The 62,992-nt window shown below is 37.9% G+C and overlaps 1 protein-coding gene and 1 pseudogene across 1 annotated transcript; both read left to right on the forward strand.

Moving 5' to 3' along the window:
• Positions 1–9,877: 9,877 nt before the first annotated feature.
• Positions 9,878–13,724, forward strand: LOC133785660 (F-box/LRR-repeat protein 17). The gene is made up of 11 exons (XM_062224882.1): positions 9,878–10,638; positions 11,080–11,181; positions 11,408–11,552; positions 11,657–11,841; positions 12,039–12,143; positions 12,295–12,392; positions 12,498–12,718; positions 12,803–12,869; positions 12,954–13,039; positions 13,173–13,271; positions 13,383–13,724. The coding sequence occupies exons 1-11, from the start codon at positions 10,004–10,006 to the stop codon at positions 13,446–13,448; spliced, it is 1,809 nt and encodes a 602-aa protein (XP_062080866.1). The 5' UTR covers positions 9,878–10,003; the 3' UTR covers positions 13,449–13,724.
• Positions 13,725–27,751: 14,027 nt separating this feature from the next.
• On the forward strand, positions 27,752–29,870 carry LOC133781394 (NAD(P)H-quinone oxidoreductase subunit K, chloroplastic-like; annotated as a pseudogene).
• Positions 29,871–62,992: the final 33,122 nt, after the last annotated feature.

Genomic DNA, 62,992 nt, shown 5'->3' on the forward strand with positions numbered 1-62,992 from the left:
ACGCAAACGCTAGGTACTACCACAAAGGCCATGTTTGTGACAGTTGGGCACTGATGCAAATATCAGCTTGGTTTGCGTCATGAGATTCTGCGTCACATAATGTCTAACGCCCAAAACGTGCATCCACTAAGCGGTGGTTGTAGTATAGATCAGGTGGTCGATTCCACAAGGAGGCAAGGAATTAAAGTTAATCAATAAATAACGTTTAGAGATAAATAATATGAGGAAAATAGAACAAGTGATATTTTTGTTGTTTTTGAGATTTAAAGATTAGAAATAAAGATAGACTAAAGTGTGATGTAGCAATATGTAACAAGTAGGAAGGATCAAGAGTCACCAATATGCATACTTATTTATTTGGATATTTGATTCATAAAAATTAAACAAATGAGTAGTTCACATCCCAACTATTCATTTGGAAGATTTAACATTGAAGCATAAATATGTTTCACAAAAATGTATTCAAGTGATTATTATTTTTTACCATGGAAAGATGAGATAAATCTTATGAGAAATTTAAAAATGACATTATATCATTGGCAATAATGCAATAAAAGATTGAACATAAAACCTAACACAAATATTACTTTGACTATTTATAAAATACATAGAAAGAGCATGACTAATTCTATATAGATTTTAGCAAAAGTAAATATATATGAATGAGATGGAGAAAATGATAAAGATATTATCTATATTATTTTCACTAATTTGATAATACATAGAAAATGCTTGACAAAATCTATATACTATTAGTAAACATAAATATAGATAACAAGATGAAGAAATAGAGATGAAAGAAAATAAATCACTAGAATATATAAACTTTAAGCACACGGTGAATAAAAAATACAAAACAAAGTCATAGTGCATATAGAATCATCCTAACCTTCCTAATAAGGTTAGCCTATTATGCTAGACATTCTCATGAAATTCTAGAGAGAAAATATGAGAAATGAGACTAAAATTTGGTAGAGTTTTGCTACCTGAAAATTACATTTCAAATGTGAAATGAGAGTCCCTATTTATAAAGGGAGAAAAAAACTAAAAAGAAATTAAACAACAAAATGAGGTTTACAAAATAAATCTGAAATATTAATAATAAAATATGATTTTAAAAAATCAAATCTTATTATAAATATTAACCTAGTTATTTAGGTGCATGGTCAATATACCATTTTTCTAAAACACAAAAAAAAGGTGAGCTTTAAAGCTCAAAATGGGAAGTTTAAGGCCCAAAGTGCTTAAAATATTGGATTGGAAGCACTGTGGTGGCTGGGGAGAATTTGGGCCGGAGTTGGTTGGGAGAGGGAGCTGCTGTAGGCGGTTGCTCGGGCTGGGAAGGAAACAGGCCTGGGCTAGGACCTTTGGATTGGGCCATTTGTTTCAAGAAAAATGTCATTTTTCTCTTCTTTTTTTAGATTTAATTGTATTCTTTTATCTACATTTCAAAGTGCCAAAATACAGCTTTAATTCTACAAAATAACAATAAATTAAATTATAATCAAATATTTTCATTTATAAAATAAATCATATTAATTCCATGAAAATAATAATTAAAACTTAATTTATTTTGAATATTAAAATCAATAAATGTGTATTTTTGGGTACTAATTACATATAAAATTGACACAAAAACTCAATTGTGGTAGTTAGAAACTTACGCAAATGACATTTTTTGTAGTAGTGTCATTTACTTTCACACTCAATTCTTGTACTTAAACTTTGTGAAATTGCTTCCAGGCTTTAAGACAGACTCATAAATAAAAGTGACGTATGACTAGGTAGATTTAACTGCTGAACCACGTAATAAATCTTTGTTTTTTTTTCTTCCTAATTTTCTTATTTAAACTTAATTGCTCTTATTTTTAGTTGACGAAAAGCGTCGTCAACTATGCTAAGTATTGTAATTTTATTTATATTAAAAATATATATTTTAATATTTTTTATGTTATTATATTATAATGTTAATTTGATAATATTAATCTCACATTTATTTAGTTGAGTTGATGAACCATGCCAGATAAAAGAGAGAAAAAAATTAAATATATATAATTTCTTATATTATTCATAAAAGAATTAAATTTAAAACTTGATACGGTTTTATCATCTAATCATCACTAAACAAAACATATATTTTTTTAAATATAAATTTTTTATTCAAATTTAGGCGGACCCATTTACTAGTTTTTTATAATAAAATTGAATTTGAATATTTCTCCGGCCATATAATTTAGTCATCCAACATTAACGACAAAACTAGCAGCATTGTTTGTTTATCATATGAATTTCATCAATTATGTTTCACCCATATTTTACAAATAGTGATGATGTAATAGAAAGTATTGTACCATAAGGAGTTGTTTAGATCTTGAATTTTTAAGGGAAAAAAAAATGAAATCTAAAGATCTGATTGGTTCGCGATTAGAAAACTGTATTTTTGAAAAGTGAGATTATGAAATGAAAATATGAATTTAGTGACTAAAATCATGTTTCTGAAAATGTGATTGATTCAGTGTCAGTAAACTGTTTTTGAATTTTAAAAAACTGAATCTGTGATTGGTACTAAATTTGAAAATATAACAGAAAATGAATACGTGATTGGTTCAGCTGAATCTTAATATTATTTTAATTTTATATACATAGGTTGTATAATATTAAATTTTGATTTATCAATAGATTTAATTAAGTAAAATTTAATTATATTAATAAATTAAAATTTAATAATAGTGCATTGGTTAAATTCATAATAATATTGCATTGTCATTAATTTTGATTTTTTTTTTAAATTAAAGTAATAGTGCATGAATCTAACACAACCCATCATCCATGCTCAATATATAAAACTAAAAACATCAATATATTCAGTCAAACAATATATAATAATCAATAATAATATATTCCATATTCAATCAAATAATATATAATAATCATTTGGAAAACAACATTAATAATAATAAAAACAATAATAATAATAATAATTTAAAGAAAGAAATATGATAATACCAAGTGAGATGGAGTTGGGCTCTGTTCCTTTGGTGTTGCCGAGAGAGAGATAAGGGAGGAGAGAGGATATTATTTTTAGAGTTTTGGGAAATAAGTTAGAAAACATGATTTTTTTTGTTTTCAATTTTACAACACAAAATCCATATATTGTTTTGGATTTGGTTTCCAAAAACAAGCTGTCAATCACATATTCTTGTGGAACTTACAGAATTTAAGTTTTCAAAATCATAAAAATGTATTTGAATATACTACCAATCAGGGCCTAAAGGATTCAATTTTTCCATGTTTGTATTGAATTAATAAATTAAGAATTTTTTTTCTAGAAAAATTAAAACTTAAATGTAGTATAATTTTTAAAAATTTAAAATAAATTATAAATATCTACAAAAAGAGAAAATATTAATAAAAAATCTCTAATTAAATTTGTGGAAAACATTTTATTTAATTTTTCCTTTATATTTTTCTTCGTGAAATTTTTCCTCATTAAAATACAATATCCAAACAAGGTCTAGATGTTGTTATTATAGTAAAACTTCTATATACCAATAAATTCTATTTTATTATAAAAAAATTTGGGTTAGTTATAAATATGAATAACCTCTAAAATGTAATTAGTTATACAAATTTTAAGTCTCGCATTAAGAAATTATACCTCTCTATATAGTAATAATTATGCATACATTATGTATACAGCTAAATAAATATATATTATATCTTTTATTTGTGCTCAAAGTAGAAAATTAAAGATTTATTTCACTGATACTTTTGGATGTTTTGGAATTTTTTTGTAACAATACTTCTACTTAGTTATAATCTCTCAATTAAAATACAATTGATTTAGTCCTAAAGTTATTCTTATATAGAGATTTTAGTTGAGTTATAATTGATCATGTGCATGTGTGCAAAAGGGTAGAATGCTCTAAACAAATTGCTTTGTTAATGAGTGAGTTATTAATAATAGAATAACATGACATAATCCTCTAAGTTTCATTTCGACCATTACAATTAGATATATAATATATAATGAAGTATTGAATTTGTACCCTAAAATTTGATTTAAAATTTGATTAAGATGCTTTATTTTTATTAAAAATTAATATATAATATATATTTTTATTAATTTATGCTCACATTTTTCTATTTTTTTTCTTTTTTATATTCTAAAACATACATATAAATAATATATATTTTAAATATTTAAATAAAATAAAATTAAAACAAAAAAAATATAAAAATGAAATAAAGAGTTTTTTTTATTTAAAAAATATATGAAAACAAGATAAAATATAATTATTGAAATTAACAAAAAAAAGTGTTAAAAATAATTTTTTTAATTAATGGTTGTACGCCCTGATTTTCCCACGGGCTGATTAACAGGCCGCGTTACTGACTAATCACAATTAGTCCGCGAACATCCCCAAGACCGGAGCTCCCGCTTCGAGGTCGTACCCTCGTAGCTCGAGCAATCCCTAAGGACACGCCAAGGTTGCCCAAGACTGGGGGAAAGAACCTTAAGGCCGAAGGTCGGGTCAGGGGAGAAGCTCGTGGTACGAGCTTCATACGGAGCTCTGACCCTCTGTAAAGTCAACACACGCAAGATAAACGTGCATATATCTGACATCACGTGTCCGATATCTCCCTGACTTCTCGGACACGCAGCAGGAACGTGCATGTTCTGAAACCCACGGCTGGATTGGGCCGTGCAGCCCATTATCTTCTTACCTATCGATTTGACCATACTTATGTGTCAGGTTTAGGAATTAATCATGAATGTCACAGAGTTGATATGACAAATAATAAGGTCACGGGATGACCTCCTTACCAACTTCCAGGTGCCTTCTCCTATAAATATGGAGAACCTGAGAGTTGATAAGGGTTGGAAAAAATAGTCTCTGAATAGATATATGCTTTGTAACCAAATACTCATAATATATCAATAATATTGACTAGTGGAGTAGAAGGATTCTTAACCTTCGAACCACTTAAAAACGTGTCTTGAGTCACCTAGTTCATTCTCTAAGATTCTGTATCTGCGACGGTTCTATATTCAGCACTAATCCCTTTCTCTTCTTCTCTTAATTACATGTTGGCGAAGAACCGCGTCAACAATGGTATTGACACCGTTTTTCGTCAACTTAATTATATAGAACAATTAAAAAATTAATCAGGAAGAAAAGAACATAAAGATATTTTTACGTGGTTCAGCAGTTAAAATCTGCCTACGTCCACGAGTCACTTTTATTAAGGTCTGTGTTGAAGCTTCAAGAAAGGGCAATTTTCACAGAGCGTTTCTCAATACAAGATTGTGCATGAGTACAAATGACTATATCCAATCTATTTATAGACCTGATTACAATAATATATTTGTTGACGCCGTTTTTCGTCAACAGTGAAAGAAGAGCACGTAAACAACAAACAATAATGACCAATTAAAAAATAACAACACAAAACACGATTTTTACGTGGTTCAGCAGTTAAATCTACCTAGTCCACGAGTCTCTGTTATTAAGCTCAAGATTATCTCTGAAAATTCTTAAGCATGAATTCTTCAGAGTTTTCTCTCAAGGTTCAGAATTTCGGTCATTTACAATGGTGCATGACCTCTCTATTTATAGAGAAAGTTGCAGAATACTATCCCACATATTTTGGGTAGTTACTCTTTTTGTATAAATAAAATAAATGGATTTAAATGCCTGCAATCCGATATAAAAGGAAACGTCCCCTGAAGACCAGGGGGCGTATAACTAATCAAATAATATCCCATGATTTTATGGGATTTACAATAATAAATGCAGAACACGCCCCTTATAAACAACACTTATAGATATTCAAAGTCATTATCATATATCTCCAAGCCCTTAATCTCCCAGGTTTCTTATCAGCTTTCGAGCTAATGACATCTCCCGAGGTCACACGGCTTCGAGATCGTACGTACGTCAGGCTCGGACCCCCTGATCCGAGGTCATTCCTGAGGATAGATGCGTCACAGGAGCTACCTTTCGAGATCGTGAACGTTTTGAGGCCACCACGTTCGAGGTCATCTCGAGTCTTGCAGGCTCGATATTTAATCCTGGAGCATACTTCGAACTTTACGGGTTCATTCGCTGCGAATCCAGCTTTCGAGGTCACATTTAACATGGCTCGAAATCTGAGTATAACAATATTCTCACAAGTTTACAGAAATTACAACATATATTTAAATTTAAATTCAAATGAATGTTTGAATAATAGTACAATTAAAATGTATTATTTAAATAAAGTTCCCATAAAAATAAGGATTCGATACACGTTTTTAACTAATTCCAAAGAAATAAGGATTTCCTAACAACTTCTCCGTATATATATTTAACGCGCCTTTGAGCTTGAACACTACTTCTAGAGCTGTAAATACGGGCCGGGCTTTTGAGCACGACACGAAACCGGCACGAGCACGACACGGCACGAAAAAATATGGGCTTGGGCCAGGCACGGCACGACACGGGCTTAGCACGACAAGCCCGAAGGCACGACATGAAAGCACGAACAAACTAGCCCGAAAGCACGACACGATAAAAAACCCGATATTTTGACATTAATAATCATAATAAATTTTTATTTGTCAAGAATTAATAAATTAAAATGATAATATATGTCTTATTTTTTTCAATGTTTATATTTTTATAATTATATTAATTTATTTTAAGATTTGTTAGTTAAATTTTTAGCATTTATTAGTAGGTATTAAAATTCTAATAATTATCTTTGATATAATTTTGTGTAAAATATTGTTAAAAAGTATATAAAAATATATAAAATTATAATTTAAATAAAGAAATGTATTTGGTTTGGTGGTAAGTCCATTGATGGTTAAAGAGGAGGTGGAGGGTTCAATTCTCCATCCTCACATTTTTTAGCAAAAAAAAAAGTGGGCCTAAAAGGGGGCCCAAATTTGGGCCTGAATATAGAAAATAGAAAGTGGGCCGTCCCGAATAAGGAAAGTGGGCCGGCCCGACACGGCACTAGCACGGCACGACATGGGCCGTGCTAGGCCTATTCTTTCAAAAATGGCCCGGCACGAGCACGGCACGAATTGAATATGGGCCCGGCCCGAATTTACCGGAGGCACGAAAAATGTGGGCCGGGCCGGGCGGCCCACATTTATAGCTCTAACTACTTCAATGCGCTTTTGAGATCACTCGTAGTTTCGAGTTCACCATTCCAGTTGTCACCACCTCCTTCTTTAATCAGTATGTCGAAATCATCTCTTGGAGGAGGCTGATGTCTTCGAGCCCTTAACTCATGCTCGAGCACTGATGACGTAACTCTAGAACTTTGTGACAATTTGTACAAGTATAATATTAATACTTGTTAATCCCAAATTTACACTTTATGAGCATACATTTTGAGATTGTTTAATTATTCTCAAAATTTGAGTGTAACAAATAGTATACCTATATATATTTTTGAGTACAAATACACTGCCCCTATCTAAGTAATTTGTAGATATTGATCAACCAAAAATATTTACAATATAATATAATAAATAGCCACTAGAGTAGACTAGACTAATTATAAAAGGAAATGAGCCAAATTCATTAAATATCTTCATTTGCATAGTAACGGTAATATTATTGATGAGTGTGATCACGTGATTTTCCAATCTGTATATTAAAAAAAATTATATATATGCAAATATGAAATATTAACGTTAGGCTTGTCCTTTTTAAACAAAAAAAAAAAACATTTATATGCATATATAGTTTTTTTAAAATGTAATTTAAAACGGTTTACAAAATTTATAAACCCCAAAGTTTATATACAACATAACTTTTTTTTTTCAATCCTTTATTTGTTGTAGTTTGCATTTTCATAACTCAATGCTAGTAATTTATTTAGTTTTATAACATAAAATGATATTTACAACGAATTTATCCAAATTATTATGTTTGTAGTATTTAAATATTTAATTTATTTTTGTTGCTAATAAAAGTATATTCTGTCTATATTTTTGTGTAATTTAATACTGTTTATATGTGATAAGTAGGTGAAAATATCCAATAAAAATATATTTGTGATGAAAGTATTCAATTAAAGAAATATTTGCTGCAAATATACATAATTAAGAGATATTTACAGTAAAATAATTTAGTTATAAGTAAAATTTGGCATCACGTAGATAGACTTAATAGTGAAACAAATAATTGCACTAAAATATAGACAAAATGTATTTTTATTGTAAAAAAAAACTTGGATAATTAAGTGTTGCCACAAATATCTCTAAAATAAATAATATAATAACCTAATTTTAATTTGTCAAAATTAAAAATAGGATTATTAGTTATAGAGAATTGATATTGGCATAATTAATGTCTAACACCAAGCAATATAATGTGAACTTAATATTTTTTTTGTCATAGATTGTATCACTATATGATTGAATGTAAAAAATATTATACATAATAATATAGTTTTCTTCCATCCATAATAGCTCATTGTTTAATTTAAGAGCATGTTTAGTCAATTTATAAACTGCAATAATAGAAATGCAACCAACATAATAAACTATATTAAATTACACTAATCCACTTAATTATAGCCTAGCCGCGAAAATCAAACTAAGCTATTTCACTAATGTAGAATAACTGAATTGAGTTTTCCTATAATTTCAAACCTAATGATTCGAGGATAGACATAAATTGTAAGTGTGACTTTATTGGAGCACTTTCATGAAATCGCACCACGCCTTGTTGTAACCTAACAAATATAATTAAGTACATAATTAGTTTTTTTGTCAGGAATTAAGTAAATAATTAGTTATTATAACATCCGTATATAATTTAGAGGGCACATCGGTGCATCCTTTTTAGTTTTTGGTTCGGAAAGTATTTTCAGCGCAAATATTTTTATTACTTTGTATATTGTAGTTATTTGGAGCATTCTGAGTAATTTATCATGTAGAAAATAAAATTCAAATAATTTATTGCATCTGTAATTTTTTTTTTATGAGTATGAAAGATAATTTATTTGAACTTTATTTTCGGCATAATAAATTATTCAGAATTTTTCTAAAAATTTACAGAATGCTTTAAATAATTACAATGTACACAATCATAAAAAAAATTACCGAAAATACTTCCAACCAAAAACACAAACGGGTACACTAGGGTGCACCAGACAATCTCCTATAATTTATTCAATGTAATTTAATTTTATATACTTTTAAAAATATTTTAAAATTAGAGCATATTTTTTTGAAGAGTTTGTTATGTATGTATATTATATATTTTTGATGATCGCGGAGGATAACAATTAAGCATATATGTATTTATGTAATATGTTCTTTAATAATTAAAATGTAAGAAAACATAATATAAAATTGAAAGATCATCAATATATTTAACAATTTCTTATATATAAATAGAAATTATAAGAGCACGTAATATAAATATTAAAATAGTACAAAGTGTAATTATTTAGCTTGAATTCATATGAAATTGTTTTATTTAAGTTAATAATATTCCAAAGATTTAATTTACAATAGTTTTAATTTCCATACGCAAATATATATATATATTTGTTCAAAAATTAAATAAAAAAAATTCTTATCACAAAATAACACCTTCCATAATTGAAAATCCCCTGAATCAGTCTTTTTATTTATTTTTTTAGAAAAAAAAATCAACAACAATAAAGGCTGAAACATATTTACTTAATTTGAAGAAGAGGAGAAAAAAAACATAAAACACGTTATATACAATATTCCCACCAACCCAACTCAACTAAACTACATACGCATGTAGAACTAGGGATAGTTTGGTAATTTAACGTTACGAGCCACGCCCTTAGTCCTCCTGGCTCGCGTTTTTTTTATTGTTCAAACCCAGCGCGCGAAAACTTCTACATCTCCCGCGTTATATTCCCACCTCTATTTCATTTGCTTTTCCACACTCACTCAGTCCCGCTAACTCTTTCGCTCCAACTTTCTCTCTCATCCTCATCATCACCATCTCTCTCCACCATGCAGCAGTATCGCAGCCGCCGGCCCCATTTTCCGATCGCCGGAGCCTCCACGCCAGGCGAATCCGCCGTCGCCGCACATACACCATCCTTGAGCGATTATAAGCGGGGGAAGAAGCGAGGGAGCTACAACTGCGGACGTTGTGGCCAGCCAAAGAAGGGCCACTCCTGCAACATCGGCGGCGGCGACACTACGCCGACTGAGTCCACCGCCGATGTATCAGCCGATTACTCTCTTTCCACTTCTCGCCATCCGCCGCCGCCGCCACGTCAGCCGTACTCCCACCTACGTAGAGCGTTGTCTTTTGATGATGTCGATAATGGTGGTGACGGAGGGTTTGACCCGCCGGAGACCGATGATGACGAGCTCGGTGACCCGATGATGGAAATGGAGACCGATCTGGTTTCTGGTGGCTTACCTGCGAACTGTCTATGGGAGGTACTGAGAAGGTTGCCGCCGGCTGGGTTGCTTTCGGCTGCTAAGGTCTGCAAGGGTTGGAGGGAGACGACCAAAAAGCTATGGAAGGCGGCGGAAGTTCTGAAACTTAGGGTTCCGCCGAGAGCTCAGGTTGGACTAGTTGGATCAATGTTGCACAAGTGCCCTGGGCTCGTTAACCTCTCTTTAAGAATGGAAAGGTATTAGGTTTTTCTATGGGAGTTGCTTTTGTCAGATCTGGATTTTTTTGGATGGTTTCCGTATTGAGAAGAACTTTGAAGATTAAGCTGAATGATTTGAAAAAATGAACACAATTTGGACAATATTTAAGATAAAAGAAAGAAAAGAAATAAACTGTAAGTGACAAATAATAAGCTTAACCAAACAGGAGTTTGATCTGCATATATAACGGCTATAAATGGCCTCACAATGCTCGATCTATTCAGAAATGATAGTATACACTGTTTGATCTAAATGAATATATTATTCCTTAATCAAATGAACTAATCATGGCAAAATCTTATGGTTTTGGATTTTGATTATCGTCGAGTTGGATGAAATTCCTATGTTACAGAAATTCATTGATAGCTTGAGATTTTTCTTGCGATTTTAACTTTTTTTTTTTGGTGGGGTTGGTGTAGTGATTTGGACGCGACGATGCTGGCCTGTATTGCATTTTCATGCCCAAATCTTGAATATATGGAGATCTCTGCTTCTAATGCTGCGCTCAATCGGATCACTGGGTAAATATCTCATCTTTTTTCTCCTGTTTTTGGTTCAAGCTAAGGTTGCCAGTAGACGATAGTGCTTATGATTCAGATTGTATGTAAACAACACAGTGAATTAGTTTCTTCGATGCTAGATTTGGTAGTAACCCCTTTTGATTTTTGTTCCCATCTAATCGAAAATTACTCTCGTGCTATAAGGATAATATTGGGCTCATCATCTTTTATGTGATTCAAAATGCAGTGATGAGTTGGGCCGTTTTATTGCCGATAGACGAATGTTGAAAAGTCTTAAGGTTGAAGGGTGTTCCAATCTTGGTGGTTTTGTTCTCTGTTCATCAAGTCTTGCTACTCTTTGGCTTTCGGATCTTTGCTCTCTGTCTAAGATGGTGCTTATCTACTTTTTAGCATCTTATTTTTGTGGGCCTTTTATATAATTTTTGTTATGATTAGCTTAGGGTGATTTGTTACTTATTCACTTCTTTTGGCACAGGTTTTTAATTGCCCAAATCTTAAAGAGATTTCTTTAGAATTTTCTCGCCAAGAAAATGATAATACTGACCTTGTTAGCATGGCTGAATCTCTGGGAAGGGGTTGCCCAAGGTTGCAAAACATTCACATTGCTTCTATCCGGCTGTCTCATCCAGTTGTACTTGCCCTCACAGCTGCCCAGTTAAGGTTGGTAGGCTGTATTTTTTTTTCTCTCAAGCTTTAGAATTCTATGAATTATCATGTGTAGTGCTGAATCCATTTTTTTGTTCATAAAGCCTATGTGCAATTATCACAGCTTAAGACAATTGAAAACAAAATGTCGATTTCTAACTATGAATGAAAATATGCGAAGAGGCTAATAGGATTTGATTGTCCATATGCAGGGGCTTAAGAATGCTTTCGCTTGTTCTTGGATCCGAAATTACTGATGCTTCAGTTGCTGCCATTGCTCAAAGTTATCCTAATTTAGAGCTGCTTGATCTTAGTGGGTATGTTTCCAATTTCATATGCATTTTAAAGATGATCGTATTTCTTAACTCATGCAATGGTTACGAACTTATATGAGTGCGTAATATATAATGACATATTTTTCTCCTTTTAATGTTTTCTAACAATATTTTGTGTTCTATCTGAATTTAGGTCTGGTATCAGTGATAGTGGGATTGGAATGATCTGCAATGTGTTCCCAGACACTCTTACGAGACTCCTTGTCGCTCTTTGTCAAAACATTACTTCAAGTAAGTACCTTGTACTGGCTTTAAGATAATGTACTGAAAATTTGTTTTGCCCTTCGTCTTTTCAAACATTATTATTTTGATATTAATGTTTGTTAATGTTGGCAGGTGGTATTCAATTTGCCACAGCACAGCTGCCGCTTCTCGAACTCATGGACTGTGGCATGTCCATATGTGATCCCAATTCTCTGGATCCTACCACAGAAGAAAGTAGTGACTGTGAAGTACAGAAAACAAGCAATGCCACAGTCTCGCATATTTACCAGAATCTGATCATCAAACATAGCCGTTTAAAAAAACTAAGCTTGTGGGGTTGTTCTGGCTTGAACGTGAGTTTCTAAAACTTAACTAGAAAGTTATTTGTGTGTTTATATTCGTATCTTGGGATCTAAAGTTTTTGAATCCAATTGCAGGCTCTGCATCTAAACTGTCCAAAACTCAATGATCTGAATCTGAACTCTTGTACAAATTTGCATCCAGGTACTCTATTTGATCTCGTCATCTTAGCCTTTGTGTGTTAATCTGGTTTATCGATTAGTTGATATTAATTTCTGTGTCTTACAGAGAAATTGTCACTTCAATGCCCCAACTTAGAACATGTACATGCTACGGGTTGCAAGACATTGCTAATTGGAACTATTCGGACTCAGGTAAATACACATTTTACAATCAAATCTATTTTGTTTAAATCCCAACGAAAAACCAAACCTTGTTTGATACATACACATGTATATATATATATCAGTCGTTCTAAGTTTGCATCCATGTAAAAATTGATTATAGGTCAATAACCGTACTGAATCGTTCGGAAATGTGATACTGTCCAAACGATTTGCTGATGGCTCGAAGAGGATTCGGGTTCCTCTTTTTCTCAATGCACAGGTAAGTTTTGATTTTTTATTTACATCAAGTGCCTTTTAAAAGTTTTACAGTTTACAATTTCAAGCTGTGTAATCGTACTTATGTCACTTTGATATTGTTTTTTTTTGGCAGTCGTACGATGATGATTCAAAGCGAAGAAGGGTTGAAAAGCTGAAATGTAATGTTATTGTAAGCTGATTAACATCTCCTCCTCTGAACATTTTTGCCTTAAGTAAACATGGCAGAGACTCTTGTTGTTTCATTACTCATTATTTTCTCAAGGCCATGTGTCCTATAGTATCCAAGGTCTTATATTATATATTAGAAAAAAAAATCAAGGGCTGGTGCCCTGTAGAATATCATTTTTGAGCCCCAATCCATTGTTTAGTTGTGAACAAATTAACTTTGGAAACTCTTGTTGTTATAGCTCATCATGCTAATAAAGATAATGTTGTATTGCTATTGCTATTGCTAGTACATACTTTGCCGCACTTGTCAATAATGAGCTACACTTGTCCATAATGATTTTAGCTGTGTGGAGTATTCGGTAAAGAACTGTGATATACAAAAATAATATTGTAATGTTTGATAATTTGTTGATATAAAATTATTAAAATATAATATAATAAAATATCTAATAAATACAAAATTATCTGATTAGATGTAACTTATTTTAATATTTTAATTATTTCATATACTTATATTATAAATAATTAAAATAATTTCTTTGATAAGTTTTTTCCTATTTATTTACCCACTAGTTTTAAACTTATCTATTTTTTTTAATCAAATTGACTCTTTATTTTGTAGAGTTTGTGCTTAGTAATTTGCAAATACAATAAAATATTTATATAATTATTTTATTATAAAAAAAATTAGTTTCAATTTGAGCTATTTATAAATAAGAATAATTTCTAAAATATAATTGATTATATATTTTTAAATTCTGCAACTCTATATAATACTAATTATTATTATATACACTTAAATAAATATATATATTATGATATTTATTTGTATACAAATAAGAAAATTAAGAATTTATTATACATTTAAATTACTTTAATTTATTTTTAAATATTTAATAGTTATTAGAAAGTTTTATTATTATTGTTGTTAAAGTTAATATTTTAGGAGTTTGGAAATTTTTTTAACCAATTACTTTAGTTTGGTCTCAAATTTAATCACATTATCTACTGTATGTCAATTATTGTGGTTGCGCCGAATTTGGACTACAAGTTTCAAGGAAATAATATATGAGAATTGATTAAATGCATTATACGCTGACTTTGATCTGCTTATTTTTTGTTTTTTTTTCTTCAAAGTACCAATGATTCTTTGCGCAATTAATTACTCCCCCATCGTAAATCTACCCTTTACCCATTTAAAATAAATAAATAAAGATTGGGTTAAATTGTTTGGGTGGATTGAAGTATGAATATATATATATTGTTTTATTTTTATTTTTGAAGAATGAGTGATTGAATAAATTGGTTTTGTTTTCAAAAAGTGATTCTAGGGACGTTAATTTTATAAAGATGGGTCCTTCATGTGGATTACTTTATGTCCTAAGTGTTAAAACTAAAACGGGATAAGAGTAAGGATGACATTATAGTGTTTCTATTTTTTTTCTTCAAATAATATTTGGTATTTAAATTTAGACATTGTGCAATGTATTTTTTTTTATCCACTTTTTTTATAATTAGAATTTTAGTTATTTAAAAATATAGGACACTACTTTTGTCCCTACCAGTAGGAACATCTTTGTTTTCGATATACGGAAAAATTATAACTTAATTTTTTTCTATGAAGACATATATTGTAGTTATATCAAACATTCCTTAGTTCTCGTAAAATTTCGAATAATTTACGGTGCTAAAAATATAGTTTAGACCGCCAGTTGCATGTGTGCATATTCTTCTTTTATATGCATACAATTGACTATTTTGAACCTTATTTTTTGCACCTTAAAATTATTTAGAATTTTGCAAAAAACTCGTGAGATGCCTAATATAACTACAATGTGTTACACCCAAATTTCGAGAATAAATAAATAACCTCGAAAATAACAAGTATTGGCTGTACACTTGTATAAATTGACATGATTCCAGATTTGTTATTAGCGTTCAAGTATGAGTTATAGGCTCGAACACACTAATCTTCTTCGAGGAATCACTAGATGAGGAGGAGGTTATAACCGGACCGAGCTTGAAAGCACGTCAGCACTACGATCGAGCTCAGCGATGCGTTTTGCACGCGGAAAGACTGTTAGGAAATCTCTATTCCTTAGGGATTTGTTATTATCAAATATTAAATTCCTATTATCATGGGATATTATATAATTAATGCATTATTTGTATTTATTTCAAATTTAAATGCTTGATTGTAACTTCCGAAATAAGGGGAAGATATTGTTATATTATTTTATAATATAATGTAATATTATAATATAATGTTTTAGATTAAATAAATGTGACAAAGAGTGTCACATATTGTAACATATAATAGAGAGTTGCAATATTTAGATATATGAGGTATATCCAAATAATTTAACATATTTGGTGTTACAAATTTGTAACTTCCAAATATTACCCTTTATTGTGTAAATTTGTTGTTACACAATATTGAGATGAATTTCATAAAGCTATATGTGAAATGACTGTTAGAGATATGATTTTAACCCCAATAATGTGTTTTGGGAGTTACAAAATCATTTGGGAGAGTTTGGAACTGTTTGGAAAAACAACACATTTTTAAGTGCTGAAATTGGTCGGTGGCCGCAGCCTGTGGGACAGAGACTAGTGGACGCGACCACTAATGTCTCTAGCCGCGGCCACAGGCCAAAAACTGACCAATTTTTCAGTTTTTTCAATCTTTGTTGAACGGCTCAAAAAACCCAAACAACTCTAAAATCTCATTTTTAATTCCATATTAATCTAATTAAACATTTGGTAACAGCCATGGGGGTTGGTGTAATTTGAAATTCAAAGGGTGTCTCTAAACTCTATAAATAGGAGCATGTAGCTCACTTGTAAGACACAATATTTCTATCCATTAGAGCACTTGGCTAGAAACACCTTGAGACTTGATTATTCCAGAAAACATTTCCAATATCTGTGAGAGATCCCTTAGTGCTTGAGTTAGGGGGAAATAAGTTTTTGGACAAAGGTTTCAAACCTTGTTCAAGTTGGTGATCCCCAACACTCTTCACTTTGGTTGTGTGAGTGAGAGTTCTTAGTTCATTGTTCTTATTCTTGTTCTTTTATTCTATTGCTTTTCATTTCTTCTATTATTCTATATTTACTTTTTTATATGTATCTTTTGTTTTAGAGTTGTAATCTCATCTATATCTTTCATTCTACTACTTCTAGTTTATTTGTATCTTTTTGTCTTGAGTTGTATCTTCTATTTCTATCATCTTCTACCTCTTTCTCTATATTTACACGTAATTTTTGTCATAGAGTTGTAACACTTTTTAATCAATAATATTTATTTGTAATATTTAGTTTAGAGTTGTAATTATCTTACCTATTTCCGTTGAGGAAAATACATATTTTCCTAACAGATATTCTCTCAAACAAGTCTATAAATAGCCTGGGGAATTTCATTTGTAGATACGCACAAATTGTACTGAATAATACTCTGCCAAATTGCTTTCTGAAAAAGCTTTGAGAGAGTAGGGAGAGCAATAATAGTAACTTGTGGACTAGGCAGATTTTAACTGTTGAACCATGTAAAAAAGCCTTTGAATCCTTCTAGTTCTTCTGTATCTGTGTTTAGTGCTCTTCATATCTAAGTTGATGAAAAACAACGTCTATAGTTTGGTGCTTTCATTGAGAGCATTAAACAAATCTTTGTATTGTTTAATAAAAAACCTCCTGCATATCATCAATGGTCGCCACGAACAATCCTGGAACTGGTGGACAACCATTGCCACAAATCCCTGAGGAACGAACCCCTCAGACTGAGAACTACCCGCGAAGGCCTGGGAAGCAGCCCATGGAAGATCAAAGCTTTGATGAGGGAAGTGCATCGTCTGCCTCCAGGGGGCAACTTGCTCCAACCCCCATACCCAACGAGGATTTACATTGTAATCCCGAAAGGTACGTGCCCATTGTGGAATTGGAGAATCGCAGATTGTGTGAATAGCTGGCCGAAGCCACATGGTGAAATGAGGAATTGGCTAGGCAAGCCGATGAAGTACAGGCACCGCCTCAGAGGACTAACAATGACCCCGTGGAAGTATGGCTGCCAGAATGGTTGAACAAAGGACCCAGCAGGCCCAGCAGAGGCCCAAGACAAATACCGGCAACGATCTTCCTGAGAGAAAAGCTCAAAATAGTACTAGTGGCAATCCTACGGTGAGTGTAACTGTTGGAACGGGGAAAAACCGAGCTCCTCCCGTAGCTCTGAGTAATAACCCTAAGCCTGTGAGGAACAACCCAGAGCCAATTCGAGCCAATTCTGGACCTTCCAGACCCAATAATGGAAGACCCCCGCCATCACTAATAAGGCATCCTCCATCGCCAATAATAGGGGTGTTCATAAAAACCGCAAACCGCAGTTTGGAACCAAACTGCACCGCACCAAATCGCCAAAAACCGTGACCGGTGAAACTGTTTTTCGATGGTTCGGTTTAACCAGACCGCTCAACTTTAATGGTTTGGCCACGGTTTCTAATTTTTCAAAACCAATTAAACCGGACCGGACCATGATTTTTTCTAAAAAAATAATTTTTAGAAATGATGGTTCAAAGGTTTGAACACCTACACTTAAGTTTATATAAAGTGTACCAAACCATCCAAGCCAAACAAATTAATTGTTTAGGATATGTTTTTAGTAGTATTTAATACATGCACAAGTTTTTAAAATTATAGAAAGAGAAATGTAAAGTCCCACATTGTTTAGAAAGTAAACATTTCTTTTTCTCACTTCTATAAAATGATTCAAAATACTTAAACTTACAACAACAAAGACAATAAGCTTCTTGTAGACTTTTATGGTCTTAAAAGTAAAGCTAAAATTATTATTATTTAAATACAATTATTTAGTTAATTATTTTCTAATAATTTTTTTTAAAATTTTAATAATTTGGTTATATGGTTAAAACCAAACCAAACCATACCAAACCGTTTATTTATGGTTTGGTTTTTTAATTTTAATGGTTTGGTTTGGTTTTTCATTTTGAAAAAACCGCATGAGCGGTTTGGTTTCAAAATTCTTCTAAACCACACCAAACCAAACCGTGTACACCCCTAGCCAATAAGATACCCTTCTCCAGCTCGAGAGGCACCCCAGCCTGCTCCCAATGAGAATCGAGCAGGGGAATGGGAACCCCAAAGACCCTCTCAGAGTGGTAGCTGAGATAGAAACCACAGGGCTCGACCTGGACACGGAGGCGAGCGAGAAGCTCCCCGAGGACATAGGGCGTCCCAACTAGCGGGAATTCATATGTCGAGGTCACAAACAACTGGAGCGAGGGGGCTAGTCATCTTTTAGCTTGGTTCAACGAGTTAAATGACTAAGTACTCATATCGATGATTAAATTTTGCGGAAATATCATTTACAAGGAACTTAGTGGTATTTAAGGATAAAATATAATGAGGAGTAATGTAACGCCCTGGTTACCCCAGAACAGTTACGGTGAACCGGAAATTTAACTCGCTACCCGAGTTCTTTGGTTAAAAACGTGCTTTTAGGTGTTATTAACAGGCTAAGGTGGAAAACCAATCAAAAGGAAATGATATATTTTATTTAGAACATAAAACTGTTCATGGGCCCATTAAAAACATTTACAAGTTATTTACAACTCAAAATGGTCATTACTGTTCAAATTTACAACCCGCCGACCTAAGCAGCAAAAATAGGGTAAACCCCCTAGTTCCTCTGAGAACTACTTGGTCGTGGTGGTCAAGCGGCCACATATGTACACATCACCACCTAAGCTCTCCACTCAAGGCTGGGTGAGCTTTTCTTTCCCTTTACCTGCACCACATAGCACCCATGAGCCAAAGCCCAGCAAGAAAACACAGTAATGCATATAAATATTATCAAATGATTATTATTATAATCACACAGAGCTTATAGCTCTAAACAGATGAGTAAATATCACTTGAGGTTCTGGTAAACCATAATGAGTGACTGACAAGCAAGTCATTAGCTTAAATAGATGAGTGACTGATGGGTAGTCACTAGCTTAAACAGATGAGTGACTGATGGGTAGTCACTTGCTTAAACAGATGAGTGACTGATAGGTAGTCACTAGCTTAAACAGATGAGTGACTGATGGGTAAGTCACACAAGCACTTTTATTTTTCATCGAACTTGAGGTCGGTCCGGCATTAATGCTCTTGTTGAGTCATCTAATGCATATGTCGATTAGATCTAATCTTTATTGGCTTGCGTTGAACACGCTAAGGCCGTTCCTGACTTATGAGTCAGCACTGTGTGACCAGTGCCCAGCACCACTGCCGAACTTGACTAATGAGTCATAGCTTCACAGTTGATACTGACACCTTTGCCAATTCTGACTGTTCAATCAGTACCATGCACAAGTGAGCAAGAATGGCTAAGCATTCAATATTCAATCCATGTCCACATTTAAACATTCAACATGCCTCATGAATAACCATGCATGTCACATATGGGGTGCAATTTTCTTACCTCTGATTCAAGCGAGAATGAATAAAAGAACGACCCTTGAGAACGATCAACCTTTAAGTCCTTTAGCAGTCACCTAGTCATAACCAAATATGGGACACCATCAACAAAATGAATAACAAAGGTTCCCAAACCAAGATCTAGCCTCCGAGACATCAATCCCCACTAATCCGGGTAGTAGGAACAATCCTGAGGCCTAAAACCAAGTTCTCGAGGTCAAAACACTCAAACGGCCTCAAAACCCTGCCTGAGCCGCGACCCTAGCACCTTGTGCCGCGGCCCCCAGCCACACCAGGAGAAAGGGCCACGGTGCCCACTACCCAGGGCCGCGGCGCCCAGCATGCCCAAAAGCCTCAAGCTGCTTCCTTGAGCTTGGGCTGCGGCCCCCCACCTAGAACCAGCCATAAACTCGATTTTCTTCATCCAAAAATCCAAAAATCCAAAAATCCAAAAATCAAAGTTCCCAAACTTCCCAATGATCCAAAACCATCAAATCGCGAGGCTCAAATGAACCAAAAACTCAACGATTCACAAAAACCAATTCTAAGCTTAGAAACTCTAAATACTCAAAACTTAGATTACCTTTGATTGGGTTGTTTCTCGTTAAATCCTTCGGTCAAGAAGCTTCTAATCTTTCCTCGGATCGCTATGCCTCGATCCTCGCTTGATTCTGACTCCTAGAACTCAAGATTTCTTCGAAATTGCCTCGAACGGTAAAATGAACTAACGGGAAGAGAGAAAGTGTTTTTCTAACGTACGGTTCTATCTGACAAGCTACTTCAAGCTTAAGTAACCTCAAATAAAACCTAAGGCTCGGGGTCCCAAAAACACCCCCGGGAACATTATAGCCAAAACCTCCAGAATTTCCTCTTGATCTCAATAACTCCCAATTTATCATCAAATAAACACTCTCATTACTCAATATCCCAATAAATGACTCCATTATGAAAAAACTGTTAATTTATAATATAAGATCGTCTCATGCCGAATAGCTCGAATATATTTCCATAATAATGGGATCTCATCCATAAATCACAATATGCACCAAAAATACACAAATATGCCATCAACATGCCAAATTACCAAAATGTCATAATAATCAAATGAGGATTCACATGCATGCATATAACATAATATTATAATATAATTCACATAAACATGCATATTATCAGTTAATGACATATTTAAACAATTATGGCCCTCCCGACTTACTAATCCAGCCATTAAACCGCATTAGGGATTTCAGGGCATTATAGGTAAAATGGTAATTTGTACTTGACTTAGTGGTAGATCATCTACAGATGATTGAATGAAAAATTATGATTGTAATAATAGATAACGTATTTACTTTAAGTGTAAAGCGTTTGTATGAGTTCAAGAGTGCAATTCTAAATCTTTAGTGAAGTCACGATGAATTAATAAGGTAGTGAAATTATTCGATAATAATTTCACGGTAACTTATTGGAGCTTGAATTCATGAGTCCATGGTCCCCACAATGCCTTTGATTAAATCATCTAAATAGTCTTGATTAATTGATTTAATTATCAATTAGGATTGTCAAAATTATTTTGTATCAATTTTGGACAATTTTACTAAGATGTGGAATTTAGAGAAAAAAAAAGAGAAATTTGGGCAAAATTTATTAATTATGACAAATTGGTGTCAAGTTGATAAATAATATTAAATCAATGTTCAAATTATAATTAGTTAATTTGAATAAATAATTTAATTAATTAATTAATTATTGTTTAAATATAATTATAATTATATATATGTATAAAAAGTTTTAATAAACTTTATAAAATTTCCTATTAATTATAATATATATTATATTTATTTAATTAATTAATAAGGATTTTGTTTTATTATATAATTATAGAAAATAATAGTATTTGGATTTAAAGATTTTTATGCTTTGAGTTTAAAAATAGAAAAATCTCAAGGCTTGTCAAAATATCCAGGATTTAGCCATATAGGGTTTTTTAAGCTATTATTTTAATTATTTAATTAAATCGAATTAACCCTAAAATGTTGCTATAAATAGGTAGGTTTTCAAAAAAAGTGTGAAAAAGTAAAAACCTAGACTAAAAAAGACCTGTCTTGGCCGCCCACTATTACTCTCTTCTTCTCTATAATTTTCCTATCTCATGTGTTGAGAATTGCCCACCTTAGTCTAGGTGATAAAGTGTAATTGGGGAAGATTGTGTAGTTTGAAGATCTAGTTCACTCTCTTGTTATTACTCTGCGGCAGAAAGGAACAATGGTTAGAGATAGTGAAGGAAAGAGTTTCAATATCCGCTGCGAGAAAGTAAGATTCTTAAACTTTGTTATTTGATTTACTTTATGAAATTCATTAGAAACATGTTTCTAGGTTGTTTTATATATTAATTTTTTTAATATATAAAACATATATGAAAATATTTATGATCCTGTAAAATGTATTCCCAACAGTTTGAGACTTAAGGAGCTTGCTTTATTTTATTGTTGGAGATTTAAATTTAAAAGTGATATTTTATTTTTAATATTTAGGTGTTTAAATAATTTTTAGAGTTGTGAAAAAAATATTCATTTTAGTGAATTATTAAATAATTTAATGTTAAAAAATTAATTGATCTAAAATAATCGATCCAATCCGTAAGTGCAGATTGGATTTGATTGGATCCAAAATCTAAAATTCACACTTAGTGTGGATTGGATGCACTATAAGCAAAATAGTGCAGATTAGATTGAATGAACAACCCTATTCTACTAAAAGCGGTGGACTTTACATCCTTGGGCCTATCGGGTATCTAATGGGGCCCACCAGTTTATTTAATGTATATGAAATCTTCATTTATGTATAATTAATCCCATAATGGGAAGAATTATTGTAATCATCTCTCATTAATGAGCTTAATCCCCTCAGCAGCCTATAAATAGGGCTAGGGAATCACTTGTAAAGGAATCCAACTTTCAGTGTATGCAAAAACACTGCCTGAATTATAAGAGAACTTGAGCTTTTCAATTTCTTAATCGTCAATACAATTGACTCATGGACTGGGCTAAATAATAGCCTGAACTACATTAAAACCGTGTGTTTGATCTTCTCATTTTTTTAAGCTTTTATTTAATTTGGTAGTTGACGAAAAAGTTAGTCAACAAAAGTATTTAAATTATTCAATTAATTATTGTTTATTGAGTTTTTCGGAAACTAGAATTATAAAAGATAAGAGAGCTTAAGAAGAAAGGATTAGAGATAATCACACAAGGGATTTTACGTGGTTGGGGCGTTAAAGAGCCTTAGTCCACGAGTCTGTTGCATTAGACTTTAAGGAGCTTTAGTAATGGAGTTTTCTCTTAATTTGAGCAGAGCGTACGCTTATAAGAGAAAACTCGGAACCCTTCCACAGTGCACAACTGTTCATATTTATAGGCAGTTGAGTGCTCTGGGTTTGGGTCGGACTAATCCGGGCCCAATAAGGGTATAAACACTATTTTCTCATTGATGGAGACTTAATACAAAAGATTTTATTAAATAAAATACACTAATTAGGGCTCATTGGGCTGACTTGAGCATAACCATGTTGTAAAACTGACAATAGTACGCAGCTTCAATCTGGTTCACGTGGGCTTCTAAGGACATCCAAGGGACAAGATCCGTCAGAGTAGTGGTAGTACGGTTCTGAAATAACAATGTACATTCCGTATGTAACCTTTTCTGCAGGTTAGTTGTGGAGACAAAACTTCGTGTTTCTCGGGGTGATCTCAGTGTCAGAAACAGTTTATCACGCCCAACCCGGTCGCCTGGTCCATGTTTGTTTACTAACATCCTGATTCATTTACCAAGAACCTGGTTTGTTTAACAGAGCCCAGGTTCATCCACTATCGTCTCGGTCCATTTTTAGACTTGGAGGAAACATCATCCTTATCGCACCTCGGACGACCCCTTACAAGGGGTCTGAGAAGATGAAACGAGCCAACTTCGTGGCCCCAACTTACATTCTGGGACAATAATGGGCTTACTGATATTTGGGCCACCAGGACTCACTCTTTCCTCGTCTTTGGGCTTGGTCGGGGCCTTAAGTCCCTTCAGGATGGCCCATGGACTCAATGTACGGAGCCGCGAGTGTGGGGAGAAAACAGGGATAACATTTACCCCCCCAAGCCTTTATCCGTGTTCGCGCAAAAAACTCTTGAAATAGCAGAAGTTAACTTGAGTAAAGCTGAAGGCAAGAGACAAAAAATTGGGGCAGATCTAGCTCTCAGACGAGCTAGGACACGAGTAGAGGCTATCAATATGATGTCGTAACTAGTTAGTGTGTCCGAATAAGCAAAATAAGGTGTATAAACAGAAGTTCTGTTTATACACCTTACTTTTGCTTATGACGATTCAAATTAAAATCGAATAAGAATCAAATCCAATAAAAATAAAGTAGAATCAAATTCTAATGCAATGAACTAATTTGAAATTAGAAAATTCAATAGAGTAGGATAAAAAATATACAAAATCAATAAAAGCGAATGAGTATAAAAACTCATTATATACTAGTGACGTTGCTATCTAATAAGTTCTACCTACTATTGGATTTGAACCAATGACTCCCGCCGTATGAAAGCAATACTCTAACCACTGAGTTAAGTAGGTCTTTTATCCTCACAAAACAAAATAAAAACAAAAGGGGACCTATCCCATCGATGGATTATAAATTGAATATTACTTATAAGCAATACCAATCAAAGAGCTATCTTGACAAGAAATTATCTACATGATAAAATATGTATGTAACAACCTAAATTCACTAATTAGGCTTAAGGGCCTTGATTAGTGTGCCTGGAGGGCATAATGGGAATTATGTGTGATTTTAATGATTAAGATGCATGATTATGATTTAAAGCATGTTATATGACTATGTGTATTATGTTATGTGATAATTATGCTATGTGATTTGTACCACGTGGGTGTGGTGATATCAATGTGGTGCACGTGCCAAGATGGTCCTAGAAAGCTAGATAATGGTAACTGGTGATTTGGTAACTTGTGTAACTGTTAGTAACCATAGAGAGTAATCGGTTTTGTTGCAAAAGTGGTAGAACTGTAAAGTAAGTAAAAGACAAGTGTGCCCTTGAGGTTTAGTTAGAAAGGGATATTTATGGAGGGATAGAGTGGTCTTTTAGCAGTGAATAGGTGAATTTCAGCTGAAGGAAAATGCAATACGTATAACACTTTGGGAAATTGGTTTATGCTGAATTTTGGAGACCTAGAAATAGAGCAAAAGAAAGATAGAAGAGGGAAGCTGAATTTGGCTCTTGGAAGGAGAATCAAGGGGGTTTGAAGTTATCAATCAAGCCTAGGCTAAGAACACTCAGAGGTAGGGACTTAGCTATGATTTGTTTAAGTTTCAAGTCTGGTTTTTAGAGGATAAGCATGAATTGAAACAAGTTGGTGGCTGGTTTTGCATAAATTCAGAGTTGGAATAATCAAAAGAGAAGGTGGTTTGAAGCTAGAGGTTGGACTCTCCATTCAAGGTAAGGATTCTGTGTAATTGCAAAGCTTATTTCTGTTGTGAATTAGGGAATTTGAAGTGTGGTTTGGGTTTAGGTTTAAGCTTTCAACTTTCTGGTTTGAGTTACTAAGGCATGGAACTCAAGAGTGAATTTTGGGAATGATTGTGTAATTGAGCTAGGGGATGACATTTCTAGGTTTCTGTGTGGTCTATTAGGGGTTTTGAGTTTGTTTTGGGGCTTAGGTATGAATTTGGGATGGTTTGGAATGATTTGGGTTCGGGAAAAACGTAAGGAAAAACCCAGAAATCTGGGTTCGCGAAGGAGCACCGCGGCCCTGTTCTTGGGTGCCGCGGCGCGAGGCTGTCTCTGGGCAGAGTAAGCTCTCTGACTTGCTGGGTGCCGCGGCCCTATAGGGCAGCACCGCGGCGCTAGGCCAATTTCAGGACATGGGATTTTGCAATTTTGAGCCTTTGCTCCGGGGGTTCGGGGGATGCCTTCGGTGCATTGTTTTAGGGATTTGGGAGTTCCGAGAGTGTGGGATTGGTTCCGGAAAGTAGTTTTGGATTGGTTAATGACAAAGGATGTTTCATTTATGTTGTGATTAGGTCTTTGGAGAGGCTCGGGGTAGTGGACCGTGCTCGCGGCTTCGTGGCATCAGAAATTAGTGTATTAAAAGGTAAGAAACTGCACCCGGTTGTATGGTTGTGATGGGACTAAGTGCTCCCGAAGGTTATATCGTGTCAACGTTGGTATTACGCCATGGGACTTGTCATAACGGTCTAAGAGTGCCGTACATGAATTTAGCGCACAGGGCGCAGATTGGCCACTGGGAGCCAAGAACAAGGGGATAACAGAGGGAGCAGTTTGAGGGCGCTAGCCCTGGTTATCGTTTGTGAATTGTGAATATTATGAACTGAAATGCCTAGTATGTGGAATACTTGATTATACTGACTGATGATATATTTGAGTGTATGTGATGCAATGTGAGATGTTGACTTGTCTGTTAATTGTTCATGCTCTGTTGTTGTTGTGTTTTCTTGCTGGGCATTGGCTCACGGGTGCTACGTGGTGCAGGTAAAGGCAAGGGCAAGCTGGACCAAGCCTGAGGTGGAGAGCTCCGAGGTGAAATGTACATAGCCAGCTGTTCGATCACCATGGTCGAGGAGTGAGTCAGGACAGGGATCTATCTAACTGCTCGTTTTGCCTTAGTATGGCTGGTTAATGTATTTGAACCTTGTAACTTTTGTAAACGACCTTTAAACTGATATTTTTGGGATCCCGTGTAAATAAACAATGTTTTTTAATGAAAATGTGGCTTTTGAGACCAAAACGCTTTTAACCCTAGTTCCTTAATAGCTTCAATAACACGATTTTATCTAAATGACTTGGTTAGCAAGTCTGGCACTTTATAAACACACAGTGTAACGGTCTTGGCTATCCAGGGCGTTACAATGTATCACAAGCATAAGGGCTATAGCTCAGTTGGTAGAGCACCTCGTTTACATGCACGCCAATGTTTTTCAGAGGAGTCCATCGTGTAATCAAAATATTTGATCTTATTGAGCAATGGATGTCTTACTCTATGCTTTTGGGAAACAAAAGAAGAGAACAATAGCCTGGAAAATGGTTTGGTCCGATTTGGGCGCCTAAACGGATGCCAAGATAGAACCCATCATTGATTTGCGATACTGATAAGGTGAATATTCTATTTATTCAATGCTAAGCCTAATGAGTATAAGGACCTCAACAAAATTATCTTTTCGTTCTATCTTATGAACTTTAAGGTGTATACAGTTTCATATTTGATTCAAGCAGAGCGATAGAAACTCCATTTAACTTAAGTTGATCTATAGGCCAAAAGCAGACCTACGTCAGGATAATCCTTCTTTGAAACACGTTGGTAGTGCTCCTGGATTGGAATGCACATAATGAATCAGAGCACGTGGAGCCATCTTTTTATTTTTCTATAAAAAAAAATGGTAGACTAACCGATATTTATATCGGTTAACGAAAGAGCCCAATGCGAGAAAAAGCATGTTGGGTCTTTGAAACAGTTCAAATCATTTTGATAATAAAAAGTTTGGTCTGTTTTATCGAGAAGGTCTACGGTTCGAGTCCGTATAGCCCTATAAAATATAATATTTGTAATATATACAATTATTTTATCTTGAGATAATATTGAAAGATAAGATTGAATCTATTCTATCTTATCTAATCTAAATAAGCTAAAAATTAGAAAGAAAAAAAAATCAATTTGTAAATCCTTTATTTAATATTTAATTCTTTAGAGATAATCTGAAAAGCAGCGAATTAGTATAATATAAACTTCGATTTATTCTATTTATTTTCTTTTTATATCAATAGAAAATAAAAAGAAAATCGAAGTAAATGGAATAGAAATGAAATTCTAGTGGATATAGAGAATCTTGAAACAAAACATATACCGCAACAAACAACCGAAACTAAGCGATTCGATCAAAATGAATGGCTATTTTGACTAAACAGTTATGGATGACTTAACAATTAAGTCCAATTTGGATTGACTAATCCGGTATATTTTCCACATTAATGGGAGTACGTCTATGTTTCTACTTTACGAATATGATATTTTCTGGGCATTTATGATAATATCAAGTGTTATTCCTATTTTGGCATTTCTAATTTCCGGAGTTTTAGCCCCGATTAGAAAAGGACCAGAAAACTTTCTAGTTATGAATCGGGAATAGAACCAATGGGGGATGCTTGGTTACAATTTCGAATCTGTTATTATATGTTTGCTCTAGTTTTTGTTGTTTTTGATGTTGAAACAGTTTTTCTTTATCCCTGGGCAATGAGTTTCGATGTATTGGGGTATCCGGATTTATAGAAACTTTAATTTTCGTACTTATCCTAATTGTTGGTTCAATTTATGCATGGTGAAAAGGAGCATTGGAATGGTCTTAGCTCTTGAATATTCATATGACAATAAAAAAAAAATAAGATTGAGACATTTATGAATTCCATTATTGAGTTTCCCTTAGTTGATCGAACAACCCAAAATTCAGTCATTTCAACTACATCAAGAGACCTTTCAAATTGGTCAAGACTCTCCAGTTTATGGCCGCTTCTCTATGGTACCAGTTGTTGCTTTATTGAATTTGCTTCATTAATAGGTTCACGATTTGACTTTGATCGTTATGGACTGGTGCCAAGATCGAGTCCTAGACAGGCAGACCTAATTTTAACAGTGGGTACAATAACAATGAAAATGGCTCCTTCTTAGTGAGATTATATGAACAAATGTCGAAACCAAAATATGTTATTGCTATGGGAGCTTGTACAATAACAGGGGGGATGTTCAGTACCGATTCATATAGTATTGTTCAGGGGGTCGATAAGCTAATTCCTGTGGATGTTTATTTGCCCGGATGTCCTCCTAAACCGGAGGCAGTTATAGATGCTATAACAAAACTTCGGAAGAAAATATCTCAAGAAATCTATGAAGATCGAATTCGATCTCAACAGGAGAATCGGTGTTTTACTACTAGCCACAAGTTTCGTGTTAGACACAGTACTCATACTGGAAGTTATAATCAAGGATTACTGTATGGCCTTAAGTCCCTTCAGGATGGCCCATGGACTCAATGTATGGAGCCACGAGTGTGGGGAGAAAACGGGGATAACATTTACCCCCCAAGCCTTTATCCGTGTTCGCGCAGTGGAGGCTTGCTTCACTTCCCGAATCAATTCTCGGTATCCCGGTTTGTTCCCCGGGAAACGGGTCCATTTTCATGGGGGATTGCCTGCTGGAAACTCGCATAAAAAGCATTTGTGTCAGTATCCCAGATCAAATCCCAAAGGCCCGGTTCGTTTACTAACATCCCGGTCCATTTACCAGGACCCTGGTTCGTTTACCAGAGCCCGAGTTCATTTACTTCAAGGCTGTTTAGGTGACCCTCGACCTTTCAACTTCATCATGCTACACACACGTGTTTCCATATAACCGGTGCGTCAATATTACTCGCGCTTGATAGGTTTGGGGAAAATCTCTTAGTTATCGTGTTGGCAACCAAACGCCAGTGTAAATTTTGAAGCGTCCCATCTGTACGAATGGATCCTGTAATATTCCTGCATTACTAGGGACCGTTGGATGGGATAAATTTTGAAATGTCTTTTCTTTGGACCGTTGGATCGGGATGGCGCGGATCGCGACTTGGGGAACCTGCGATCCGATACTCGAGTGGGCTAATTAAAGCCCCTGCGTAATCTGGGACCGTCAGATGTGGGAAGTTGTCCTGAACCGTGGGATCAAAAAACATGATTTTGGCTCTTCTAAATACCCCCATATTTTCATTTGCAAGTTTTATGCATTCTGGACAGCCGAAACCATAAAGAGAGCTTTTTATGTCCGAGCTCGCCGACGAAATTCTCCATCGACTACTATGTTTCCGCCGCCGCCTCTTTCCGATGCGTCTTATTTCCGTGCCCTCACCTGAAAGTGTGACCTCGACTCGACCGTTAGACGAACTTGTGTGTCGTCTCCGCCTATTCAAGACCGTGATTTTGCTGTCCTTATCTCCAGAAACGTTATACCCTCCACATTATACCGCCTATAGGGTTGTTAGAGTCGGGGCCACCATATTAGGTTAGTAGAACAAAACTGTCTGGGTCGTCCCGGATCCTTTCAGGTCTGGGTTGTCCCTAAACAAGCGATAATAGGCCGACTAGGGAAAACTTAGAAAAAATTCTTCTTCTTTATTCCTGATTAGAATTCTGGGGATCTTCAGTGATCCCGGATCTGATCCAGAGGGGACTCCTCCAAGAAGTTCTTAGGAGAGCCCCCGTACCTTAACCAACCTTTTTAGGTTTTAGTGCTAACTGCTTGGTTGTTTGCTTCATTTTCTTTTGTCCTTAGATCACCAGACATGAGTCTCGGCGTTACTCTCCACCCGGAAGAGTACGTTTAGTCGGCCCCCTTCGTCCTGGAAGGACACAAACCCCCCAGTGGCAACATATGGGAGATGGACAGGGAGAAGAATGAATTCCGGAACTACCGGATGCTGGACGTTTTGGAGAGGCATTTGGGAGTGGAATCGACTCCCAGGCTCTTTTACAACCACCTGGCCAGGAAGGAGGAAAAGTCCCACACCAGCGTGGGTGAATTCGGGGCCTGGAGCATAGGCCATATTAGTGTGGGGGCCACTCTCCCACTCCACAACTACTTCGCGCAGAACCTAAAATTTGTGGGGATCGCTCCCTTCCAACTCCTGCCCCAAGCTTACAAACTTCTTGCGGGATGACGCATTTTCTGCGTGGCAAAGGAGATCCCGGAGCCTACCCCAGCAGAGGTGTTGTACTTCTATAAGCTGGAGCCGCAGCTCAACGCCAAGGATAAGACTTGGGATGACTTCTACAGACAAAAGCCTTGCGAAAATTATCCCACCCCTACCAGCTTCTGGAAGCACCCCCCGGATGTCAGACACTACTAGTTCATGACATCCGGGTTCCTTTTCGATCGGAACCCCACGTTGGTGTTGGACTTCCAACGGGTGGGTAAGTGGTCTTCCTCTTTAATCCTTTTTGTTCTTTTTGTTATCCGATTTCGACTTATGTTTCTGGATAACAAGACCATATGCCCAGACTCCTCTCACACAGTCGATCCTGGATCGGAAAAAGTATTATGCCACTTTGAGCGTGGAGGATCTGAATGTGGGAGATTGCGTAAACACCGCAAATCTGTGGACGATCGGGATGTTGGTGGCCAATCAAACGATCACAGCCCCTAGCCTCCGGGGGATTCAATGTGAGAGGGACCCCGCTTTGAGGGAAGAGCTGGCCCTCATTCACATCGAGGTCGTAGAGGCCACGACCTGGGCGGACGCGATGAGGAAGAAGAAGGAGCAGGCCCAACAGACGGAGAAGGCTGCCTCTGAGGAGCTGGAGGCCCTTTTTGACGAGGCCCAATCGAACACGGGGGCTCCCGGGGCTAGTACATCGGGGCAAGGTAATTCGCCTTTGCTTTTGACTTATGCTCCCCATTTTGGGGACGTAGTTAGGGATAGGCAAGTTTACCGAGGCCACCTGTTCGGGGCCGTAAGAGAAATGGGACGTTCTCCCCCCATTATCATAGACCTGGAGACCCTCATGTTCTCGTCCGAGTTCCTTCAATATGGTAACTTCTTGGACTTGGACGACATGGGGGACCGAATCCATTCCTTTGCTTTAGGAGAGTTGAGTCGAGCCCGAGTTCTAGATAAGGGTTCGTCCCGGAGGACCTTAGACTAGCTTTTAATTACTTCTTATCCTCACTTGTATATTTTGCTGACTTTATTTTAGTTTGTCTTTTTCAGACGATTCTGACATGTCCAATCCTGTGGCCAAGATGAAACAGGTCATGGAGGCCCGGGCGGCCAAGGCCAAGGCCAAGGCCAGGGCATCAGCGAAGAAGGCCGCCAAAGGTGTGCCAAAGAATAAAGCACTGGAGTTGGTCCTCGGGGACTTGAGGCTGGAGTTGGATGCTATTGAGGGGGCTCCAGCCACGATCCCTCTCCCGATGGTTCGTATTTAAGTTGTCCCGTCTCCACCTGTTCATCTTCCGATCATTGACTTGGAGCAGGAGACCCTGGAGAGTTAGGGGTCGGAGAAAAGGGCTGCGGACTCGGCTGCTGATAGGTCTGCGAATTGGTCCAAGAAGGTTAAGACCAAGTTCCTTTCCTTGGCTGGGGAGAAATCTTCCGGGGAAAGCCAGCTCGTCATCCGGGAACTCCTGGAGTCTCCCATGCTCCCCATCAATCTGAATTTCCTCGAGGAGGGGGACATGGCCCTCTGGGAGGAGAGACCGGATTTCGCCCTAAACTGGGGCAGGACATGGCCCCTCTTGTCGCGGATCTGCTAGAACAGGTTGGGACTACCATGTCCAACCTTCAACTGAAACGGTACGCCACCTTGGCCAATCGGGACGCCTTGTTCATTTCCCAGGATATCCGTCACCAGGCCACCGCTGTAAGTTATACGAGCATATCTTCCTCTGCTTTTCATATTTTTAACCCGTATGTTTTCTAACTTTGATTTGTTCCAAGATGCCTTGCTAGCCCATCGGAATGCCGATTTAGTGGTGGAGATGGCGATAAAGCTGGAGACGGGCCAACTGGAGTTGGAGGGGTTGCTTTACATCCTTTTGAGAATTCTCCTCTTGAGAATCAACTTTGGATGTAGAAGCTTGAGAGTTGTTCTCATATAACAAATTCTCCTTTAGAGATGTTGAAGCTTGAGAATTGTTGTCACATAACATATTCTCAAAGAATTCAACTTCTCTAGATTCAATCACAATATTAGACTCTAAGTCTAATAGCCTATAAGCTTTACTATTGTTGGCATAACCAACAAAAGCACACTTTATGGCTCTTGAACCTAACTTTGTTCTATTAGGTTCGGTTTTCTTGCAATATGCAAGACACCCCCACACTTTGAAGTACCCTATGTTGGGTTTTCTTCCTTTCCATAACTCATATGGAGATATCTCATTTTTCTTCATCGGTATTTGATTAAGAATGTGACAAGCAGTTAAAAGCGCTTCACCCCACAAGTTGAAGTTCAACTTAGAAAACACCAACATAGAATTTATCATCTCTAGATAAGTCCTATTTTTCCTTTCGGCAACACCATTGTGTTGTGGTGTATTAGGTGTAGTGCACTCATGAATTATACCATTTTCTTCACAAAATGTATTGAATTCATTAGAGAAGTACTCTCCTCCTCTATCACTTCTTAGCACCTTAATCTTTTATTTAGTTGACTAAATAATCTCAAAGTCACTTAACCAACTTTTGTGCGTTTTCTAAGAGTCTCTTTGAGATTCTTTTAAAAACATCATTTTGACATCCATTGATTTTCTCATCAAAATCAATTTGAAGATGTCAATTTTAAACACTTAAATCAAAGAAAATAAACCCTCAATGATTTATTTAAACACTTTGATTTCTAATGCTTTGGTTTAACCTTGTCTCCTCATTGAGATTAATTTAAAACATATCCCCATCTTTAACAACAATGAATAAAATTCTCTTCAACCTTATTCATTATTGGTATAAAGATTCAAAATTGCTTCTCCAATTTTGTAATGTCACCTCATTGAGACATTGAATATTTGAGAATTATTGTCACTAAATAATTCTCAAATGTTTTCTCTTTTGACCACACTTTAGACTCCAAGCCTATAGGTCAATATTTCATTCCATAATTTTGGATTCTCTTAATCCATTTTCTTGCAATAGCAAGACTCTTATCAAAAGATGTAACCCTTTTAGGTTCATCTTTTCTTATCTCATAAGTTGAGATGGTCAACACTTAAATGAGAAATTTTAATTTCTCAAATAATTCTCTTTATTTACCAAATAAATGGTAACTCATCACATTGCAATAGAATATGATAAAACATATTTATATTATTATTATCACCTTAATAATCATATTATATGGCACACCATAATAATCATGATAATTCTCATGTATATATCAATATACTTTTATATATTAACATAATTATGTCTCAAAGAAATTTCACATAATTTGTCAACATATATCCATCATATTTGCATGCATTTTGAATCTCATAATTATATTGTAAGTATATCACAAATATCATACAATAATTCACATATCTATTGATTTACAAAATCAATATATAGGCATGTCAAAAACTACCTAATTATCATGCTTTATAAATTCTCAAAACATAATTTTTCATGTCAAATGTATGTACTACTATCTCACATATAGCATACACATAAGATTAACAATCACTAGATTATGTAGAGCTTCTCAAGAGTTCACTTCTAAGGATTTAACTTTCACAAAAGGATGTGTAACCTATGTTACAATGTATCTCATATTATATTAACATGTTAACATTTACACAATTATCCATATATCAATATTTGGAAAACATGCTAATACATGAAATAAAATTTCATCACTATTATATAAAATTTACACTTATCTTGTCTTACCACCAAGTTCAATTGAATCCATGAAACCTATTCCACCCTACTAGGTCTTGGTTCATGATTTTGATAGTCTCACCTTCCATTGAAACACACAATGGGGATAAGCTTTTGAATGTTAGGAAAAATAATATTGCCTCAATGGAAATGGTAAGATAATGTTACAACTCTATGCAAAATATTACAATGGACAAGATTGATTAAATAAAGTGTTACAACTCTATAACTGAAAATACAAATAAAACAAAGGAAATGAAGAAGATGATGAAGAAGAAGAGAATAGTAACGTACAACTCAAAACAAAAGTTACAAGTAAAATAAAGTGTTTGGACCAAATGAAGAGATTACAACTCTTAAACAAAATATACAAGTAAATAAAACAAGAGAATAAGAAGAAGAACAATAGAATAAAAGGAAGAACATAAACCACAAACAAACTCTCACTTACACAACCTAAGTGAAGAGGATTGGGGATCACCAACTTGAACAAGGTTTAAAACCTTTGTCCAAAAGCTTATTTCCCCCTAACTCAAGCACTAAGGGATCTCTCTCAGATTTTGGAAATGCTTTCTGGAATAATCAAGCCTCAAGGTGTTTCTAGCCAAGTGCTCTAGTGGATAGAAAATGTGTGTCTTACAAGTGAGCATTAGGCTCCTATTTATAGAGTTTAGAGACACCCTTTGAATTTCAAATTCCACCAACCCCCATGGCTGTTACCAATGATTAATTGGGTGTTTTATGGAATTAAAATAGAGAATTGGGAGTTACTAAGCTGTTGGAATCGTTCAAAGTTGGATAAAAAACTGAAATTATAGAAGTTGTCAGGCATTAGGGCCGCGGCGCTAGTTCCAGGCGCCGCGGCCCTCAGTCAATTTTAGCAACACATTTTTCAGTTTTTTCCAAAACGTTCCAATTTATTCCCACTTGATTTTGTAACTTCCATACACAATATGGGAGTTAAAATCACATCTCTATCAGCCATTTCTCATATGGCTTTAAGAAATTCATCTCAATATTGTGTAACAACAAATCTACACAATAATGGGTGATATTTAGGAGTTACAAATTTGTGATGAATTTGTAACACCAAATATGTTACATGTTTGGATATTTCACATATATCCAAATAATGTAACTCTCTATTATATGTTACAATATGTGACACTCTATGTCACATTTATTTAATCTAAAACATTATATTATAAAATAATATAATATTACATTATATTATAAAATAATATAATATTACATTATATTATAAAATAATATAACAGTATTTACTTTATTTCTTGCACAAGGTTTTCATGTTTCCATTCGTTAAAATTTCACTAAGTGTTTTACCACCTTGCATGAATGAGTTAAATGTTCGATCCTGATTCCAACGACCGGGACCATTGGGGAAAAGTTGTAGAAAATGTTTATCTCATCTGGGAGCCCGTGTTCGGGTCTTTACGGCCTGGAGTGAATTATCCTGATTTTATAATATAGGCTCCAATGGCCTGGACCATCAGAGATCTCTTTTTATATTTTAACTTATTAACTCGCTTTAACCCTGTTATTCAGGTTCCAACGGCCTAGGCCACTAGGGAGTTAATAATTGTTACCAAATTTATTTATCCTGATTCTGGTGTTCAGGTTCCAACGGTCTGGGCCATCAGAGATTAGTTGATTAGCTTTTTTGAACCTATGGGTAAGGTTCCCACAGCCTGGGCCATTATAGAGAAGACGTGGACATGTACTTGGTTATTTGGGACCACGTTTGGTCAACCAATTTTTAGGTATTTTATACCCCGGACCATGTATCTCCGAGTTGGGACTAGGCCTAAGCCTTACGTCCTATCAAGTTTGTACTCCCCGGACCATGTATGGCCGGGTTGGGACTAGGCCTGAGCGTTGCGTCCTATTGGGTTTGTACCCCCCGAGCCATGTATGTTCGGGTTGGGACTAGGCCTGAGCCTTGCATTCTGTTGGGTTTGTACCCCCTGGACCATATATGTCCGGGTTGGGACTAGGCCTGAGTCTTGCGTCCTATTGTTGGGAGTTGGGTTTCTGCTACCCCCAGTTGGTACGGTCCTGATTAGGACTAAATTTTGCGTCTTGCATCCTGTTTTTTTTTTCCCGGACTTGTTTGTACGGATGGTTACCCCCCCAAGTGAGCGAAGACTGTAGTCTTGGGTCACTTGTTTGTGAAGATGGACGCGAACTTTCATTTCTTTACAATATTTCTTTATGATGTTTTGTACGCTTCATTTTCATTAAATAAGAAACCGCTCTGGGGCGTACATTGTTTAAAAGAAAATTAAAAACAGAAACACGTCCTCCTCTTGACTATTGATAGTACTTATGGAGGTGTTCCGCGTTCCAGGCCCTTGGGACCTCTGTTCCGTCAAGTCGCCTTAAGCGATACATTCCTGGATATACTTCATGTTGGATTTTGTACGGTCCTTCCCAGTTCGAGCCCAGAACCCCCACTCCTGGATCTTGGTTTACAGTGAAGACTCTTCTTAGGACTAGATTACTGGTTTCAAACCTTCGGTTCTTAACTTTAGAGTTAAAGTGTCTGGCGATCTTTCCTTGATACATCTTCAGCTGAACCTAGGATTCTTCCCGAATTTCTTTAATAAGGTCCAAAGATTCTTGGAGTAAGACGTGGTTCTAGGCGGGATCAGACGTGTCCCGTCGGTGAGACGGGACAGCTGTTTCCACAGGGATGACTGCTTCACACATGTACACCATGAAGTAGGGAGTGTTCCCGATAGACGTTCTTTCGGTGGTCCGGTATGCCCATAGTACATGGGGCAACTCTTTTGGCCACTTGCTTTTGCAGGCTTGAAGCTTTTTCTTCAATGTTCCTTTCAAAATCTTGTTCACAGCCTCTGTTTGCCCGTTTTCTTGAGGCCTTACGACTGCGGAGAAGTTTTTGATGATGCCATGTCTTTCACAGAACTTGGTGAAGTGGACGCTGTCAAATTGCTTCCCGTTGTCGAACACGATTTTGTGAGGGAGGCCATATCGGCACACAATGTTGTTGATGATGAAGTCCAGGGCCTTTTTTGAGGTGATGATGTTCATTGGTTCCGCCTCGACCCACTTAGTGTAATAATCGATGACCACGATGGCGTACTTAACACCACCCTTCCCGGTCGGGAGTGACCCTACTAGGTCAATACCCCACACTGCGAAAGGCTAGGGACTGGTCATTAGGGTTACGTTGGAGGGGCTTGCGGGATCTTCGTGTACCTTTGGCTTTGTTCGCACTTGCGGACGTAATCGATGCAATCCTTCTTCATTGTTGGCCAGAAATATCCTTGCCTTAGGATTTTCTTGAACAAGCTTAGTCCGGCTGTGTGATCTCTGCAGAAACCTTCGTACACTTTGTGCATGATTACACTCATTTTGGTTCCGGATATGCATCAGAGGTATGGAATGGATAGCCCTCTGTGATAGAGTTTACCTTCCATCATGATGTGTTGGAGGCCTGGTACTGAAGCTTTCTGGTCGTTGCCTTGTCCACGGGCAACCCTCTGGTTGTTAGGTAGTGGATGATATGTCCATCCAGGACGTGGAATAGTCTATGGCATTGATTGTGGGGGATTGAATACTTGGTGCGGGAAGACGGTTGATCAGGACGAGCCCAAAAAGCTCCGCCTCAACATCCGTGGCCAATTTTGCCAATGTGTCTGCAAACACATTTCGTTCTCTACGGATCTGGTGGATGGAATACTTCTTAAAAGACTGGAGCAACTCTCAAGCTCGTGTCACATAAGCACCCATCTTTTCCCCCTTCGTTTGGTATTCCCCCCAAGATTTTTCTGACAACCAGTTGGGAGTCGCTATAGACTTCCAGACTTGCTACCCCTACCTCCCAGGCCAGGCGCAATCCAGCCAACATAGCCTCGTGCTCGGCCTCGTTGTTTGATGCATTGAACTGGAAACGTAGGACACTTTGCAACTGGTGTCCTTGTGGTGATACTAAGATGATCCCGATCCCATTTTCATTCGAGGGCGCGTCCACGAAAACTTTCCTTAAGGGTGCTATGGGGTCGACGGGATCGTCATCTTCAGTAATTCCGGTGCACTCCATGATGAAGTCGGCCAAGGCCTGCCCCTTGATTGATATCCTGGGGACATATGCAATGTCAAACTGGCTCAGTTCCATGTCCCACTTCAGGAGTATCCTCGATGATTCGAGTTTCTGCAACACTTGCTGCAGGGGATGGTTGGTTAGTACCTTTATAGCATGGGCCTTAAAGTAAAGCCTAAGCTTCCGGAATGCAATCAGTAAGAAAAATGCCAATTTTTCGATTAACGAGTATCTTGACTCCACACACAATAACCTTTTGCTTACATAGTAAACCGAGAGCTGGGCCTTCCCTTCTTCTCGCACGAGCGCGACATTGATGGCATGTTCTGTAGAGTCCAAGAACTTTACTTAGCTAAGATAGATAATAGTATGATAGTATTTATAGCATTATCTTTGTTACTATGGATTTTTGGTTCAGACCGGGAATTATTTGGACACTCATAGTAGTACTTATAGATTTTCTAAGTTTAATCTATAGTTTAAGAATATTAAGTATAACCTAAGGTTTGATTAATGTGATTGATATTAAGGATTATATTTACTATATTATAAGGTTTAGACATCAACCAATAGGATTTTAAGCACATGTTATGAATGGTGATTAAGGATTAAAGATTTTTGAGGATTAAATATAATAAGGAGTAAAGTTTGAATGTTATAGGGTCAGTCAGCAGCTTTGAGTACGTTGAGGGCTTAGTCAAGGCTGTTTACTCCATTCAAACTTAGCAAAAAATGTGTTATTTCGTGTTTAAATATTCAGCGTGTGCCGATATATCGCAGCTATAGGGGGCGATATGTCGCAGCACGTAGATACGGAAAACATGAAACGATGCACGGTCGCCTCGGGCATACTGGCCCAGGCGATATATCGCCTACAGGGGGCGATATATCGCCTCCTTCAGCATGGATTCAAACTCTTTTGAATTCATTTCCTTTCAGCCATTCAAACTCCTTCATCAGTCCAGCATCTTTTGAACGAGTCTTCAGCCTCTGCTGAACGATTATTCAAATGATTTTCACCTAAAAAGCCATTATTTTTATTCAAGTAAAATCAAGATACTTTCATTCCCAAACTCTATAAATAGGACCTAGTACCCAGCCATTATTCACCATTTGCTCTAAGTTCAGAAGCTGCTAGTGTTAAGTGAGTGTGAGAGTGTAAACACTTGGTTTGGGGAAAAATTATAAGCTTATCAAACACTTTGGGAAGTGAGTTTTATAGTATTTTGGTGGAGGTTAGATTGATCTTGCAAATCTTTGAGGTAAACCCGAAACTCTACTTCATTCATTTCATGTTATTTCCTTTCTCAAAACCTTATACTCAGTCCCCTAACCTCATTCTTATTTTGGTTAGGGAATCCAAGTTCTTAAGCATATAAGTCGGTAAGTATGTTTTTATGGTTTAGTCTTTTCATCCTTTTCATTTCTTCTTCTTCTTTCAACTCACTCTTGTTCATTATGATTTTAGGAGTGTTCCAAAAGTCCCAACTCAGTCCATTATATCCCGGTAACTTTGGTAAGGAAAATAGGCTAGAATCAATATGTTGTGTGCTTATGTTATCTATATGTTTTATGTTATTAAAAGTGTTATGATATGTATATATGTTTGTAGGCTTGGGCATATGACCCATATGACTAACAAGACCCCAAATGGGTTATGGGCATATGACCTACTTAGCTAGTAGGACCCCACTAATCCCATGGGCATATGCTTGTTTAGTCTATGGGACCCCAAGTAATAATGGCCATTATAATAAGTGTATGTTATATGTATTATGTTAAGTCTTTATGTTTTCTTATGAAATTATGTATATGACTATGTGTTAGATTTTCCTTGCTGGGCATTAGGCTCACTCCTTTCTGTTTATGTGCAGGAAAATAAGCTTTAGAGGCGGTAAGATTCGTGACGCTTGGAGGATGTGTATCGATGGTGAATGGAGTCAAGGGGCCGAGCGTTATTCGATTCGAGGATGTAGTTTCGGTTTTATGTCTTTTTACATGTATTTTCTGCACTAATTATGTAATGTCTTATTATTTTAAATTATGTTTTTGTTTTAAAGACAATGGGATCCCATATCCGTTTTGGTATTTACTTTGTAAATAACTCTTATTTTGCAAGTTACTCAATAAATTATGGTATTTTCGTAAAAATGTAAGTTTTATGTATAGTTTCGTTAATGGTCCAAATAGTCTAGATTAGTGGGTCGTTACATGTTCGGACACGACCAAATAAAGGTACAACGACTCCCCATCCACTGGCTTTGCCAAGACTGGCGCTCAGGCCAAATGTTCCTTCAATTTTTGGAAAGCCTTTCACTTCTGGCTAACCATTCGAACCTTTTGCTTCTGCAAAGGATATTGAAGAACGGGATGCAATTGGCTGTGGCTTTCGAGATGAAACGGCTTAGGACTACTATTCATCCCGTCAGGCTCTGCACGTCTTTGTGCTTCCGTGGCGAAGGCATATCGATCAATGCTTTGATCTTGTCTGGGTTGGCCTTTATCCCCCGGGAGCTTACTATGAAGCCCAGGAACTTCCCAGATGCCACACGAAAGGTGCACTTCTTGGGGTTTAGCTTCATCCCATACTACCAAATGATGGCAAACGCCTCTGCCAGATCGTCGGCGTGTCCTCCGGAGGTCTTGGACTTGACCAGCATGTCATCTATGTAGACCTCCCTATTCCTTCCAAGCTGGGCTTGGAACATTCTGTTGATGAGCCTTTGGTACATGGCTCCGGCGCACTTGAGCTCGAAGGGCATGAAAATGTAGTAGTATACCCCCTTGTCTGTCTGAAAGCTGGTGTGTTCCTGGTTTGCTATGTGCATTGAGATCTGGTTATAGCCAGAATAGGTATCCATGAAGCTCAATATCTCATACCCGGACGTTGCATCTACCATTTGGTCGATCTGGGGTAGAGGGAAACAATCTTTGGGGCAGGCCTTGTTGATGTCCGTGAAGTCGATGCAGGTTCTCCACGTCCCATTTGGCTTGGGCGCCAACACCAGATTGGCCAGCCAGACGGGATATAAGGCTTCCCAAATGAAGTTGATCGAAGATAACTTCTCAACTTCTAACTTGAGGGCCTCTTCCCTCTCCGCCCCAGAGGTCTCTGTTTCTGCTAGACTGGAGTTGCGCCCTCGCCGATGTTCAGGGCGTGGCATATGATGTTATGGTCTATCCCGGTCATATTCAAGTGTGACCAGGCTAGGATGTCCTGGTTCTCTTTCACTCAGGCTATGATGGCAGCCCGGGCCTCTACATTCAGGTTCTTCCCAACTTGGATTACTTTGGTTGGGTTGGTGTCGTTGCTGCACACCTCTTTAATTTTTTCCATAGGCTCCAGTGCGCGGTCCGCCCTTATGCGCGGATCCAGTTCATCTTCTTCCCAGACCATCCTTCGTGTCGGGGGAGAAGGCAGGACTGGATTGAAATTTGCCTCCTCAAGAGGTTCTTTGTGGACCATATAAATTGGTCGGGCGGATACATGGTAACACTTTTGGGCGCTCTTCTGGTCTCCCCGGATCGTTCCTACCCCTCCGTTGTCGCATGGGAACTTCATACAGAGGTGGCAGATGGAGGTGATGGCGCTGAAGTTGACCAGTGTGGGCGACCAAAGATGACATTGTAGGCGGTGGGGCAATCCCCACCACGAATGTGCATATTTTGAATGAGCCTTGGATCTCATTTCCCAACGTCACGGGCAACTGGATCTTCCCCATTGGGAGTATTTAATCTCCGTTGAACCCGTAGATCTGAGTTGGGCATGAGGCCAGATCTTCCTCAGTCAAGCCAATTGCGATGAAGGATGGCTTGAACAAAATATTGACGGAGCTTCTGTCATCCACCAACACTCGGGACACCATTTTGTTCGCGATTTGGGCATCGATGACCAGAGGGTCATGATGCGAGAAGTGGATGTTCCGGGCCTTCTTCCGTGCAGGTGATGGGTAAATTCATCAGCTTTGGGTGTTGAGCCAGGGTCTGGACCAAGGCACATACCTCTTGGTCATGGTCAAGCTCGCTGAGATACCACTTTTGATCATTTCGAGATGGTCCCCCCACGTGCGGCCCTCTCGAGATGGTGGCTATGTGACCATCTATTCGTGGGGGTGCGGTTCCAGAGGGGAAAGGCTTCCCGGGTCCAAGTGCCTGCACAATTGGGGCCCCCTGAGGGGCCTGTGCTCCCGGGCCTATCGCGTACCCTCCCTGAGGAGGTTGGTACATTCCGGGTGCACCTGGGATCGCAGGTTGTCCAGGAACTGTTGGCAGTCCCAAAACTCCCACGGGCATCCTGACCCACTGGTGGAGATGCCCCAGCTTGATCAAATTCTCGATCTCATCTTTTAGCTAATGACACTCCTCGGTCGAGTGACCCATGTCTTTGTGATACACACACCTTTTGCTGGTGTCCCTCGAGTTCTTTCCCCCTTTGAACATGGGGTTGGGTTTCCGATAATGAACCGTTCTCTCCGTGGCCAGGTATATGTTTTCCCTGGTATCCACTAAGTTGGCTGTAATGCCCTGGTTACCCCAGAACAGTTACGGTGAACCAAAAATTAACTCGCTACCCGAGTCCTTTTAGGTTAGTATGCATGACTATGTGTATTAGTTGCAGCAGGCCCTGATTAGGTTAGAAGGGCATAATCGTAGTTTTGGCCGTTATGGGCATAACTGTATTGATATATGTGATAATTTTCGAGACCACATTATTATGTGGATATATCTGTGGTCTGTGACTCGAGACGATCCTAATGAGCAGATTAGCGGAAAAGTCATGGCGGGGATTTATACCCGGCTCAGGGTGAGCCTAGGGGTATAAATGGAAATTTAGTGAGTATATTGGGGTCTATTTTGACATCAAGGAATATAATTGGTGATTAGTTGGGTATCGGGAATTAAGTGGTAGATATTGGTCACTCGAGGAATTAGTGGGAATTGGGTAAAATGACTAAAATGCCCTTAAGTGGATTAAAGGGTTAGAAATAAAGGGGAGGGCATTAAGGTCATTTGGCTTTCTAAAGATGGGAATTACTGAGGCTTTATATTAGTGGAAATTGTAGAACAGTGTAGAAGTCTGAAAGAGAGAAAAGAAGGAAAAGAAAGAAAAGAGAAAAAGGAAGGGAAAACAAAGTTGTATTCTCTTGGGTCGGTTTGTGATCTCCTTCACCATTTCTGGGCGTTTTCTTGGAGAAAAATTCAGAGGGGAGCTAGGTCAACTAAGTCACAAGGTTTCTGAGCTAAGCTTGGGGATTTGATAAGGATTTAGCATGGTTAGGCCATCACTTGAGGTAAAATTTTGTAATTCCTTCATTTCTGGTTTTGGTGTTTAGCAAAGATATCTAAGCTGTGTTGATGGGGAACTCTAGGGAAGTTGGAGCCAAGGGTTGAGGAAGAGCAAGCCAAGGAGTTCTGGAGACAACTTGAGGTCGAAGTTCCATCAAATGTATAAATTCTAAGCCTCTAACTTTGATGTTTTGACTGGTTTTGCTGAGTTTCTGAGCTTAGGGACAGCTATGGTGAATTTTAGGATTAGAGGTGCATGTGGTTGGGTTTTGAGTTTTTGGGGTGCTTGGTATGAGTGGAGTATGTTTATAAGGTTGTTTTTAAGGTTGGCAAAGGTTTGGGGAAGTTTTGGTTGAGTTTGGTTTGAGGAAATCGCAGGAAGAGAAATTTGGAGTTGGCCTGTCTATGACTAGCGCTACAGCGCTAGCCTTTGGGCGCTGTAGCGCCCTCCCATGAGCGTTGTAGTGCTACCCTGTCTTTTGAAGGGGATTTTAGGGTTTTTTGCAAGGGTTTTTTACCAAGGGTTTGGGGTTTGATTCCACCACCTTGTTTGGTGGAACTAGGACTTCCCGGGAGGCTCGAGATTGGTCCCGAGGCTAGGTTTTGGACTTGAGGATTGATGATGACTTTGGCCTATGGTCGTGTTTAGGTGAGCGCTAGGGCTCGAGGGGGATCGTTCTCAAGGAGTCGAGGGATCAAAGCTAGCGAATCGAAAGGTAAGAAAACTACACCCGGTTATATGTTTGTGGTGGGACTAAGTGCTCCCGATATTTGTACCATGTCAATGATGGTATTATGCCATGGGACATGTAAAAGTGGCCTAAGAGTGCCGTACACAATATTTGCGCACAGGGCGCGGCTTGGCCACTGGTAGTCGAGGACAGCTTAATATTCACTGAGCTCGGTTTAAGCGGGTCGGAGTCAGTGGGATAACGGAGGGAGCGGCCTGAGGGTGCTAGCCCTAGTTATCACTTGTGAACTCTTATATGATATGAGTTAATATGTTAGTATGTTGAATACCTGATTATATTGTATGAGTATATGGCTGAGAATATGTGATGCAATATGAGATAATGATTTGTCTGTTGATTGCTTATGCCCTGTTGCTGTGTTTTCTTGCTGGGCCTTGGCTCACGGGTGCTATGTCGTGCAGGTAAAGGCAAAGGCAAGCTGGACCAACCCTGAGATGGAGAGCTGCGGGGTTGAATGTACATAGCCAGCTGTTCGATCACAATGGTCGAGGAGTGGATCAGGACAGGGGTTGCCTAACTGTTTGTTTTGCCTTAGTATGGCTTGTTATTGTATCTAAACCTTATGAATTTTGTAAATGGTCTTTAAACTTATTATTTTTGGGATCTCGTGTAAACAGATAATGTTTCTTAATAGAAATGCGACTTTTGAGACCAAAACATTTTAACCCTAGTTCCTCTATAGTTTCAGTAACACGCTTCTAATTAAATGACTTGATTAACAAGTCTAGCACTTTATAAACACACAGTGTAACGGTCTTGGCTATCCAGGGCGTTACAACTTGGTATCAGAGCATCCTAGGTTTATGGGTCCTGAAGACTGACTAGAAATGTACATTCGCCGCGAGAGACAAGCTCAACTCAGGGTTTGGAAATTGTGTATACATGATTATGTGTTTAAATGATTTGAATAAGATATGACCATTGATATCTGCTTGATTAATAGGGAGCATGAGATACTGATAGGGCCTGGCCCTTGACTATTGCATGATGCTATTAAGGCGTGCTTGTTAGCACTGCTGTGCATGTGAATGAATATCTGGATAAATTGCTATATTTAATTTCTTGTGAATGATTGGAGTTCCAGTGATGGATCATGAAAGGATTATTACCCTGTCATCATAGCCTAATTGCCGAGTCATTGATTGCAGATTGACTTGAATAGTTATGCATTCAAGAAAATCCATGCAACTAGCCAGCAGGTCTGGGGCTAGAGATGATGATCAGGGTCAGACCCCTCCGCATCTGTTAATGGCAGATATGCAAGCTCAGCTTCAGAGCCAAGGTGAACAGATTCGAATTCTGCAGCAGGCTCCATCTGGGAGTGTTGCCCCTATTGTGCCACCTGCAGTGGTACCGGTAGCGCAGCCAGTTGAAGTTGGGAATAAATGGGAACCGTTGTATGAGCGGTTCAGGAAGCAACAGCCCCCGATCTTTGAGGGAGGACTAGATCCACTGAAGGCTGAGCAGTGGATGACTATGATTACTACCATTCTTAACTTCATGAGGGTAGAAGGGCATGACAGGGTAGCCTGTGCCACTTATATGCTGAGGGAGGATGCCCGAATCTGGTGGGAGGTGGCATCACAGACTAGAGATGTTTCCGCATTGACTTAGGAAGGGTTTAAGGACTTGTTTAGTCAGAAGTATTATAATGTGGCCATCAGGGCAGCGAAGATAAATGAGTTCGTGCGGCTGGTTCTGGGCGGTATGACAGTTACAAAATATGCCTTGAAGTTCGACAGGCTTGCGAAGTTCGCACCGGATCTTGTGCCTACTGATGCAGCTAGACAAGATAGGTTTATTAGAGGTCTGAATGCTATGATAGCCCGAGATGTGAGTATTACCACAGTTCCTGGAGGGACAACTTATGCCCAAGCTGTGGAGAAGGCTCTTACCGCTGAGGAAGCAGAGAATAAGATATGGAGAGAGAGTGCTGTGAGAAGGGAGGGCCGCAGGGCGATGCATCCATATTCTGGTTCTGGTAGGGGTGGAGGCCCCAGTGATTTGAAGAGGAAGACCCCTGAGGCTTCGATCGCTCCTGGCTCTGATAGGAGAGGTCGGGGTACCCAGGGTGGCCGTTAGGGAGGTGGTCATTCATGGAGGACTTATCCGGAGTGCACGAGGTGCAAGAGATGCCATCCGGGCGAGTGTTGGGCTAAGGCCTGCTCTGTGTGCGGGGTGGTGGGACACCTCAAGAAGGATTGCCCGATAGTGAAGAAGGGAGAGACATGGAAGGTGGAAAGCTTGACTCCAGCTCGAGTGTTCACCCTGACGCAGGCGGAGGCCGAGGCTAGTCCCTCGGTAGTGACAGGTCAGCTTTCTAGTGCTGGCACTCCTTTTACTGTTTTGATTGATTCTGGTGCTACGCATTCGTTTGTATCTGATAAGATGATTAATAGACTGTGTAGACCTAGTGAGTATAGTACTTCAGGGTTTAGGACTATTTTTCCTACAGGGGAACTGGTAGTATCTAGGAGGTGGATTAGAGTACTGCCAGTGATAGTTGATGGTAGAGAGTTGTCAGTAGACTTGATTGAGTTGAGTATGGAGGATTTTGATATGATTCTAGGTATGGATTGGTTGGTTAGATATGGAGCTACCATTGCTGCAGGAAGAAGATGGTGACTTTTGAGCCAGAGGGCGAGGATCCCTTTGTTTTTGTGGGAGCGGTGCATGGACCCCGCGTACCCAGGATATCTGCATTGAGAGCCAGAGATTTATTACAGGGTGGTTGTATAGGCTTTCTGGCTAGTGTGGTGGATGCCACCAGAGTTTCACCGGTAGGACCGGAGGAGACCAGATTAGTTTGTGAGTTCCTGGATGTGTTTCCTGAGGATTTGCCTGGGTTGCCGCCGCATAGAGAGATTCAGTTTGTCATTGAGTTGGCGCCAAGGACAGAGCCAGTGTCGAGGGCACCATATAGAATGGCACCGGTGGAACTGAAAGAGTTAAAGATACAGCTGCAGGAGCTTCTAGATTTGGGGTTCATCAGGCCTAGTTACTCGCCATGGGGTACTCCAGTTTTGTTTGTAAAGAAGAAGGACAGGACTTTGAGAATGTGTATCGACTACCGAGAATTGAACAAGTTAACTATCAAGAATAAGTATCCCCTACCAAGGATTGATGACTTGTTCGACCAGCTGCAGGGTAAGACGGTGTTCTCAAAGATTGATCTTCGATCTGGTTATCACCAGCTGAGGATCAAGGATGATGACATACCTAAGATGGCCTTCCGAACGCGGTATGGGCACTATGAGTTCTTGGTCATGTCCTTTGGTTTGACCAATGCCCCAGCAGCCTTTATGGACCTAATGAACAAGGTGTACAAAGATTTCCTGGATCAGTTCGTTATTGTCTTCATCGACGACATCTTGGTGTACTCCAGTTCGGAGGCAGAGCACGAGCTTCATCTTTGACAGGTTCTTCAGAGGTTGAGGGAGCATCAGTTGTACGCCAAGTTTAAGAAGTGTGAATTTTGGTTACCAGAAGTGACATTCCTTGGACATATCGTAGGTGCAGATGGGATTAAGGTGGATCCGTCTAAGATAGAGGCGGTTAGGGATTGGCAGGTTACTTGGGTGCGGAGTTTTCTTGGGTTGGCAGGTTACTACAGACGGTTTGTAGAGGGCTTCTCGAAGATAGCAGCACCGATGACAGAAATGACAAGAAAGAATTTGAAGTTTATCTGGTCAGACAAGTGTGAAGATAGTTTCCAAGAGTTGAAGCGACGACTTATTACAGCGCCAGTGTTGAGTCTTTATTCGGGGGAAGGAAAGTTTGTTGTTTACTCCATATCATGCATTGGATAGCGTTGTTCGTACTCCTTCAGCTGTCATGAGGCATAGGCTATCACCTTGTCATTCTGCATCAGCACGCAACCCAACCCTGGCTTCGACGCATCACAGTAAACTACAAACTTGTTGTTGGGTGTCGGTACACAGAGTACTGGTGCTGAACAAAGCTTATCCTTAAGCAACTGGAAGCTTTCTTCACATCTATCATTCCAGTTGAATCTTTGCTATTTCTGGGTCAGGTTGGTGAGTGGAGTGGCTATCTTAGAAAATCCCTCTACGAACCTCCTATAATAACCTACTAATCCCAGAAAGCTCCTTACTTCGGATGCGTTCTTTGGTCTTGGCCAACCCTTCACGACCTCTACCTTTGATGGGTCTACTGCAACTCTGTCCTTGGATATAATGTGCCCGAGGAACGCCACTTGCGAAAGCCAAAACTTGCATTTCTTGAACTTGGCGTAGAGTTGATGCTCCTTTAGTCGTGACAAAATCAAACTCAAATGTTCCTCTTGCTCGACTTCATCCTTGGAGTATACTAAGATGTCGTCGATGAACACTACGACGAATTTATCTAAGTAGTCCTTGAAGACCCTATTCATCAAGTCCATAAACGCGGCTGGTGCGTTGGTAAGACCAAAAGACATATCTAAGAACTCGTAATGCCCATAACGAGCTCTAAAAGCTGTCTTAAAAATATCTTCTCCTCGCACCTTGAGCTGATGGTACCCGGACCGTAAGTCAATCTTTGAAAATACGGTCACACCTCGGAGTTGATCAAACAAGTCGTCAATCCGGGGTAGCGGGTACTTATTCTTAATCATTACCTTATTCATCTCGCGGTAGTCTATGCACATCTGCATGCTTCCGTCCTTCTTCTTCACAAATATAACCGGTGCTCCCCATGGCGAATGGCTCGGTCTAATGAAGCCCAAATCTAGGAGTTCTTTCAGCTGCGTCTTTAACTCCTTGAGTTCCGTAGGTGCCATCCAGTATGGTGCCTTGGAGATAGGCTCGGTGCCTGGTACTAATTCTATCGTGAAGTCAATTTCTCAAGTCGGCAACAACTCTGGTAAGTCATCGAGAAATACTTCTGGGAATTCTCTTACAATGCGGACATCTCCAACCTTAAGTGGTGTTTCCTTTACCACATCGGTGATGTTGGCTAGGAATGCTTGACACCATTTTTCCATCATTCTTTGGGCTTTGAGAGATGATATTAGCGGTGTAAGTAGTCCTGAAACCCTGACAGGAACCATCTTATCTTCCTTTTTCCCTTCTGACTTGAGCTGAGGACATTCTTTCTTTTGGTGTCCCTCTTGACCACAATTGTAACATCCTTTGGTGTTTGCCCGACATTGCCCAGGATGTTTCCTTTGGCACTTAGCACATGGCAGGTATTCTACATAACCCGACTTATTACCTCCATTATTTGTCCGTGCCCTTTTATCGCTGTCAGATTGCTTATTGTCAGGATGCCTTCTTTTCTGACCGTTGTTGTTGTTGTTGCTGGACTGATTGTTGTTGTTGTGGTTTTTGTTCCGACTTGTCTGAGATTGGCCCTGCTGTCTAGGCTCAGGCTTACTGGCTTCTTCATTACTAACATTAGCTTGCAGCCTTTCTACTTCTATTGTCGTCTCTAGAACGTCGGCATAAGTAGTATTTCCTGGGTTTGATAACTTCACCCCTAGCTCAATCTTTGGTCGAAGTCCTCTAACGAACTTAGACACCCTCAGATAGTCAGTTGTGTAGAGTCCAAGAACTTTACTTAGCTAGTTAGATAGTAGTAGTAATAGTAAAAACTAGTAGTAGTTATAGTATGTTTTTTACTGTGGATTTTGGTTCAAGCCAGGACTTAGTTGGACACTCGTAGTAACATTTGTAGATTTTATAAGTTTAACCTATAGTTTAAGAATATTAATTATAACCTAAGGTTTGATTAATATGACTGATTATGGAGATGATATTTATTATACTATAAGGTTTAGATAGACCCAAGAAGATAACAACACTTGTCATGTGTATATTTAATGAGAAATTAAGTATTTTTGAGGAATAGTTTATTAAGAGTAATATTTGAAAATCCTAGAGTCTGCCAGCAGCTTTGAAATCGTTAAAGGACTTAGTCAAGGCTGTTTACTCAATTCAAATTAGGCTGAAAAAGTGTAATTACGTGTATAATATTTCAGCGTATGCCGATATATCGCAGTTCTAGGGGGCGATATATCGCCATACGGGGATACGAAAAAACACGTAGCTTCGCACGACCACCTCGACGAGCCTCGGCCATATGAGCCCAGGTGATATATCGCCTATGGTAAGCGATATATCGACTCAAGGGCTGTATTTTCAAATGATTTTGAAACCGAGCTCATTTTAATCCTTAACCTCTTGATAAGTCCAAAATCTTTTTGACCGAGTCTTCAGCCTCTGCTGAACGATTATTCAAATGTTTTTCAATTAAAAAGCCATTATTTTATTCAAGCTAAATAAAGATCTTTTCATTCTTGAACTCTATAAATAACCCAGCCATTTATTCATTCATCAAGCTGAGTTCAGAGTCTACAAGCTGCTAGATTTACATAGGAGTGCTAAACACTTGGGTTGGGGTTATAAGCTTAATAAACACTTGGGAAGTAAGGTTTATAGTGTATTTTGGTTTCGAGGTGTAGTTCGGTCATAGAAGCATTCAAGGTATTCCTAATTCTAGTTTCTTTCTGTATTGTTCTTATAGTTTTTCTATTCAATTCCTAACTCATCTTCTCTATTCTTGGTTAGGCATCTAAGTTCTTCGAACTTGAGATTTCTTGTTGGTAAGTAGCTTTTCGATGGTGTAGTTCATTCTTTTCATCTATTTTCTTTAGTATACTCACCTTTTTATTATGGTTTTTAGGAGTGTTCCAAAGTCCCGATCTTGTTCTCACATTCTAGTTTTTGGTAAGGAAAATAGGGTAGATTTGTATGCTTTTATGTTGTTGACATATGTCTATGTTATAAGTATGATATGCTTTTAGTTGTTTTAGTATATGAATTATTTAGATAACAAATCACATAATTTGTTTAGATAACAAATATATATATAACTTGTTTAGATAACAAGCCCCAATAGTAGATTCCTTGGGCTTATGATTGTTTAGATAACGAGCCCCCATAAATTTATATGATTTGTTTAGATAACTAGCCTCGTAAATTTATGGGCATATGATTGCTTAGCTAGCAAGTCCCAAGAAGTATGATGGCCATTGTAATAGATGTTGTATTTATATAGTCATATGATTATAGTTTACAATTTATAGTTTATGTGTATGTATATGTTTCATGCTTGTAGTAGATTTTCCTTGCTCGGCATTAGGCTCATTCCTTTATGTTTTAATATGTGCAGGAAAATAGTTATGGCGGCAGGAAGGTTCTTGGCAGCTTGGGGGTGTGTATTGAGGGAGAATGGAAATCGGTGGACTACACGTACGATTCGAGGATGAAGTTGCTTAAGTCTTTTAATCATATTTTCTATGTATTTTCCACACTTAATTTTGTAACAAATTTATTTAAGTTATGTTTTATTTTATTTTCAAAACAATGGTATCTTATATCCTAACTGAATTTTTATGTATTTAACCTTTGCTTTACAATTTTTAATAAAGTTATTGTTATTTCATATGTATGTCTTCTTAAGGTTAGTGTCTATGTATAGTAATTATTAATGGTCCAAAGTCTAGAATAGTTGGGTTGTTATAGTTGGTATTAGATTAACAGTTCATTCGCATGAAGTTCTCCTCAATACACACACTCAAAGCTTTGAATCTGATCACCAAGTAAGTGTTTATGATTATAGTTATTATGTTTATATGTATAGCTAACAAATTTAGTCTTTATAGGGATATCCGAGCCATTAAGGCTTTTAAAAGAATTAGAGAACCGAGAAACACCATAGGAGTGCTAGAAAGAATCACTCGGAGGCTGGTTTTGTTCCACAGAGAAATAGGTCATCTCCAAGAATCTAAGCAGATCATGATGAGAGCAACAGAGCAATATGTTTTAGTAATTAGACTATTTAGAGACTATCATACTGTAATTGCAGCCTTAGAGGAAATATGGGAAACAATGGATGATGAAGATGAACTGCTAGTAGCAATGAGATATTATTTTCTCTAAATTAGGTTCACTTCAAAATCAGAATTTCAATTTACAAATGAGCAAAAGCATAGAATTTTTACGAACCTTCCTTATAACGCCCTGACTACCCCAGAACAGTTACGGTGAACGGTGGACCGGAAATTTGACTCGCTACCCAAGTCCTTTGGTCAAAACGTGCTCTAAGTGTAATTAACAGGTTAAGGTATAAAGCCAATAAAAAGGAAATGGAGATTTTCATTACAAACCGCTCTGCAGAGCTAAACAAAACGTTTACAAGTTGTTCTCAGTACAAAATGGTCATTACTGTTTTAAATTTACAACCCCGCCGACCTAAGCGGCAAAAATAGGGTAAACCCCCTAGTTCCTCTGAGAACTCCTTGGCCATGGTGGTCAAGCGGCCGCATATGTACACATCACCACATCAGCTCTCCACTCAAGGCTAGGTGAGCTTTTCTTTCCCTTTACCTGCACCACATAGCACCCATGAGCCAAAGCCCAGCAAGAAAACATAATACTTTTCATAAACATTATCAAATGATCATCATTATAATCACACTGAACATAAAGCTTTCGAACAAATGAGTGAACATCACATGTTTCTAGCAGGGGAGAGTGGCTGCTAGGTAAGCCACTGGCCTCCAAGCACTTATCTCATTCATCGACCCTCGGGGTCGGTCTGGCATTAATACTCTTTAATTTATTCAATGCTAATAGTCGATTAGATCTAATCTCTGATGGCTTGCGTGATCCACGCTAAGGCCGTTCTGACTAATGAGTCAGCTATGTGACCAGTGTCCAGTATCACTGCCGAACCTGACTAATAAGTCACAGCTTCACAGCTGATACTAACACCTTTGCCAATTCTGACTGATGAGTCAGTGCAACGTGACCAATGCCCAGTACCACTGCCGAACCTGACTAATGAGTCACAGTTTCACAGTTGATACTAGCACCTTTGCCAAACCTAGCTAATGAGTCAGTACCATGCACAAGTGAGCAACTTATGCCAAGCATTCTATATTCAATCCATGCCCATATTACATAACCAACATGCCTCGCGAATATCCATGCATGTCACACTTCGGGTGCAGTTTTCTTACCTTTGATTCGAGCTAAAATGAACAAAAGAACGACCCTTGAGAAAGGTTTAGCTTTTAGTCCTTTAGCGGTTACCTAATCATAACACATATAGGATACCATCAATAATCAAGAAAATCAAGGGTTCTCAAACCATTATCTAGCCTCCAAGAGATCAATCCAAACTAATCCAAGTAGTAAGGACACTCCCAAGGCCCAAAACTAGGTTCCCGAGGTCAAAACGAGCAAACGGGGCGAAAACAGGGCAAGGGCTGCAGCCCTAGCACCTTGGGCCGCAGCCCCCAAGGTTCTCTGAGGCAAGGGCCGCGGCGCCCTCCATCAAGGGCCGCGGATCTCAGCAAGCACAAGCTCTCCACCTGCTTCTTCAAGGCAGGGTCGCGGTGCCCCAAGAACAGGGCCGCGGCCCTTCACCCTGGGCCATTCCCAACCGCGTTTTTAACACTCCAAAGCCTCCAAAAACACACCTAAACATTCCTCAATCATCAAAACAAAGTTCCCAAGCTTCCCCATGCATCAAAACCCTCAAAACCCAAGGTTCAAACGGATCGGAAACTCAACAATTCACAAAATCAATTCAAAGCTTAGAAACTCGGAAAAACTCAAAACTTAAACTTCGATTACCTTCGATTGGGTTGTTTTCTGTTGAATCCTTCAGTTAAGAAGCTTCTAATCTTTCCTAGGATCGCTATGCCTCGATCCTTGCTCGATTCCGATTCCTAGAACTCAAGTTTTCGTCAAATATGCTCCGGGTGGCGAAAATGAACTAACGAAGGGAAACGAGAGGTTTTTCTATCGTATGTTCTATCTGATAAGCTACTTCAACCTTAAGTAACCTCAAATAAAACCTAATTCTCGGGGTCCCGAAAACACCCCCGGGGAAATTATAGTCAAAACCTTCAGAATTTCACCCTGATCTCAAATATTCCCAATTTATTACCAAACGAACATTTCTATTACCCCAAAATTGACCGCGTTATGACAAAACCGCTAATCCACTAAAAATGACCATCTCATGTCAAATAGCTCGAGTATATCTCCATAATAATGGAATCTCATTCACAAACCAAGTTATGCACCCAAATACACAAATTACCCTCAACGGGCCAAATTATCATCACACCCCTGTAATAAGAAATATGGACTCACATGCATGCATTTCACATCATATTATAATATAATCAACATATACATGCATCTTATCAATTAATAACATAATTAGGCAAGTATGGCCCTCCCGGCCTACTATTCATGTCGTTAAACACATCGGAGAATTCAGGGCATTACATTCCTCGAGGGCATTTTGAGGCACATGATAATGAGGACTATGAGGAGTTAAATGATGATATGCTAGATGAAGGATCGGATATAGAAGATCCCAATTTTTAGAATAAGATTAGTTTCATTGTTTGTTTTAATTTATTATTTGTTTTCTTTTATGGTTGTAAATAGTGAAAACTTTCTTTTTCCAAATTAATGTCAATGTTATTTTGTTAACATGTATGAGTTTGATTTTCTTGTGCAATCATAAATAATAATAAATAAAATTAATAATGATTAAGTTTGGTTAGGGTGGATACAAATCAATGAACCAAGTTTCTATATTGAGAGTTAGGGGGCCATAGTAGTGGGAACGATTTTACTGATCCCAGCCCTCCCTCAATATGGTTAACTTTGGAACAAAGATAAGTTTCGAGCCTGAGAATTAAGTCATATAGGATGATTAGAAACAAACTTAGTAATAATAAAGATGGCTTGTTTTTCTAAGTATAGAAACCCATTTTAATAATAAAGAAGACTTATATAATTTTCATAAGAAGTCATAATTAATATGTTCGAGTTATGTTTGTTTAGATTAAGTTGTTTCCTTAGAGCCTATTAGGGTGAAGCTCTGACATGTTTCTCTCAAACTGTTAGAACTCTGCTGCGATGTCGCTCCGAAGATCTGCTCGCACCAATGGAAATGCCTCCAACGCTGCTCCGGTGAACAATGAAGCCCCTCCAGTTCACAGAAGGGGAGTGCGTGCTACTGCCAGCCGCAACGCGCCGACACCGCCAGTTGACAACACTGCGGAGATTTCCAGACTACGACAACAAGTCGAGGAACTATTGCAGCAACAGCAACAACAGGCTCAGCCCTAGACTCAGCCTCCACCTCCGCCGCAGCCACAGCCACAGCAAATGGCCTCAGTACCCCAACAAGTTAGTCCATATGGGGGATGGCCAGTGGTGAATTATGCACCGTATCCAGTACAACACATGGAGCCAGTATATGAGCGGTTCTGTAAGCAGCACACTCCAAAATTTGAAGGGACAATAAACCCCTTCGAGTTAGAAGAGTGGTTAAGAAACGTGGAGCCAATCCTGACGCACATGAACCTCAGCAACGCGGATCGCATATCCTGCAGTTCATCCTTGCTCAAGAAAGATGCCAGGATATGGTGGGACTTAGTCCAGCAGACGTATGATGTTGCCACCATGACTTGGACTCGATTTGTGGAGCTGTTCCACAAAAAGTACTATAATTCGACCGTACTCGCTTTAAGAGTTGAGAAGTTCGCTGACCTGAAGCAAGGAAGTTTATCAGTGGCAGAGTATGCAAGGCAGTTCGACCGATTGGCTAAGTTCGCACCAGAAATGGTTCCAACTGACTATCTGAGGGTGTTTAAGTTCATTAGAGGGCTTCAACCGAAGATCGAGCTAGGGGTTAAGCTAGCAAACCCAGGAAATACTACTTATGCCGACGTTCTAGAGATGATAATATAAGTAGAAAGGTTGCAGGTTAATGTTAGTAAAGAAGAAGCCAGTAAGCCTGAGCATAGACAGCAGAATCCACCTCAGACTAGTCGGAACAACAACCACAACAACAACAATCAGTCCAGCAACAACAACAACAACGGTAAGAAAAGAAGGCATTTTGACAACAAACAGTCTGACAACGATAAAAGGGCGTGGACAAATAATGGAGGAAGTAGGTCGGGTTATGTAGAGTACCCGCAATGTGCTAAGTGTCAAAAGAAACATCCTGGTTAATGCCGTGCAAACACCAAAGGATGCTTCAACTGTGGTCAGGAAGGTCACCAAAAGAGGCAGTGTCCCCAGCTCAAGCCAGAAGGGGAAAAGGAAGACAAGATGGTTCCTGCCAGGGTATTCGCCTTAACCCAAGGAGAGGCTGATGCTAGCAATAAGGTTGTCATAGGTCAGGTTTCTATCCTCAATAATATATGTTCTGTATTATTTGATTCGGGAGCCACTCATTCGTATATCTTGTTAGGAATGATAGAAAAACTAGACAAACCTTGTGAAAGATTTAGAACTAGGTTTGTAATCGAGTTGCCTTCGGGCAAGGTAGTTCTATCATCACGGATAGTACGAGGCGTACCAATCAAGATTGAGGACGTAGAACTAGAAAGGGACCTGATAGAAATGAAGATCAAGGACTTCGACGTAATACTAGGCATGGACTGGCTAGCACGTCATGGCGCAACCATCGACTGCAAACGCAAGAAGGTGATGTTTGAGACTCCTGACGACCAGAGATTATGTTTCATGGGACAAGTTTCAGGACTACGTACACCGCTAATATCATCTCTCAAAGCCCAAATAATGATGGAAAAATGGTGTCAAGCATTCCTAGCCAGCATCACCGATGTGGTAAAGGAAACACCACTTAAGGTTGGAGATGTTCGCATTATAAGAGAATTCCCAGAAGTATTTCCCGATGACTTACCAGGGTTGCTGCCGACTTGGGAAATTGATTTCACGATAGAATTAGTACCAGGCACCGAGCCTATCTCCAAGTGATAACTCTACTAAATAGAGTTATTTTACCACTTTTTATGTGTTAATTGTTGCTTAGTTCTTGAGTTTTTAATTGATTTATTAAGTTTTTAAGTAATTTTGAATTTATTATGTTTATTTTAATTTTATAGATTTTTGTGTATTTTTATTGTTATATTATTGCTTAATTATTTAAAATTAATATTGTTAAGTTAGGAGTAAAAAGATGCAATTTTGAGCTTAAATGTTTAAGTAAATTAAATTTTAACTAATATTTTCATTGAACTTTTGTTGTATATTTCATTATTGAAAATATTTAGTTTTAATTTAATTTATGTTTGTTTTATAGGGAATTTTTTTGTATGTTATTTGTTCTTGAAAAGCAAGAAGAATGGTGAAAAAATGGCATTTCTGTAAAGAAAAAGCAAGGAAAGTGGCGTTATTGAAATACCAGCCCGAAGGCCCATCTGCCAGGCCCAATCCGCCACCTCATGCTTCTCCTCATCAAGTCCAGCCATCAACTTGCTGCAGCCTCCCCTCCTTCATCCAGCTGCCGTACACCACGTTACATCCCCAGCCAAGCACTTCTCTTCATTTTGGGCCAGCTCTCCACCACAAAACACAAACCAGCCCACCTGGCCCAATTCGGCTTGATGTCCCCAAGTTAACCTTGCCACAGCCACCCAAAAAGGCCAAAAACCACATTTTTCCTTCCCAATATTTTTCACTCAAATATCAATTCACTCTTCCCTATTTTTCTTACATAAATAAACATTCCTAAAATATTTTTTTTACCCTAGCTTTTCACTAATATTTTACCCAACTAAACATTTCATCTTTCCAATACTCTTACACTTACTCTATTTATCCTACCACTTCCCAACACAATTAAATTAATCAATTTATTTATTTTAATTTGATTAATTTAATCTCCATATTTTGCCTATAAATAGAGTCTTGTAAGACCATTTGGGAAGCTCTTCTTCTTCATCTTGGAACCTCTTCTACACTCCATATTTCTCTCTTCTTTTCACTATTTTCTATCTACCATTTTCATCTTTTGAAGAGCATGTCAAGTATGTTATTTTGTAATTTTTATCTAGTTATGAGCTTCTAATCTTTTTCAAAGGTTATTAAGATGATGATGAAGCAAAATGTAACTAGATAGTATTTTTTTGTTGTATGTTGATTTCCCATTTGTACAACATTGTTTATGGATTTTTCTATCAAAGATATGCATTTTTCATCTACTATTGATTGTTAAAGCATATTACACTTAGTTATTCATTATGCAAAAATATGATACTCTTTGATTAAATGTTTTTCATTAAATTGTTCACATCTAATTCTTAGAGCATAAGTATCATATTTTGCCTAAACATAATCTCTTTGATTTTTTGTAGTTTCATTAGGTTGTAACACAACTAATGCTTAGAAATTATATCTTATATAAGTGAAGAAAAATCCTACCTTTTTGAAAGAGTAACTTGTGCTTGAATAGAAAATATATTTTGAAAAATTATATAGTGTGATTTATTTCAACTATATCAAAACTTGGGAATCAATATACTTATAAATACTATTGAACTTGCATTTTGTGGATTCTAAAATCTTAATAATCTTATTTTACTTATCTCATTTGAAAACCATTTTTCTATTTAGTCTTAAATCTTTTTATTACTTGTCTTTTATTTTTCTAAAACAAAATCTCATCAAATATTTGGAACTAGGTTAGAATATTATTGCTTTGTTTGAAATAGTTTCTTTTGATGTTAGTCAACGCCCATGGGTTCGACCTCGTACTTACATGAACATTATATTCCGAAACGATTCGTGCACTTGCGAGTTTAATTATTAAAACACCCTCTTTGGGACTGAACACCAAGGCACCATACCGGATGGCACCTACGGAACTCAAGGAGTTAAAGACGCAGCTGCAAGAACTCCTAGATTTGGGCTTCATTAGACCAAGCCATTCGCCATGGGGAGCACCGGTTGTATTTGTGAAGAAGAAAGAAGGAAGCATGCGGATGTGCATAGACTACCGCGAGCTGAATAAGGTAACGATTAAGAATAAGTACCCGCTACCCAGGATTGATGACTTGTTTGATCAACTCCGAGGTGCGACCATATTTTCAAAGTTTGACTTACGGTCCGGGTTCCATCAGCTCAAGGTGCGGGGAGAAGATATTCCTAAGACAACTTTTAGAACTCATTATGGGCATTACGAGTTCTTAGTTATGTCTTTTGGTCTTACCAATGCACCAAACGCGTTTATGGACTTGATGAATAGGGTATTGAAGGACTACTTAGATAAATTTGTCGTAGTGTTCATCGACTACTCCAAGGACGAAGTCCAGCACGAGGAACATTTGAGGTTGATTTTGTCGCGACTAAAGGAGCATCAACTCTACGCCAAGTTCAAGAAATGCAAGTTTTGGCTTTCGCAAGTGGCGTTCCTCAGGCACATTATATCCAAGGACGGAGTTGCAGTAGACCCATCAAAGGTAGAGGCCGTGAAGGATTGGCCAAGACCGAAGAATGCATCCGAAGTAAGAAGCTTTCTGGGATTAGCAGGTTATTATAAGAGGTTTGTAGAGGGCTTTTCTAAGATAGACACTCCACTCACCAACCTTACCTGGAAACAACGAAGATTCAACTGGAATGATATATGTGAAGAAAGCTTCCAGTTGCTTAAGGAGAAGCTGTGCTCAGCACCAGTACTTTGTGTACCGACACCCAACGATAAGTTTGTAGTCTACTGTGATGCGTCAAAGCAAGGGATAGCCTAAGCCTCAAGGAACCTGAAAGAGTACGAGCAACACTATCCAACGCATGATATGGAGTTGGCAGCGGTGGTCTTTGCGTTGAAAATATGGCGCCATTTTCTTTACGGATAACGGTGCGAGATTTATACGGACCACAAAAGTTTAAAGTACTTCTTCACTCAGAAGGAGCTCAACATGAGGCAGCGCAGGTGGTTAGAGCTAGTGAAGGATTACGACTGTGAAATCCTATACCACTCGGGAAAGGCAAACATAGTTGTCGATGCACTAAGTAGGAAGAGTTATGGAAGTTTAGCAACGCTAGCAGGAATAGAAAAGTCGCTACAGCAGGAGCTGATCAGTGCCAGAATAGAAATAGTTGTCGGTAAGCTGGCTAATTTGTCTATCCAGTCAAATCTATGTAATGACCCACTACTCTAGACTAATTGGACCATTAACGAAACTATACATAAAATCCTTAAAAGAACTTACATTTGCGAAAATAGCATAATTTATTGAGTAACTTGCAAAATAAGAGTTATTTACAAAGTAAATACCAAAACGGATATGGGATCCCATTGTCTTTAAAACAAAAACATACTTTAAAATAATAAGACATTACATAATTAGTGCGGAAAATACATGTAAAAAGACATAAAACCGAAACTACATCCTCGAATCGAATAACGCTCGGCCCCTTGACTCCATTCACCATCGATACACATCCTCCAAGCGTCACGAATCTTACCGCCTCTAAAGCTTATTTTCCTGCACATAAACAGAAAGGAGTGAGCCTAATGCCCAGCAAGGAAAATCTAACACAAAGTCATATACATAATTTCATAAGAAAACATAAAGACTTAACATAATACATATAACATACACTTATTATAATGGCCATTATTCTTGGGGTCCCATAGACTAAACAAGCATATGCCCATGGAGTTAGTGGGGTCCTACTAGCTAAGTAGGTCATATGCCCATAACCCATTTGGGGTCTTGTTAGCCATATGGGTCATATGCCCAAGCCTACAAACATACATACATATCATAACACATTTAATAACATAAAACATATAGATAACATAAGCACATAACATATTGATTCTAGCCTATTTTCCTTACCAAAGTTACCGGGATATAATGGACTGAGTTGGGACTTTTAGAACACTCCTAAAACCATAATGAAAGAGTGAGTCTAAAGAAAGGAGATGAAATGAAAGAGATGGAAAGACTAAACCATAAAAACATACTTACCAACTTCTATGCTTAAGAACTTGGATTCCCTAACCAAAATAAGAATGAGGTTAGGGGACTGAGTAAAAGGTTTTGAGAAAGGAAATAACATGAAATAAATGAAACAAAGTTTCGGGTTTACCTCAAAGATTTGCAAGATCAATCTAACCTCCACCGAAATACTATAGAACTCCCTTCCCAAAGTGTTTGATAAGCTTATGATGTTTAAGCTTATAGTTTTTCCCCAAACCAGGTGTTTACACTCTCACACTCACTTAACACTAGCAGCTTCTGAACTTAGAGAAAATGGTGAATAATGGCTGGGTACTAGGTCCTATTTATAGAGTTTGGGAATGAAAATATCTTGATTTTACTTGAATAAAAATAATGGCTTTTTAGGTGAAAATCATTTGAATAATCGTTCAGCAGAGGCTGAAGACTCGTTCAAAAGATGCTGGACTGTTGAAGGAGTTTGAATGGCTGAAAGGAAATGAATTCAAAAGAGTTTGAATCCATGCTGAAGGAGGCGATATATCGCCCCCTGTAGGCGATATATCGCCTGGGCCAGTATGCCCGAGGCGACCGTGCATCGTCTTGTGTTTTCCGTATCTACGTACTGCGATATATCGCCCCCTATAGCTGCGATATATCGGCACACGCTGAATATTTAAACACGAAATTACACAATTTTAGCTAAGTTTGAATGGAGTGAACAGCCTTGACTAAGCCCTCAACGTACTCAAAGCTGCTGACTGACCCTATAACATTCAAAATTTACTCCTTATTATATTTAATCCTAAAAAATCTTTAATCCTTAATCACCATTCATAACATGTGCTTAAAATCCTATTGGTTGATGTTTAAACCTTATAATATAGTAAATATAATCCTTAATATCAGTCACATTAATCAAACCTTAGGTTATACTTAATATTCTTAAACTATAGGTTAAACTTAGAAAATCTATAAGTACTACTATGAGTGTCCAAATAATTCCTGGTCTGAACCAAAAATCCATAGTAACAAAGATAACACTAAACATACTATAATACTACTAAACAATTAGCTAAGTAAAGTTCTTGGACTCTACAATCTGCTAGAAGATATACGGATTGGGCAAGGGCATGACGACAGACTAGAAGCACATATGGATGCAGTCAGAGAAGGCAAGGCCACAGATTTCTCAATATCAAGTCAAGGATTATTGAGATATAAGGATCAGGTATGTGTGCCGAATGATCAAAGGATTAAGATGACAATTCTAGAAGAAGCACACAGTACCCCGTACTCAGTTCACCCAGGGTCGACTAAGATGACGCATGACATCAAGGCAATCTATTGGTGGCCAGGGATGAAGAAGGATATAGCGGAATTTGTGTCTAAATGTCTAGTATGCCAGCAAGTGAAAGCAAAACATCAGCGCCCTGCAGGCTTATTGCAACCAACTTAGCATACCAGAATGAAAATGGGACAATATAGCTATGGATTTCGTGATGGGTTTGCCACGAACAAGTAAGAAGCATGATTCGGCTTGGGTAGTAATAGATAGACTAACCAAGTTAGCTCATTTCCTGCCTGTTAAGACTTCATACACGGCAGACCAATATACAGACATCTATGTCCAAGAGATAGTACGGTTGCATGGAATCCCCAAGACAATAGTATCAGATAGAGGATCGGTGTTTACATCGAG

The sequence above is a fragment of the Humulus lupulus genome, chromosome 1 (genome assembly GCF_963169125.1).
Source record: "Humulus lupulus chromosome 1, drHumLupu1.1, whole genome shotgun sequence".
Lineage (NCBI taxonomy): Eukaryota > Viridiplantae > Streptophyta > Magnoliopsida > Rosales > Cannabaceae > Humulus > Humulus lupulus.

Bases quoted from the DNA above. Each gene is read 5' to 3' on its own strand.
- LOC133785660 (XM_062224882.1), top strand. From the start codon at position 10,004: ATGCAGCAGTATCGCAGCCGCCGGCCCCATTTTCCGATCGCCGGAGCC. The intron at 12,393-12,497 runs GTAAGTACCTTG...TAATGTTGGCAG, and splicing joins TTGTCAAAACATTACTTCAA to GTGGTATTCAATTTGCCACA. The intron at 12,870-12,953 runs GTACTCTATTTG...TGTGTCTTACAG, and splicing joins TTGTACAAATTTGCATCCAG to AGAAATTGTCACTTCAATGC.